This window comes from Pan troglodytes, chromosome 9 (genome assembly GCF_028858775.2).
Source record: "Pan troglodytes isolate AG18354 chromosome 9, NHGRI_mPanTro3-v2.0_pri, whole genome shotgun sequence".
NCBI lineage: Eukaryota > Metazoa > Chordata > Mammalia > Primates > Hominidae > Pan > Pan troglodytes.
In genome coordinates this window covers 66,715,496-66,786,860 of record NC_072407.2, presented here as the reverse complement: position 1 = coordinate 66,786,860, position 71,365 = coordinate 66,715,496, and the positions used below count along the sequence as shown (strand labels likewise).

The 71,365-nt window shown below is 49.3% G+C and overlaps 1 protein-coding gene and 1 long non-coding RNA gene across 2 annotated transcripts; one reads left to right on the top strand and one right to left on the bottom strand.

Annotated features, from left to right (window-relative positions):
- Nucleotides 1-18,416: 18,416 nt before the first annotated feature.
- LOC107967345 (uncharacterized) lies at nt 18,417-21,022 on the bottom strand. The gene is made up of 2 exons (XM_016922438.3): nt 20,403-21,022; nt 18,417-20,158 (listed from the first exon to the last, which is right to left on the bottom strand). The coding sequence occupies exons 1-2, from the start codon at nt 20,508-20,510 to the stop codon at nt 19,883-19,885; spliced, it is 384 nt and encodes a 127-aa protein (XP_016777927.1). The 5' UTR covers nt 20,511-21,022; the 3' UTR covers nt 18,417-19,882.
- Nucleotides 21,023-51,557: 30,535 nt separating this feature from the next.
- On the top strand, nt 51,558-61,755 carry LOC107967344 (uncharacterized). The gene is made up of 4 exons (XR_008537912.2): nt 51,558-51,657; nt 53,429-53,491; nt 59,617-59,672; nt 60,911-61,755. It is a non-coding gene; the product is annotated as an uncharacterized LOC107967344 (long non-coding RNA).
- Nucleotides 61,756-71,365: the final 9,610 nt, after the last annotated feature.

Below are 71,365 nucleotides of genomic sequence, written 5' to 3'. Positions count from 1 at the left end.
TCAGACACGGGATGGAGAGGATCGGGAGGAGACTTCAGGGTGAGGGACAGGCCTGAGGGAAAGACTTCCTGAGTGTTAGAGGAGTGATGGATGCTGCATTTGTTTCCTGGGGTTGCCATAACAACTGCCACAGATTGAATGATTAAAATAACAGACATTTATCATCTCACAGTTCTGGAGGCCAGGGTTGGTTCCTTCTGAAGGATGCAAGGGAGAATCTGTCCCATTCCTTTCTCCTAGCTTCCGGGGGTTTGCTGGCAGTCTTTGACATTTCTTATGCATTACCCCAATCTCTGCCTTCATCTTCACATGACATTTTCCCTTTGTATCTGTCTCTGGGTCCAAAAGTCCCTTTGTAAAGACACAGTAAGATTGTATGAAGTCCTACCCTAATGATCTCATCTTCAATTGACTACTGCAAAGACCCTAACCCCAAATAAGGTCACATTCTGAGGTACTGGGGATTAGGAATTCAATGTATCTTTCTGGGGGAACACAAATCACCGGTAACAGGTGCTGTTTCTACAGAGCAGTTGCAGACAGGAAGCACAAGAGACATCAAGGAAGGCGCAAGAGCAGCACAGGTGCCTCGGAGGGCAGCAGCAGGTCTCAGGCACCAGCTTCTGCCCGTTCCTAGGTCAGAGGACCCTATTAGCCCTGCAGAGACTGCCACGCCAGCAAGTTGCCCGACATCCACTGACCTGTGGGAAGACTCACTTCCACCTCCTGCCATGCCAGGGCCAGCTTGAAACTGATATTAAACTCCCTGCTCAGATGTAAACGTCATGATAAAGCCAAGTTGCAAGGATCCAGTAAACTGATGGCATCAATCAAGTCTTTAGGATGAGGATTTGTCCCACTCTGTGCAAAGGGAGCTTTGTACTGATACTGATATCAATGAATTATGTGAACACCTACTATACGCTCAGGATCATGTTGACAAAATGGACTGTGTGATTCTGCCAAGGAAAACCCCTATTAAGTGATTTTTACCCAGGGGTGATACACTGGGCTGGAGGTGTTTCAAAACACGTGGCAGAGGCCAGGCACAATGGCTTATGTCTGTAACCCCAGCACTTTGGGAAGCCGAGACAGGTGGGTCACTTGAGATCAGGAGTTCAAGACCAGCCTGGGCAACATGGCGAAACCCTACCTCTACAAAAATTACCCAGGCATGGTGGCATGCACCTGTTATCCCAGATGCTCAAGAGGCTGAGGTAGGAAGATTGCTTGAGTTCAGAAGGTCAAGACTGCAGTGAGATGTGATCACAACACTGAACTCTAGCCTGGGCAACAGAGCAAGACCCTGCCTCGAAAAAGAAAAAATATGGCAGCCCCTCACCCGCCAGATGACTGAAAAAGAAAATCCCTGAGCCTAGTATATGGATGATCACTGCCTTACTTGGAGAGGCCCTGAGGGACCATGGAGCAGGAAAATCCTCCCACTGGGCAGAACTTACAGAGAACACCTGGTTGTCCACTTTGTTCAGAAGGAGAGATGGCCAGAAGTATGGGTCTACACTGATTCGTGGGCAGAAGCTGATGAGTTGACCAGATGGTCGGTCAGTCTGAGAGGTTTTTGTTGTTGTTGTTGTTGTTTGACACTCTTGTTCTGTCGCTGGGTTGGAGAGCAGTGGTGCAATCTCGGCTCACTGCAACCTCTGCCTTCTGGGTTCAAGCGATTCTCCTGCTTCAGCCTCCTGAGTACCTAGGATTACAGAAGTACACCACCACGCCCAGCTAATTTTTGTATTTTTAGTAGAGACAGGGTTTCATCATGTTGGCCAGGATGGTCTCGATCTCTTGACCTCGTGATCCACCTGCCTCAGCCTCCCAAAGTGCTGGGATTACAGGCGTGAGCCACCAAGCCCAGCCAATCTGAGAGGCTTTTTTGTCCTCCTGTTACCAAATATGAAGGGTTGTGTTTTGTTTTTTTTTCCTCACACCAACAAATTCTCTGACACCACCTAGATGCCTGATCATTCCATCCAATTCTGACACTATCTACCTGGAGTTAGCATCAGAGTCCACAAGCTAAGGGCTCAGTCCCACAAGACTGGCCCCACTTCAGATGCCAATCCCAGTCCTGGGCCCCGCATACTAGCAATAAACCAAAGGTTTCTGCAACCCCTCCTCAGGTTCAGTAATTTACTAGGAGGACACACAGAACTCATGAAAATGTTTTACTTACTATTACTGGTTTATTATAAAGGACACAATTCAGGAAATTTAGGAACAGCCAGACAAAAGATACACACAGAGCAAGGTGCGGGGGTCGGGGCAAGGAGCCTCCATGCCCTCTCTGGCCATACCACCCTCCCAGCACCTCCATGTGTTCAACCCAGAACCTCCTCAAACCCCATCGTTTAGGGGTTTTTTTGTTTGTTTGTTTCCTGAGACAGAGTCTCGCCCAGGCTGCAGTGCAGTGGCGTGATCTCGGCTCACTGCAACCTCGGCCTCCAGGGTTCAAGTGACTATTTTGCCTCTCGAGTAGCTGAGGTTACAGGCACACACACTCACACCTGGTAACTTTTTGTATTTTTAGTATAGATGGGGTTTCACCATGTTGGCCAGGTTGGTCTCGAACTCCTGACCTCAACTGATTCACCTCCCTCAGCCTCCCAAAGTGCTGAGATTATAGGTGTGAGCCACTGTGCCCAGCCTTTTAGGGGTTTTTATGGAATTTTATCCTGTAGGCATGATCAATTATTAAATCAATCTTTAGCCCCTATCCTTGCCCCAGAAGTTGGGGGTGGGGCAAAATTCTAGGCTTTGAATCAAGGTTTGGTCTTTTTGGTAACCAGCCTGCATCCAAAGCTATCTAGGGACCTGCCAAGAGTCACCTCATTCGAAATAAAGATGCTTCTATCATTTCTGTCCCTCAGGAAATTCCAATTCAGGAGTTCTGTGCCAGGAACCGGGGACAAAGATCAAATATAATGTTCTCATTTATAATATAATATTTCTTATTATGCCACAGTCAAGGATTAGGAAGGAACAAAAATACAGTATTAAGCCTGCACAACATGGCGAAACCCTGTATCTAACAAAAAAAAAAAAACCAGAAAAACAGAATTAGCTGGGCATGGTGGTGTGCGCCTGTAGTCCCAGCTACTCAGGAGGCTGAGGCAGGAGAATCACTTGAGCCCGGAAAGCAGAGGCTGCAGTGAGCCGAGATCACGCCACTGCACTCCAGCCTGGGTGACAGAGCAAGATTGTCTCAAATAAAATAAAATAAAAGTCAAAAAGAGTCAAATAAAATAAGTCAAAAACACAGTAAAGCCACTCTCACATTAAAAAGTATGAATGAGGCCGGGGCACAGTGGCTCACGCCTGTAATCCCAGCACTTTGGGAGGCTGAGCTGGGGGGATCACCTGAGGTTGGGAGTTTGAAAACAGCCTGACCAACATGGAGAAACTCCGTCTCTGCTAAAAATACAAAATTAGCCGGGTGTGGTGGCGCATGACCGTGATCCCAGCTACTCAGGAGGCTGAGGTGGGAGATTTGCTTGAACTCAGGAGGCGAAGGTTGCTGTGAGCTGAGATTGCGCCATTGCACTCCAGCATGGGCAACAAGAGCAAAACTCTGTCTCAAAAAAAAAAAAAAAAAAGGTATGAATGAAAGCCACCCAGAAAAGGTAAAATAGCTCCTTTGTCAATAGGGATCCAGTGATTTCCTTCTTTCTGTTCCACACCTCCAGTACTTGGTACCATCCTCAAGGCAACCTCATATTCAAAGATGGCTGCTGGAATTCCAGCCATCCACTCAGCATTCCAGGCAGCAGAAAGGCAGAAATAAAAGGACACCCTCCCCACTCGGTTGACTCTTTCAAGCAGCCTTCTTGACCTGGGCTGGCATCTAGTCATAGGGCCTCATCCTGCAGAAAGGGAGGCTGTTTAATGAAGTCTTTCAGCCAGGTACATTTTCACCACTAACACAACTTGGGTGGGCTACTAAGGAAAAAGGGGGACATTCATACTGGGTGGCAGCTAGAAGCCAGACCAAAACCAACCCATGAAAGCTGGCCTGGCAATATTAAAACAATAATTTATGACAGAACGCATTATTAGGCATAAATAAATATACAACATAATGGTAAAGTGTACTAGCCCCCAAAGCGTGAATTTGCATGCACCTAACAATATAACTTCAATATATACAAAGCAAAAACTGACTCTTTTACAAGGAGAAATTGAACAGCCACAGGCATGGAGAAAGATTCTGATGCTCATCTATCAAAAACAAATAGGTTCAAGCAGATAAAAAATGATGCAATGGTTTCTAATGTCTGAACAGCAAAATTCACAAGCTTAATCTACTTTATATAGAGCCCTGGCTGCAACAAATAAACCATATTCATTAGTTTCAAGCATAAACTGAACATATGTAAAGACTGACCATTTACAAGGTCACAGAGGAGATAATAAAAAATGTGGGCCGGGCACAGTGGCTCACGCTTGTAACCCCAGCACTTTGGGAGGCAGAGGCGGGTGAATCACTTGAGGTCAAGAGTTCTAGACCAGCCTGGCCAACATGGTGAAACCCCGCCTCTACTAAAAATACAAAAACTAGTCGGGTGTGCTGGCACGTGCCTGTAATCCCAGCTGAGGTGGAAGGCTGAGGTGGGAGGATAGCTTGAACCCGTGAGGCAGAAGTTGCAGTGAGCCAAGATCATGCCACTGCACTCAAGCCTGGGTGACAGAGTGAGACCCTGTCTCAAAAAAAAAAAAGAAAAGAAAAGAAAAGAAAAGAAAAATATGTGGAAGAATCTGTATCTTATAGGCCCTAATCTCTAAGCACAATTCAGGTAAACTGAAGATTCACGATTTTAAAAAATAATTTTTAACCCACCTCATTTAGAAATAAGAAATTAGCCTTAGGTAACTATAGATGATAAAGGAACCTACAAATAAATGACAAAATATTTAGAACTGAATGTCTATGGAAGTACTACTTTTCAAAACTTGTGGGATGCAGTTAAAATGCACAGGTACTTGTTCTAAATTTATACCCTTAACTGTATTATATTTTTATTTAAAAAAATGAAGACTGAGAACAATGACTAAAGCATTCAACTCAAGACGTTAGAAAAAAAATTAGAGAAAGTCAAAGGAAGTAAAAGGAATGAAATTAAAATGGCAAAAGAGGCCGAGCACAGTGGCTCACGCCTATAATCCCAGCACTTTGGGAGGCCGAGGTGGGTGGATCACTGAGGTCAGGAGTTCAAGACCAGCATGGCCAACGTGGTGAAACCCCATCTCTACTAAAAATACAAAAATTAGCCGGGTGTGGTGATGCATGCCTGTAATCCCAGCTACTCGGGAGGCTGAGGCAGGAAAATCGCTTGAACCTGGGAGGTGGAGGTTGCAGTGAGCCAAGATTGCGCCACTGCACTCCAGCCTGGGTGACAGAGCAAGACTCCATCCAAGAAAAAAAAAAAAAAAATGCAGAAGAAAATCTTGTGAGATAGTAACTTTTCAATATTGGAGGTGGTGAGCGTCAGGGGAGACTGTTGATCCCCTACTCCTGAGGATCCCTCCAAGTGGGGGAAAGAATACTGTGGGCCCCTTTCCTCTCACTCCTCCACCTCATACCTCCTGAGGGACACAATGGGTTCCCCTGATTGGACGGAGAAACTAAGCATGTATGGACCTGCCAGCCTGCCTTTCCCCTCTCGTCTCCTGTCTTCCTTTCCCACCATCAGCCAAGAATGTGTTTTCTTATTGTTCTTGACCACAAAGTAAACTGGACACCAGAACCCTGTCCCCAAGAGACAAGAGTGTGGGTTGCAGTTCCCCAGCCCTGTGTAAGCGAGCACACGAGTCCATCGCACTGTGGCTTGCAGCCCTGGGGGTGTCTTTGCGACAAAGTATGCTTCATTCTCCCGCATCATCAACTTCTTTGGTAACCAAGATGATCATTTGGTCTCCCGGATTCCCTTTTTGTCTTATTCCTCAAATGATATACAAATCCCATAAAAAGAAAGACAATATTTATCGGGGTCTCTAAAACCCCTAACAGTCTGCAGGGCCGAAAGCTAATGCCTCCAAAAGAACAATAAAATGAACAAACTTCTAGCAAGTCCAATCACCTCAAAGGATGAAGGCATGAACAAAAACAATGTTCCTCGGAAGAGATCCTAACTAGTCATACCACAGGAATGTTAAAAATCATTAGAGAAGATGATGAACAACTTTATGCTAATAAATATTAAACCTTGAATGAAATTGTAAGCAAAGTTTTCAAATAATATAAAAGACAGACCCTACTTATTTTAGGAAGATGGCATCACTAATATGTCAGTTGGACATAGATGGCATGAAAAAGAAAATTATAAGCCAATCCCCCTTTTAAACAGAGATATAAAAATCCTAAATAAATACAAGCAAAACAAATTAAGCAGTGCATTTTAAACATATATACATCATAACCAAATTGGCATTATCCTAGGCACGCAATGGTCAATTTTAGAAAAATATGTTACATAGAATTTGCCACATTAACAGATTAAGAAGAGAAAACATCACCATCTCAATAGATGCAGAGAACCATGTAATAAAATTCAGGCTGGATGCAGTGGCTTATGCCTGTAATCACAGCACTTTGGAAGGTCAAGGTGGGAGGATCACTTGAGGTCAGGAGTTCGAGACTAGCCTGGGCAACATGGCGAAACCCCATCTCTACCAAAAATACAAAAAATAAGCTGGGCGTGGTGTGTGCGCCTATAGTCCCAGCTACTCAGGAGGCTGAGGTGGGAGGATCCCTTGAGCCTAGAAGGAGGCTTCAGTGAGCCAAGATTGTGCCACTGCTTTCCAGCCTAGGTGACAGACTGAGGCCCTGTCTCAAAATAAATAAATAAATAAAATAAAATTCAACTCCTATTCATGATACAAACTAAAAATAGAAAGGATTTCCCTTAGTTTGATCAAAGACATCTATCAGAAACTCATAGCAGATAAGATTATTCATGTTAAAACATTAGAAGCATTACCATGAAAATTCAGGAATAAAATAAGGGTGCCAGCAACCACTCCTGTATTCAACATTGTACTGGAGGTCCTAGCCAATTCAGTAAGACAAGAAAAAGGAACAGTGTAATAATAGTAAGGTAGGAGGCAGAACTCCACTCCAGAGGCAGGGATCGGACATCAGGCCAAACTGAGGACTGGTTAAAACAGAGACCTGGCAGAAGCAGCTTTCCAGCAGACACTCCCACCAGTGTCCGTGTCAGCTTACTGTTGCCATGGTGACACCTGGGCATCACCGCTCTTTTCCATGGCAATGACCTGACAACCCAAAAGTTACTATCCTTTCCCTAGAAATTTCTGCATAAACTGCCCCTTAATCTGCATGCAATTAAAAGTAGGTAAGGGCCTGGCATGGTGGCTCATGCCTGTAATCCCAGCACTTTGGGAGGCCAAGGCGGGTGGATCACCTGAGGTCAGGGGTTCGAGACCAGCCTGGCCAACATGGTGAAACCCTGTCTCTACTGAAACTACAAAAATTAGCCAGGTGTGTAGTCCCAGCTATTTGGGAGGCTGAGGTAGGAGAATCACTTGAACCAAGGAGGTGGAGGTTGCAGTGAGCCGAGATGGCACCGCTGCACTTCAGCCTGGGCAACAGAGTGAGACTCGGTCTCAAAAAAAAAAAAAAAAAAAAAAAAGCAGGCATGAATATGACTCCAGTCCTGCCCTGCCCTGAGCTGCTACTCTTAGCACACTGCCTATGGGGTAGCCCTGCTTAGCAGGAGCAGTCACAGAACTGAAACTCCACCAGAGCTCTAACGCTGCTGTTTCAATAAAGCTGTTTTCTTCCAACCTACCACCGGCTCACCTTTGAATTCTTTCCTGGGCAAAGCCAAGAACCCTTATGGGCTAAGCTCCAGTTTGGGGCTCACCTGTCCTGCATCAATAGGAAAGAAAAAAGCAACATATTGTGATTCTTTGCTGATAATAATATGATTGTTGACATAGAAAATCCAAGAGCTTCCACAAACTTTGAAAAGTGATAAAGGTTTGGCAGGGTTGCTGGATATAAGATTAATGTATATTATAAAAGATCAAGAATACTTCTATGCCTAGCAATAATTGACTAGAAAACATGTTATAAGAAGGCATCACTTACAATAGCAGCAAAAACAATGGGAACTGAGATTTCAAGAGAGGGAGTGATGTGTGGGATCTTTATGGAGGAAAGCATAAAATATTGCTGCAGAACACAGAAGTCATGAATAAATAAAGATCTATAGCATGTTCATGGATAGAAAGACTCAACACCATAAACAAAACGATGCCTCCTAGATTAATCTATAAAGTTAACACAAGGCCAATCAAATTCTGAATGGGGCTTTTCAGGGAACTCGATAATATAATCCTAAAATGCAAATGCAAAATAAAGGGCCAAGAATAGCCAAAACAATTTCAAACAAGAGCAACAAGTCAAGGTATGAGGAGGGATTTCCCCTACCAGGTATCAAGACTTATAAAGCTGTGATCATTTAAACAATGTGATAGCAACACAGGATAGACAGATACACCCAGAATACTGAACCCCAGAAATCTGATTTAATAAAATCAGTAAGAAAGTGGATGGATAAAAAAAATCCTGTTTGGTCCATTGGTTGTCCATTTGGAACGAAATTAATGTAGGTTCCAGCCTCACACTATAGCAGACACCGGGGTGTCTGGGCCACTCTCCCTTCAATCCCCTGACCCAGTGCATATAAAGGTGTCCCCTGTGAACACCCATGGCCCTCTGAGACCCCAGGGCTTCCACTGACCTTGCAAGAACAGTAGCTGGAAGAACCAGGGAGTCATCATCCCAGGAGTAGGGTCTGGTAGTGCTGGTGGTAGTGGGCAGAGGCTGAAGGATAATACCACAGCTTCCTGGCCCCTCCAGAGGGACAGTTGTGGGGTGTGTCTTACACCACCTCCCCACCATTCCCAGTGGCACCTGCTCATCAGTGCACCCTTCCTAGGACTTGCCTTCCCCTCTTCCACCCAAATTCTTGTCTCAGGATCAACCCCTGGAGAAACCCACCGTAGATAACACTGGGCCAAAACCAAGGTCCATAAAGTTTCCAAAGATGAAAAGCAAAATTGTAAAACATTTATAAGTAGAAAGTACAAGAGAAACCTAATTTTGATCTCTGCACAGGGGAAGGATTTCTTAAATGCGATGTGAAAAGCACATCATAAAAGAAAAGATTGATAAATGTGACTATGTTAGAATGGAGTGTTTCTGTTCAACACAAGACACCATAAACAAAGTGAAAACAACAAACCACCGATTCAGAATAGATATCTGCAGCAAAATATCGTGACCAGAAAATGTAGGAACATCCTAGGGAGAAGGAAAATAAGACAAAAATGGGAAAATGGACAAAGGACAGAAATAGAAAATCCCCAAAATAGAAATACATAAATGACCAAGAAACAAAAAATACAGGTTCTGTCTCCATGATGTTTAAGGAAAAGCAAATTAAAACAATGAGATAATCATGTTTTATCTGCCAGTTGGGCAGAATTTTGAAAGATGGAAACAGCGTTGGGGGAAGAACATACTCAAACTCTTTTGCTGCCAACAGGAATTGGTGTAACCTTTTGGAAGAACCATTTGACAATATTCAAAAACCTTTGAAGTGCTTATTTACAACCTATGACTCAGCCGTCTCACTTTAGAAATGTCCCCTACAGAAATAATAGCATGAGTGTATAAAAAAATTAAAGGGTATGCTTTTCTAATTTGTTACTAAATTAAAAAATAAACCTAAATGACTCTCTGTAAAGAATTTTAACTTAAATGAAGGTAGGCCGAGCACAGTGGCTCATGCCTGTAATCCCAGCACTTTGGGAGGCTGAGGTGAGCAGATCGCTTGAGCTCAGGAGTTCAAGATCAGCTTGGGCAACACAGTGAAACCCCATCTCTACAAAAAAATACAAAAATTATCTAGGTGTGGTGGCGCTTACCTGTAGTCCCAGCTACTCAAAAGGCTGAGGTGAGAGGATCACCTGACCCAGGGAGGCTGAGGCTGCAGTGAGGTGTAATTGTGCCACTGCACTCCGGCCTGGGCAACAGAATGAAACCCTGTCTCAATAAAATAAAATAAAATAAAATAACAAAAAATAAATAAATGAAGGTATACTACTCGGCCATTAAAAGGCAAGTGGTGAAATGTGGTCTACACAGACAGTGGAATATTATTTAGCCCTAAAAAGGGAGGGAATTCTGACATATGCTGCAACATGGTTGAACCTGAAAACATTAGGGCTAAGTGAAAGAAGCCAGTCACAAAAGGGCAAGTACTGTATGACTCCACTTACAGGAGGTACCTGGAGCAGTCAGATTCAGGGAGTCAGAGAATAGAAGAGAGTTTCCCAGGGCTGGGGTCGGGGACGGGCGGTCAGTATTTAACAGGCACAGAGCTTCAATCTGGGAAGATGAAAAAGGGCTGGAGATGGATGGATGCTGAGGATGGTTGCACAGCAATGTGAATGTACTTAATGCCACCGAACTATGCATTTATAAATGGTTAACATGGTCAATTTTATGTTATATACATTTTACCACAATTTTTTTTAAAGGCAAGGAATGGATAAACATGTATTAACCTAGAAAGCGCTGTGCATTTGCGCAGTGAACACTTCCTGTGCACCTCGGTGTGGCAGATGAGGTTCTGGGGTGAGGCAGATGCTCTGGCAAGCAAGAAAAATGAGGTCCCTGCGCTCATGGGGCCGACTTCCAGTGGAAGAAAAGTCAGCAAGTGAGGTCATCCCAGAACCATCGTGTCACAGAGAAAATACAGGAAATGGAACGGGGGTGGGGGCGCGGGGCAGGGCGAGACAGAGAGCCCAGGGGAGCCTCTTTGAGAGGGTGATGTGATCCCATGTCTGAGCACCAGTGGGATTTCCTGAGATTCCCTTCTTACTGCTCAGCTCCCAACACATTCGATCCCGTCTCCCCCTTCTCCATGGGGCCGAGAGAGATGCCTGGATTCTGAGGGGTAAATCCTTCTCAGTTAATAAAGAAAAGCTTTGTTTAAAAAAAAAAATAGGGGTTTAAAAAGAAGTGAATAATTTAGCCAGGATTAGTATTCACAAGAAAGAAAGTAAGCATTATGTTTACTTTCTTTTGGGGGGTTGGGGGTGCTGTCTCCAACGCTGCAGAGGATTTTAGGAAGAAAAGTGACACCTCAGCGTGGCCAGTCCTGAGGAAGAACAGGACTGGCCAGTCCTGAGGAAGAACAGGACAGGCGAGGTGCAGGACAGGGTGATATTGCTTTGTCCTCAGTCTGTGGGGCTCCTTTCTCCCACCCCCGCTTGAGATAAATCTCAGGCAGGCACATGGTCCCAGGCAATGTAAGTCATGTCCTCACTTCTAGATCCAAGAACAGCCTTGGCTCAGTAATTATGACACCCAAGACCAGGTGAGAATCCAACTCTCCATCTCACTAAAGGCTGAGGCTCAGCCCACCGCAAGAAAGAAGCTGGCAGTGGCTGCCGGGGACGAAGGGGGAGGTCCTTTTTTTCTTATATCTATTTCTTTAAATTGGGGTGAAATTCGTGTTACATAAAATTAACCATTTTAAAGTGTACTGTTTCTGTGCCATTTAGTACCCTCACGATGTTGTAAAGCCACCACCTCTATCAAGTTCCAAAACATTTTCCTTGCCTGAAAGAAAACCTCATACCTATTCAGCATCACTCCCTATTCCCCACCGGCTCCGCCTGGGCTCCATCAACGGGCTCTGTCTCTGGATCTTCCTGTTCTGGTCATTGACTAGGGACCGCTGTGCAGGAGAAGCTCTCAGGAAGTGAGGGAAGCAGATGAGGGAGGGGTGCAGGCCAAGCAGGCACGTGCCCTCAAGTTGAGTCTCAGGTTCTGATCCGAGGAGGCTCTAGAGAGTAAACCCCACTGCAGGGCTGTCCCAGTTTGAAGCAATGGAGCTGGTCTTTTGTCCCCTTGATTCCTCAGCCACTGGCTGTGGCCTGTCACTGCAGTGGGAAGGGGACTTTACACCGCAGGAAGAGCAGCTCCATTGGCTGAGGTCAAGTGTGGAGAAGACGGGAAACTGCCACTAGCAGCCCTTCTCGCAGGTGCCGATGGACAGGCATGTGCCCTGGCCAGGTGAAGGGGTCTGGGCCAGGCACCAGACTGTCCACTACAGCCCACCCTTTGCACCATTCAGACCTGTTTGCTTCTCGCATAGAGTCCACTCTGTGCAGGCCCAGCTTCTCCAGGACGGTCAGAAACCCTCCCTGGGGAAACCACCACAAGGCAGGCTCTTGCGAAGGACTAGGGACCCCATTGCTGCCGCTGACCCCAAGGCCTTAACTGATCCATGCCATCGGCCCCCTTGACTCCTCCCTTACTCTCTGCTGGGCTGGGGCCTTGCCTGGTGGGGCGACCCAGACTCTCATCCCTGAGGGGTCTGAGGCCCTGGTTGCCATGGCCTGATCACGCCATGGTTGCTGTATGTGCCCATTTACATATAGGCCCCATCCTATAGCTGCATTCCTCCTTCTGCTGATCGGGATCCCTGGCCCGTGCTGTGTAGAACGTTCATTCCATACCTGCTGGGCCACTAGCACAGAAGCCCAAAGGCACCAGGCAGCAACCAGAGCTTCAAGCTTGGTGGGACCCTCACCATATCCACTATGGAAGCCATGTTCCCTCAGGGACCAGGACTTCTTGATGGACAAAGCCTAATGGCGTGGGGATAGGAGGCACAGATTCCTCAATGTGGGTCACAGGGGAAATGGCGAATAGGGCCACTCCTAACCCTTATGCTGCCTGGAGTGAACACAGTGCCTTATAATTGCTTAGTTTAAGGAGCAATCACACCCTGAGGGATAGTGACCTGGTATCACCTCAAAGCTGTGATCCCAGAGGCCATTCTGCGGCTGCCCAGGCTGGCATTCCAGAAGACGTGATCTGCAGTAGGGCTGGCGGATCCCACAGTCACGTGCCCACTGCCGCACCTGCTTCCCCACAGAGTGAATCCCCTGGCCTTAGGTGATGTCATTCAGAATCCTGTGTCGGAGAATCAGCCACTTAGAGAGCGAGCCCTCAGAGAGTGATGTTGGCAGAGACCCCAAAAGTAGGAACTGCAAGCCCATTCCTGGAATCGGGCTGATGGAACTGAGTGAATCTCTGCCCTTTCCAGGGTGGAAGGGGTCCTGTGAAATCAGTTTGCTACTAAGTGGCTGGCCAGTCATTTCAAGGGAATGGGACAGTACTGGGAGCTCAGCGTTGGTCTCAGTTGCTGACGGATCAGACACGCAGAGGTGGCAGTAACCGTGTCAGCCTCGATAAGTAGAGGCACGTGCTCTTGGGCCCAGGAGTAGCCGCCGTCTCTGCCGCCATGACAGTTCCACTCGTGAGCTCATTGCCCAAGCCCTATGGCAGCCAAGGATGAAGGCCAACTGGGTCGTCCTGTCCATTTGGTTGTTCAGTGTCTCTTCTGCACGGGATACTCTCGGATGTTAATCTGAGATCAAGATTTTCACACTTCATGCCTGTCCTACCAGCCTACACACATGCCTTTCCCCCAGCCCTTCTTGTTCCTGAACTTCCAATCTTTTTGTTTTTGTTTTGAGATGGAGTCTCGCTCTGTGGCCCAGCCTGGAGTGCAGTAGCACAATCTCAGCTCACTGCAACCTCCACCTCTCAGGTTCAAGCAATTCTCCTGCCTCAGCCTCCTGAGTAGCTGAGATTACAGGCATGCGTCACCACGCCCGGCTAATTTTTGTATTTTTAGTAAAGACAGAGTTTCACCACGTTGGCCATGCTGGTCTTGAACTCCTGACCTCAGTGATCCGCCCACCTTGGCCTCCCAAAGTGCTGGGATGACAGGCGTCAGCCACCAAGCCCGGCCTAAACTTCCAGTCTTGCTCCTTCTAGATCCCTGACCCACCAGCTAAGCCACTGTCCACTGTCCACAAGCCCATGTACATTCTTTCCTCAAGCCACTTCTCTCTTCGCACAACTGCACACACCAGGTGCCTGCCGCTGTCTTTGAGGACCTCCCTGGGAGGGCTGTGGTGCAGCAGCCACACGCGTTCAGCTCGCAGGAACACATCCGCTGGGGTGAGACTGCAGCCTATCTCCGCTGGTCACAGGAAAACCCCCCAGGATGTGAGCTGAGGGGAGGCCTTGGTGCCGCATGGCCAGAGGCAGGGGGTCTGGACCACGTAGCTCCTGCCTTGGGGACCTTTGGGAGCCCAATCCCTGATGTGCCACTTGTGCCTCATGACGGATGCCTGGCCTTGTGATTTGGTGACTCGTCAGCTCATGGTGAAAAGCTGTGTCCATTTGATCACTTGATGTCCCCTGGTCAGATGCTCAGTTTCTCCCAGGGCTTGGGGACACATCCGGAGCCCTTCTCTGCTGCAGATGGCGTGGCGTTGTTCCAGCACCCTCGGGGTCTGCACTGTGGCTTTCCTATTGGGGCCTGCCAGGGACACCGTGTGGTGACCCTCTCCACTACAGACACCCCGTGTAGCACAGGGTCTGCAGAGTCACATGTCCCAAGCACAGTTGCTCATAGAACTGCATCTCCAAACTAGCAGCCTTCTGTGTCACTCAAGAAATGGGCCAAAACTGGATTCCCAAGTGCTGAGTATGCCACCCCCAAATTCAGAGAGTCCCGCCAGAAGTCGTGCCTCCTTCCACGTGGTAGGAAGGACAGGTGCAGTAACCACCCTTTACTTTGCAGGAGATAGCCCGACATGGCCAGACTACTGGCCCCGTCAAACACCTACAGCATGGCAGCCCCTGAGCCTTCCCATTAACCCCCCATCCTCCTCCCCCACATATTCTACGAAAGCTTCCAAGGGACCTGCTGCTTCTTGCTCTGTAGGTCTGGTTAACACGATGTTGCTCCTGGCACTGACCAATGTGGTGGCCTGGAGGCTGCCCCGATGGGCTGGATCCCTTCAGACTATGTTGTGATAGAGAACAGGAAAATTGACGTAGCCCTGGGGTAAGGCCATGAATGTACACAGCTGCATCCTATAGATCCATGATGACCTTACCCAGCTCCAGCAAAGATGCTCCATTTCTCAGAGAAGATGCACTCAGGGGCCAGGCACGGTGGCTTATGCCCATAATCCCAGCATTTTGGGAGGACAAGGCAGGAGAATCACTTGAGCCCAGGAGTTCAGTAGGGAGACGCCATCTCTACAAAAAATACAAAAATTAGCCAAGCATGGTAGTGTACACCTGTAGTCCCAGCTACTCGGGAGGCTGAGACAGGAGGATCTATTAAGCCCGGGAGGTCAGGGCTGCAGTGACCCAGGATTGTGCAGCTGCACTCCAGTAGCCTGGGTAACACAGCAATACCCTGTCTCTGGAAAAAAAAAAAAAAAAAAAGATACACTTGGGGAGACCACTCTGTTAAATTCGTGGTTCTCCAATAATGCCACAACGCATCAATGCACATGGTTTTTGCAGGGGCCACACTGGTGTGCTCAATAGAGTTATGACAAAGACCCTCCTTCTGCATTCTTTTTTTTTTTTTTTTTTTGAGACAGAGTCTCGCTCTGTCGCCCAGTCTAGAGTACAGTGGCGCGATCTTGGCTCACTGCAAGCTCCGCCTCCCAGGTTCACGCCATTCTCCTGCCCCAGCCTCCCGAGTAGCTGGGACTACAGGTGCCCGCCACCACGCCCAGCTAATTTTTTTGTATTTTTAGTAGAGACAGGGTTTCACCGTGTTAGCCAGGATGATCTTGATCTCTTGACCTCGTGATCCGCCCGCCTCAGCCTCCCAAAGAGCTGGGATTACAGGCGTGAGCCACGGTGCCCAGCCTCTTCTGCATTCTTAAGTCTCTGAAGATGGCACTAATCTCTGTCCTTCCTCCACAAATGCAATATTGACTGTGTCGTACTCTGGGGCAGTGGGGAGGGGGATGCAGGAGAAAGGCAGTTTCAGGGGCTTCCATCGGGCCTAACGCTACAGCTCACACACTATAGGTCAAGGAACCAACATGAAGGTTCTCCCACCTGCCAGGAATTTCTACTCCATTTACACATTCAGGAGCTGGGGGAATGACCACATGGTACGTCTCTGGACACACCGGAGGCCTATTGTGAGATGGACCTAGGCCAGGACTCCATTTATTACCTGGTTCCTATTACATCTTTACTCCATGGTTAACATGACAGTCTTTGGGTCCCTGGGTGTCAACGTCAATCTGAACCCTATATCCAAAAGTCCCTGAAAGATCTGGGAAACCCCCTTGTGGCAGCCCTGGAGATGCCACTCAGCACCCCCTTGCCACAGGGCAGTGAGCTGACAGCCTCCACAATGGGTGACAGTGTTTGAGCCAAGGTCATGCTGCCCCAGGCAGCTCCCAGCCAGTGCCTACCTGCAGCAGGGGTAGGAGGCCCTGGCGTTCCTTCCCAACATGGGACTTCTCTTTGAGCAATCTTGGTTCCAGAGCCCCTGGTGGGCTGGCCAGACTCCCTCCAAGCTGCACTGCAGTCCAAGGCTTTTCCTACCCAATCCTCCTTCCTTCCCCATCTCCTCTCACAGGTGTCAGACCCTCCTCAGAGCCTGAAAGTCCCAGCCCCCTCCTGCCCCCTCCTTTACCTGTCACAGGTACTGCCTCCATAAATCCCCTGCTTTTCTAACTCCATCCACCCAATTCCTACAGGACCAGAGCTGGCCATGCCCTCTTCCCAGTGTACAGCTGCTGGAGAAAATGGCTAAGTTCCCTGTTATGTGTTGGATCATGCCTCCACCGTTCCCCGGGTACTGGGGAAATCCTGATCCCCAGGACCATGAATGAGACCTTATTTGGAAATAGAGTCTTTGCAGATGATCAAGCTAAGATGAGGTTATTAGGATAGGCCCTAATTCATTACGACTGTGTCCTTATAAAAAGGGGAAATTGGAGGTGGGAGGATCCCTTGAGGCCAGGAGTTTGAGACCAGCCTGGGCAACACAGCAAGACCCTATCTCTAAAAATTTTTTAAATTAGGCTGTGGCGGTGGTGCACAACTATAGTCCAGCTATTCAGCAGGCTGAGATGGGAGGATCGCTTGAGCCCAGGAAGTCAAGGCTACAGTAAGCCATGATCATGCTACTGCACTCCATCCTGGAGTGTAGACAGAGTGAGACCCTGTCTCAAAAAACAAAAAATGGGTGGGGCAAGGAGAGAATTTGGACGCAGAGACAAGTAAGCACATGGGCAGAACATCACGGGAAGATGAAGGCAGAGGTCGGGGTGATGCATCTCTAAACCAGGGAGCGCCTAAGACTGCCAGGGAGCTAGAAGAGAGGCAGCGCAGACACCCCTCACGGCCCTCGGAGGGAGCCAGCCCTACTGATGCCTCGATTTTGGACTTCCAGTCTCCAGAACTGTGGGAGACAATGCATTTTTTTTTTTTTTTTTTGAGACAGAGCCTCGCTCTGTCGCCCAGGCTGGAGTGCAGTGGCACGATCTTGGCTCACCACAAGCTCTTCCTTCCAGGTTCACACCATTCTCCTGCCTCAGCCTCCCGAGTAGCTGGGACTGCAGGTGCCCACCACCACGCCTGGCTAATTTTTTTTTTTTTTTTTTGTATTTTTAGTAGAGACGGGGTTTCACCATGTTAGCCAGGATGGTCTCTATCTCCTGACCTTGTGATCCGCCCACCTCGGCCTCCCAAAGTGCTGGGATTACAGGCGTGAGCCACCGCGCCTGGCCAGGACAATGCATTTCTATTGTTTAAGCCACCCAATCTGGGGCAGGTTTTTACAGCAGCCCCAGGAAACCGATACAGTCCTGGGGGATGGTATGGCTGCGGGGTCCTTCCTCTTGGGACCTGCCCCTCTTCCACTGATGGATTCTGAGTTTGAGAACAAGTTCAGATTTGGAAACAGCAGGGGATCATTCCTTTCTGTTGGGGCATCCGGCCTTGGACTTCTGCTCATCGATTTTTGGTTGCTTTTCATTCTATTTGTTGAACAAAATCCTTGCTGGCTGCCTAGACACCTTCCCCCTGGAAATGCTATGTCCTATGAGCCATCTCCATAGGCTGGGCAGGGCAGGCTCCCCCGCGGCTGTCCCAACCCAGCTGTCCATTCTGATCCTCTCACCCCCTTGCTTGTGACAGACAGTTAAGTGCTGCCCTTTGACCTGTGCTACTCGGGAATCCAGTTGTCCCTGTGGCTATGGGAGAGCTCAGATCCATGGCAGCCCACCCCTGCCAGGCCCAGGCCACCGAGGGCAACCCTCGCAGGGCTGCTCAGCAACGCTGATGTCTCCTCGACAGCTCAGGCCTTATCATTTGGGTAAAGAGCTGGAACCTTCCAAAGAACATGGCCAGCTGGTGGGTTTTCCACCCTGTTTCGTGGTGAACAGGTCTGTGCAAATCTACCTGCAAAGGCCGAGGGAGCTGAGAGGCTGAAGAAAGAGGCTGACAAATCCAGTTTCTTGTAAAGAAATATGTAATAGGGACTTAGGAGCAGAAGCGATGTTCCGGGCTGCCACAAAATGGTAGATCCCCACATCTGCCCTGCAGAAAGTACTTTTAGGTAGCAAGCTTTTAGGGTAAAACATGTGCAGGTGGCCATATCTCCGATTTTATTGCAAAACTCATAGCCACTTGGGGAGGGGGTTAGCTAAGCATCTTTACAAAGGGTTAAAGAGCTTACTGCAGAGCAGCTTGGTATATGGGGGTGAAACATTCATCATCATATGGCAGTTTTAAGATGGCATCACTCTTGTCATACTGTTTTCCTGTACAACCTACAATAGAAGAGCCATTCTGGCTTGTCCACTTCTCTGAGACTTTGCATACCTTCCTCCAGGGCTGTTCTGACATCTCCACTTCATCGCCTATGCACTATCACTTCTTCCAAGCTTTCAAGAACTGCCTCAAGTGCTAGGCACTGTGGCTCACACCTGTAATCCCAGCACTTTGGGAGGCCGAGGCGGACAGATCACTTGAGGTCAGGAGTTCGAGACCAGCCTGGCCAACATGGCAAAATCCCACCTCCACTAAAAAAAAAAAAAAAAAAAATACATTATCTGGGCATGGTGGTGCATGCCTGTAATCCCAGGTACTTGGGAGGCTGAGACAGGAGGATCGCTTGAACCTGGGAAGTGGAGGTTGCAGAGCCAAGATCGCACCACTGTACTCCAGCCTGGGCGACAGAGAGAGACTCTGTCTCAAAAAAAAAGAACCCTCCCAAGCAACATATTAGAATCTTCCTAGGGCCTTTTTAGGGGTTAGGGAGTCTTTCTGTACTAATTAACTCTCCAGTCTCCAGCTTCTGTGCAGCCTCCCTTGATCCAGAACCTTCAGAGTCCACATCTAGGAACATTCTCTAGACCCGGCTGGTCCCTGCTGGCTTGCTCCCACCACTCCTCTGCTAGTTAATCCCTCTTGGTCCCTGGCATGCAAAGCACATCCTTGGTCAGGTCATGCTGAGATATGATCCAGCTTTGAGCCTGGTGGTCAGGAGGGGAGGTGGGGACAGATGCTGGAGAGAGGAACTCCTTGTCTTGTAAGGTCCCTTCCCTTAGTTTCTGCATGGTCTTTAAGCAAAAGAGGACCTCTGTCTTCCAACAGAGGCAATGGGTCACTTCTGCAGGCTAGGAGGTACAGGAGAATCTGGGGGTTCAATGTCTCAAGAGTGTCTCCTCAGATAGTCCATCTCAGATATCAGGGACCCCACCCTTCCCCTTGAGGCCCTGACTTTGGAGAAGGGACTTCCCTGGGCTGGAAATTTGGCCTTCTCTGGAGTCCTGCACCTTGTCTTCTGCCCTCTGACCCCTGGCTATAGAAGAGAAGCATTTCGTTAAATTCTGCCAAGGAATCCTGACTTTGCTTTAAATTGGTGATCCGTGGCCCTGAACTTGTCATTTTCCCTCTTCTAAGTGTCAGTAGTATTCAGTGACAGCCTTCCCACTCCACGTCCTTCTCATGGCTATTTTCCCATCTGTCTCTCAACATCAGTGATATTAAACGAGCCAGGCATCCCCGTCCACCTGAGTCCTGTCCCAGGTGACCACAGGCGGAGGCCTGAGCAGCTGCTCTGCCACCTCGTGCCAGGGGCCTCCGCAACGGGCTCCAGTCACCAGGGGCCAGCGGGGCATCCTCCCACAGCATCCCATCCTTGGGGCTAGCTTCCTGGGGCCCCTCCTGCTGTTCCCTGCCTTCAGCTGTCTGAAAACAGAGCCCAAGACAGGGATTTACTAGAGGAGGGCTCATCCTGGGACAAGCCGCCCAGGATGTGAGGGCAGAGGGGCGGGAAAGGAGAAAGGACTCGGTAAAGGCGTGGTCCCAGGGTAAATACAGTTCTGGCAGATATGCAGGGGGCCCTGGGGCAGAGGTATCGCCATCTAGAGGCAGGCGAGGGAACAGTCTTTTGTACAGTTAGCCGTGGGCTGTGGGCGTCGCCTGAACGTACCAGGTATTGTGGCTCCATTGGCTGAGGATGCTTCTCCAGCGAAGGAGGCAGGGAGCCGGGGAAGTGGGGTGGGGTCGCGACACCGACAGCAGCTGCCAGACCAGCCATGCTGCGCTCAGCTCCCTCAGGCTGTCACTCTTAATCATCATGTCACTATCTCTGGGGCGTGTCAGTCACCATCAACGACGTGTCCCCCAAGCTGCAGAGGACGCAAATCCAGCTCTCCAAGAGGCTCTGTTGGCCCTCTCCACATGGGCTTGAGGTCAGGGGTGGGGGCACGTTCGGACCGCCCTCCTGCCTCTCTGAAGAAGATCCTCCAAGTCCCGGCTCCAGCTCTCCGGCCTCTTTGGCAGCTGGGCGGGTGGCCATCCAGGAGGCCCGTTCTCCATGCCCAGCTTGGCAAGGCTCCTTGGGACGCCGGGCTCGCTGCCCCTGTTTTCTTAAAGCGTCGGCCCAAAGGGACCCAGAGTCTGAGGTTAACACTCCGTCATCCTAGCGTGAGCTGCGCCTGACTCCAGCTCTCGACTCCCCCCACCTCCTATCCCCTGCGCCGGGCTCACCCTGCACTCCAACCTGCAAATCAGCAGAGCAGAGGCCAGCGCTCCCGACGTCCAGCACCACCCAAAGCGAGGCAGGGGGAGCTGAGTGGCCGGGAGCGCCATCTAGTGGGTGCCAGGGGCGAGTCCCCGAAAGAGACTGGAGAGCCAGGACTGGGGCAGGGCAGGATGGTGTCCCAGGGAGGGCCGGGGCCCAGGCGCTGGACAGCAGAGGACATAAAGGGAGAGGCATGGGAGAGCGAGGAGCCAGGGTGCTTCCGGGGCGCATGAGCCCCACCTCAGCCTGCCCCTGCCCTCGTAAGCAGATGACTCGGCTCAGGCAGGACACACCACGTCCAGTCTCTGTCCCCTCTCCAGACTCTTGGGAAAGTGTCACTTAAAATCCATTTGGGTCTGGTGTTTGCTTTATTCCAAGGAAAGGGGTAAGGAAAAATTCAGAAAAGGGGCGAGGGTCTCCCCTCTCCACAGTGGCAGGCAGGGGAATAGTGACATTCACCCCCTCCCCCAACCTGGTCTTGAACGTGGCAGGGAAGAGAACTGAGCCACCTGTCACCCAGAGGGGGAGGGGGAAGGTCTGAACTCCAGCCTTCCCACAGCAGACACGCCTGCGGGGCAGGAAGCAGGCGGGCTCCACGCAGTGTAGACATGTGCACTCACACGGATGTTAACAGTCTGGAAGAAACTGACCTGGCTGTGAATAGAGGCTCTCTCATGGGGAAGGGGCAGAAGATGGAGCTTTCACTTCTCCATTTATACACTTCTCCAAAATGTGGTGGGACCATGAGGAAACTGCCCTTTCAGTTTTGATCTCTTTTTGTATTTTTTGAGTTAAAATGCAATTGGGAACAATGGGGTGTTAAGTGCCTCAGTGTGGAAGGCTGCGGCATCACCATTGAAATGCTGTATCAGACCTGGATCGGATCCACCCTCGACTCAGGGCTGTGCAAACTGGGACCCAGATCCCGCGCTGTGGGAACGGAGCCCTGCTCCGCTGTTTACATGTTGTCTCTGGCTGCGGCCTCGCTGTGACAGCAGAGTTGAGGAATTGCCACAGAGACTGTTATAGCCCACAAAGCCCAAAATATTTACTTGCTGGCTCTTTATGGAAAAAGTTTGCCAACTATCAAATTACAAGAAATACAGGGACTGGGGAGCCTGCTCAACAAAGCTAAGGGGACGTGACCAGCAAAATCCAGACTGCAGGCAACCATAGGACAAAGCGCCAGTTTCTTCAATACGTAATTTGCAACAGCAACCTGCTTACTAGAGGCCAGGAAGGGGAGGGGGAAAGGAGGGGATGAAGAAAGGTTGATGAGTGGGTACAAATACACACTTAGATAGACGAAATAACATCTGGTGTTCAATAGATCAGTAGGGTGACATTAATCGATTGTACACTTCAAAATTGCTAGAAAAGAATAATCCTAATGTTCCTGGCACAAGGAAAAGATAAATATTTAAGATGATGGACATCCCAATTACCCTGATTTGATTATAGGAATGTATCCAATTATCATGCACATCCCAAAACTAGATACAGCTAGTGTATTTCAACTTTTATAAAGAAAAGAAAAAAACGGGCGGGGTGCAGTGGCTCACGCCTGTAATCCCAGCATTTTGGGAGGCTGAGGTGGGCAGATCACTTGAGGTCAGGAGTTCCAGACCTGCCTGGCCAACATGGTGAAACCTCTTCTGTACTAAAAATACAAAAATTAGCCAGATGTGGTGGTGTGCACCTGTAATCCCAGCTGCTCCGGAGGCTGAGGCAGGAGAATCGCTTGAACCCGGGAGGCAGAGGTTGCAGTGAGCAAGACTCCATCTGAAAAGAAAAGAAAAGAAAAGAAATGAAAAGAAAAGACAGAGGGGGCCCATAGATTTAAAAGAGGCTGAGCAGTGACAGATAATAGAAGTGTGGATGGTAAGAAAATAAAGTCTCATTTTTCACGGTAGCAATGAGATCTCAAATCCGAGATGAGAAAGTGAAGAAAATCAGGAATTAAGAGTAGAAGCCATTTCACTTAGAAATGAAGGTTTAAGAAAAAGATGAGGCCGGGCGCAGTGGCTCACGCCTGTTATCCCAGCACTTTGGGAGGCCGGGGCAGGTGGATCACCTGAGGTTGGGAATTCAAGACCAGTCTGACCAACATGGTGAAATTCCATCTCTACTAAAAATACAAAAATTAGCCGGGCGTGGTGGTATATGCCTGTAGTCCCAGCTACTCAGGAGGCTGAGGCAGGAGAATCACCTGAACTCGGCAGGCGGAGGTTGCAGTGAGCCAAGATCGTACCATTGCACTCCATCCTGGGCAACAAGAGCAAAACTCCATCTCGAAAAAAAAAAAAAAAGAAGAAAGAAAGAAAAAGATGAAACATCTACTCAAAAACTGAAAGTGGGTGCCCCTAATGAGGGGGTTTTGGGAATCAGAGAAATGGAGCAGAGAACTCTTTTTTATTTATATAATTTTAAGTCTAGTGGTAGTGTTTGAATTTTTTAATTTTGTATACGTTTAAACAAAATATTTAAATATTAATATTTGAATCCAATAACAACTTAAGTTTTTTAACTTAATTGAATATATTTACAATCTTGGATTAAGGAAAGCCTTTTTAAACATGACCTGAGGCTGGGTACTTTGGAAGGCCAAGGTGGGCGGATCACTTGAGGTCATAAGTCGAGACCAGCCTGGCCAACCAACGTGGTGAAACACCATCTCTATTAAAAATACAAAAATTAGCCAGATGTAGTGGTGGGCGTCTGTAATCCCACCTACTCAGGAGGCTGAGGCAGGAGAATCACTTCAACCCAGGAGGCAGTGAGCTGTGATTGCACCACTGCACTCCAGCCTAGGTGAAAAAACAAGACTCTGTCTCAAAAATAAATAAATAAATAAAAATAAATAAATAAACATGACCTGAAAACCAGAAACTAAATGGTTGATCTATGCGGCTGCATGAGAATCTCAAACTTCTCTCTGAGAAAGCTATTATATATTATATATATAATATATATAACTATACAACTATATATACACACACACACACACACACACACATATATATATATATGTATGGTTGAAAGACTACTGACAACTGGAAAAAAGATTTGTAACAGATAATACAGACGGAGGGTTAATATGATAGTTTTTTCTCGCAAGCAACAGAAACTGACCTTAGCTGATTTAAGCAGAAAAGGGATGAGTATCAAGTACCACCACAGACTTTCTGGGTGGGCTGGAGAACCAGGCTTGCAGGCCTCCCAGACAGGAACAGAAACTGTGCTCCAGCTGGTCCAGTAAAGACACCATGGCTACCTTTTTACTGGGTCCTGCGCACTGCCACGGATCAGCTGCCTTTGCTTTCACTCTCTCTGGAATCAAGTCTGCACGGCTTCTGCTACCTCTGGCCATTAGCATTTAATCCCATTCCTGAGGCAAGAGCCTCTGAATGACAGATCCTCAATCATAAGCCTGCAGCCTGCAAGGGAGGCTGGGAAAGTGGGCCCCTGGCGTCTTCTGCTTCCATAGCAGAAGTCAGTGGATACCCCAAACATGGCAGACAAACAGGCAAAGGACATGAAGAGGCAATTGACAAAACAAGTGTGGAATTAGCCAATAAATATATAAAAAGCTGTTCAGCCTCACTAATGTGGCAGCTGCTTGTGGTTGCCTACCCTGAATCAGTTCCCACCTTCTTCCTGCTGGCAAACTTTGATATGGTTTGGATACCAATCCCACCCACCAGTGACACAGTGGGGAGCATGCACCCAGTTCCCATCAATGAGCTGGCTAGGCAGGTCTGCCAGGGGGCTTCCAGGAAAGACTTCTGTATTAGTCAGCATAGGTTAGCTGCCGTAACAAGCATGCTCCAAACCTGTAGTTTAACACAAGTTTATCTCTTGCTCATGCAAGTTGAATATGAATGTCCTTGGTTGGGTGCTTCTCCCATGCAGTTCTCTGGCATTGCAGTGACTTTGAAACCTGAGATCCCTCCATCGTGGAGCCCTGCCATCCTCAACATGTGGCCTTCCAGATCACAGCACATAGGAATGCCACGGAAGGAGCACATGTTCCTTCTGCCCACATTTGATTGGCTAGAACCGGTCACATGGCCACAGGGACCTAGCCAGCTGCAGGAGAAGCTGGGAACTGTAGTTTGTGTGTCAGGAAGAAAATGAACCAGATTTAGCCAGGCAAGGTGGCTCACACCTGTAATCCCAACATTATGGGTGACTGAGGCAGGAGGATCACTTGAACCCAGGGGTTCAAGACCAGCCTGGGAAACACAGCAAGACCCCATCTCTATTAAAAAAAAAAAAAATCAAAAGATTAGCCAGGCATGATGGAGTGCACCTGTAGTCCCAGCCACTCAGGTGGCAGAGGCAGCATCCAGCTTCATCTGCTGGGTTAAGCCATGCAGTCCTGGAGTCCATGGTTGTGGCAGCTGCATTCTGACCCCTGCATCCAGCAGGGATGGTGTGGCCCTGGGCCAGCCTCTGGGACGGTGGTGGGCTGAGTCCCCAGGTTCCCGGCTGTGCCAGAAATAGCGATTCCCTTTCAGGCCCAGCTGAGGTGGGAGGATGGCTTGAGCCCAGGAGGTCGAGGCCGTAGTGAACCAAGATCATGCCACTGTACTCCAGCCTAGGTGACAGAGTGAGACCCTATCTCAAAAAAAACAAAAACAAGAGAAGAAAGAGAAGAAAGAAAGGAAGGAGGGAAGGAAGAGAGGGAGTGAGGAAGGAAGGGAGGGAGGAAGGAAGGGAGGGAGGGAGGAAGGGAGGAAAGAAGGAAGGAAGGAAGGAAGGAAAGAAAGAAAGAGAGAAAGAAAGAAAGAAAAAGAAAGAAAGAAAGAAAGAAAGAAAGAAAGAAAGAAAATGGGTCAGGTTTAGTGGACACTGAGCGCTGTCCACAGTTCCCCTCTGGTAAGCACAAATCCATTTGGCTCTTCCTCCCACATAAAGGACCCACTCCTTGACTGGGGCCTGATCTTCCTCTCTAAGCAGAACTTTTCTTCGCTCTCTGCGCCCCACTGGCTCTTTCTGCATCAACCAACTAGGCCACATCTGATACGGGCATTGGGGTCATGGCTTCTTTGGGGTCCGTATAGCTTTTGCCACTGGACTTCTGCTCCTACAGCCAAGACCTGAGAGTACAAACGGTCCTCCCAAGGCACATCTCGGTGAAGGGTCCCAGTGTGGCCAAGTGGGTCGCCCCCTGCCCATGTCTTCTACTCCCTGTAGGTTTGAGCCAGCTGTCAGGCTTCTGTCACTCCACCTGCAGAGATGCCAAGGAAATCGTTGCTTTCGGCAGGTGGCAAAGGAACCACCTGGCCGGACCAGGGCCTCCTCTGCACACAACACACAGCAAGGCTCCTGAGAGCTCAGCACACACACGATTTCCAGAATTAAAAACTCAATCCAGGACATGAAGGGAGGAAAGATCCGCTAGAGAACAAAAGCTGCATTCTGGCAGATCAGATGGAAGAGCTCGCCCATGACGTCGGACACAAACACAGAGAAACGAAGGCAAGAATCAAAAGGTAAGAGGCTGAAGAATCAGATCTAGGACCCTAAATTGTAAGGAATAGCATTTCTAAAAGAAGAGAAAGGAACAAAAAGAGATATAGTAATTTAAGAAATAATAGAGTAGAAGAGAGACGTGAATCTTGTGATCTGAAAGGACTCTAGGCAGCCGTGATGAATAAAAAATACACACCTGGTGAGACGTCTGAGCTCCAGGATAAAGAGAAGTCTTTGGAGCTTCCAGCCAGAAAGGGCCCTGCGACAACAGACAGGCAGACTTCTCATTTGCATCCCTGGAAGTGAGAAGGGAGAGAACCAATTTGCCAACTAGTGAGAAAAGGCAGCAGACCAGGAAAAGAAACCAAGGGAAGCAGACCAGAAAACCCTCTAACAAGTTGAAAATCAAATTGGAACAAAAGTCTCAAAAGAGTGGAAGACGGAACACAGGAAATAGCAGCCAGCGCCAAAGTGTGTTTGATTACATTTCCATGGATGACAATATGCCCGAGAAATATCATGTAATTAAAGGAGGGATGATTGAAAGGCAGGAAACATACTATAAGACAAAATGTATGGCCAGGTGTGGTGGTTCACGCCTGTAATTCCAACACTCTGGGAGGCCGAGGTGGGAGGATCACCTGAGGTCAGGAGTTCAAGACTAGCCTGGCCAACATGGCGAAACCCCATCTCTACCAAAAATACAAAAATTAGCTGGGCATGGTGGCAGACACCTGTAATCCCAGCTACTCAGGAGGCTGAGGCAGGAGAATCTCTTGAACCCGGGAGGCGGAGGTTGCAGTGAGCTGAGATTGCACCACTGCACTCCAGCCTGGGCGACAGAGCAAGACTCCATCTGAAAAAACAAAAAGAAGAGAAAATATAATAATAAATGGGCTGAGACTGGAACTAAACATTCTCAGTGCATCTGCAAAACTCAGACGTCGAGTTGGGGGCAGCAGTAAGGGAGCGAGGGAAGGGAAGTAAAAGTTCTAGGCTTCTCTTTTGAGGTAGTGTAGGCAGAGCGGCCAAGTGAAACCTTAGGGGGTTGGGTAGTTTTCATAGTTAACTTGGATTAGTAAGAGATAATTTGAGGTTTAAACAAGGTTATTTAAAAGATGCAAATGTGGAGGATGGTGAGGATCCAAGGTCCCAGGGCAGAGGCAGCATCCAGCTTCATCTGCTGGGTTAAGCCACACAGTCCTGGAGCCCACGGTTGTGGCAGCTGCATTCTGACCCCTGCGTCCAGCAGGGATGGTGTGGCCCTTGGCCAGCCTCTGGGACGGTGGTGGGCTGAGTCCCCAGGTTCCCAGCTGTGCCAGAAATAGCAATTCCCTTTCAGGCCAGTTCTGAGGTGGCAGTCAGTCACTCCTGAAAGCTCATCGCCAAACCTCCTCCTCCAGTTGTTCTAAGCATCTTGTAAGCACCCAGTTCCTTGGATGACTCTCTCGCTGCTTCAACTGGGTGATTTCTGTTACAAATAGTAACCATAAAATAAGATGAAAAGGATAAAAACAAATATATCAATTGTCACAATAAATGTGAATGTACTAAATTCCTCTTTTAACTTGGAAGTTCAAATTGGGGAAGAAAGAAGGAAGGAAAGAAAGAGAGGGAAGGAGAGAAGAAGGAAGGGAGGGAGGGAAGGAGGGAAGAAGAGAGGGAGGGAGGGACGGATCGAAAAAATCTCATTATATACAACTACTTTGGAAAACCATTTTCTCTCTCTATCTACTAAAGCTAGACATACGTCCACCCTATGATCCAGTATTTCCACTCCTAGGCAAATATCCAAGAGAAATGAGTGCGTATTTCCCACCAAAAGACATGTGCAAGAATGTTCATAGCAGTGTTACTTAATATAGCCCCAAACTAGAAACCACCCAAACGTCCATCAATGGTAGAATGGATACATAATGATATATTCATGCAATGGACTACTACAGAACCAGGAAAAAAGAGCAAACTGGTGCTACACGCAGTAATACGGAGGAATCTCACTAACAGTAGAAGAAAACAGGCAGACACGAAAGAGCATATCCTGTGGGATTCGGTGGTGATGAAGTTCCAGAACAGACAGTAGAACACACAATGGCAACAGAAGTCAGAATGGAGCTTCCCTCTGGGAGGGGCATGAGGGGCCTCCCCGGGGATGAGGCACGTCCTAGGCCTTGATGCGGGTGTTGGCTGCATGGGCATGGGTGTGGTCACCCGCAATCAAGTTGTCCTTTTAAGAGCAATGCATTTTGCACACTGTGCTAGAGTTGTACCTCAATAAACGTTTCATTCCAGTCATGCTATTTATAGAAAGATAAATCTAAAACAAAATGAAAGGAAATACTGAAAAGGAACTGACTTGCTGGAGAAAAAAAGAAACCCCTGAAGGAATACATTTCAAGACCGAATATAATCTCCTTTTGTTAACCTCCTCTTTTTCTGCTCTCTGTGGGAGTCAGCAGTGCTTTCTGGGGGCAAGAAAGGGACATCAAAGCCCCCCAGGCCTCCACCCCCGGCCTCCTCCCTGCCTCAACCCAGAGAAAATCTGCTTCCCTCACTCCTGGATAGAAGACAGTCTACATTCCTCCATCGAACACTGAGTAAGCACCTACTGCATGCACCACACTGCCCTGCTAGGCCCTTCTCCCCACTCCCTACCCCTATGCACAGAAATGCTGGCTCGAATTCTTGCTAATATATCACTTGGGCTGCTGGAACCTCTCCCCCAGAGATGGCTCTCAACAGGGTCCCAGGGCCATTCAGGAAGGGTCCTGTCCCCATGAGTCAGCCACTGCAAAAAGGCACTCACCTAAAACTGTTTCCGTCCCTGTGGGCTTGGCGGGGCGGGGCTGAAGTCCTAACTCACCACCTCCTATGGCGTCCACACCCTTGCTGTGGCCTTGTCATGGGCAATGGGTACTTCCCTGCTCCTTGACTTTGAGGTTGTCCATGGGATTTGCTTTGGCCAATGGCACATAAGCAAAAGTGACCACCTGCCAGGTGCCAAGAAACCTCGTATGTTCTGCTCTGAAAGAAGCATGTCCCAGCTGAGCCACTTGTGCAAGGAGGATGAGAGACTCGTGGAGCTGCACTGCCCCCCTGAGCCGCAGACCAGCAGGGAAAAGTGGAGCTGCTTGAGCTGCCCCAGCCAGAAGCCCGCACCAGCCAAGCTCCAACCAATCCACAAAATCATGAGAACAAATCACCATTGTTCTAAGCCACTGAGTTTGGGGACCATTTGTTACATGACAGTATTGTCCAGTAGCTAACTGATACATCCCATCACCTGAGAAATGTGTGATCAGGACCACATGAGGGGCACAACACCATGACAACCATTCAGAGGAGGAGGAGATCAATGTGGAAGAATCAAGAAGCTTCCTGAGCCACACACAGTGGCTCACGCCTGTAATCCCAACACTTTGGGAAGCCAAGGCAGGCAGATCACTTGAGCCCAGGAGTTCAAGACCAGCCTGGGCAACATAGTGAGACCCCAACTCTACAAAAAAAAAAAATACAAAAAATTAGCCAGGCATGGTGGTGCATGCCTATAGTCCCAGCTACTCAGGAGGCTGAGATGGGAGGATCGCTTGAGCCCAGGAGCTCGAGGCTACAGTGAGCCGAGATTGCGCCATTGCAGTCCAGCCTGGGCAACAGAGCAAGACCCCATCTCGAAAAAATTTTTTAAAATTTAAAACAGGAGGCCTCCTGTTGCACGTCAGGTGCCGTGCAAGAGGCTCGTGCTTATTTGCATCAGCATCCCTGTGGTTAAGTGCCATTGCACTGGCCCCGCTGAGGTTCCTCATCCCCACACGGCAGCTGGAGCTCAGCCGTCCTTGCCCAGTACCCGGGCACTCTCCGTCCAGCCAACTGCACCCTGCCCCTCCCTCCTGGCCCAGGCCTCTCCTCTGCACACCTGCCTGGCCCTTTCCAGCACTGCAGTTTGAGACCCCTGCTCTTCAGGGTCCCTGAGTCTCCCCAGCCCTGCAGGGAGTGGCTGTCTGTCCCTTTCAGGGAGGACGGTTTTGGTGCTGGAGAATTCACAGCTTCCCAAGGCTGTCCACCCACATTCCAGAGAGACAGGATCACTGAAACCGTGGAACAGGTGAAATTGCCGAGGAAGCCCCTGGAGGCAAAAGAGCCAAGGACAGAACCTACGGGGAGACATCAAGGGGAGGAAGTGAGCCCCAGCCCCCAGGAGAGAGAGAAAATGTCTCAGAGGCCATGAGGAGGCCGTTTCCAGATGCTGCTGAGGGAGCAGGAGAGGAGCCTCCCCCCAGCGCTGGGCAGCGAGAGGGCGACGTGACCTTTGAGAATTCTGCTTCCCCAGCACAACCGGGCGAGAAGCTGGCTCCAAAGGGCTTTCTTCAAAGACTAGCACAAGCCCCTGAGGGCTCCGCTGATTGGACACGTTTCCCAGCCTGGTCCAAGGCCGCTGATGGTGTGCGCCCTCCCAGACAATACCAAAAGCATGGTCTCCATTCTCTCCAGAAAAATTGGGCTAAAATTGCACTGTTTCCTCTTTTTTCCCGTAGGTCACTGTATTCTGCTTCACTCCACATTCTTCTGTACAAAAGAGACCAAAGCTTATGAATAGGGTTGGGAGATGTCCCAAGGAAAAAAAAATTCAAAGCGCTTTGGTTTCTCTAGCTGTGGAATGGTCGCCCCTGGCTACCTGGGTCCATCAGTTCTTTTCTGGGAAAGTCCCAGGGGAATTGGCCAAAATCCTGCTCAGACCCGTCCTGTCCCACCTCTGCCCCAGATACCAGAGTCCCTGGGGCAGCGGGGACATCAGTGGACTCATATTGCCCAATCCAGCTACTGTGCAGAGCCAGATTTGTGTTCCAGAAGTTGTTAAAATATCCTCAGAAAACAACAAAGGTGGCCGGGGGCATGGTGGCTCACGCCTGTAATCCCAGCACTTCGGGAGGCCGAGAGGGTGGATCACTTGAGGCCAGGAGTTCCAGACCAGCCTGGCCAACATGGTGAAACCCCGTCTCTACTAAAAATACAAAAATTAGCCGGGCATGGTGGCGTGTGCCTATAGTCCCAGCTACTTGGGACACTGAGGCAAGAGAATTGCTTGAACCCAGGAGGCAGAGGTTGCAGTGAGCCTAGATCACACCACTGCACTCCAGCCTGGGTGACACAGTGAGACTCCCTCTCAAAAAAAAAAAAAAAAAAAAAAAAAAAAAGAGGCTGGGTGCGGTGGCTCATGACTGTAATCTCAGCACTTTGGGAGGCCCAGGCAGGCAGATCACTTGAGGCCAGGAGTTCTAGACCAGCCTGGCCAACATGGTGAATCCCATCTCTACTAAAAATACAAAAATTAGCCGGGTGTGGTGGCAGGCACCTGTAATCCCAGCTACTCGGGAGAGTGAGGCAGGAGAATTGCTTGAACCCAGGAGGCAGAGGTTGCAGTGAGCCAAGATCGCACCACTGCACTCCAGCCTGGGCAAGAGAGCGAGGCTCCGTCTCAAAGAAAAAAAAAAAAAAAAGAAAGAAAAGAAAAGAAAAAAAGAAAACAACAAAGGAACTCCCATGTTGTGAAATTGCCCCTCCATAGCCTGTGGGTGTCCCTGGCCTCCCGCCTCTCGCTTTCTCCTCTCTCCTCTCTTTTCTCTCTTCTCTTTCCCATCCTTCTAACTTTATATCACAAAAGGGCAAAAACAGGGCTCATCTCTAAGGGCAGGGGAGACTGAGAAATGGACCCTTTTGGGGCAGCATCCCCTCGGGAGGCAGGAGGAAGGGGAAGGTCCACCCGGCAACACTCACAGGCTAGAGAATTTTGCTCTTTGACAAAAACAGCTCTGCTTGCTCCACAGTGGCCTGGGGCTGAAGGTCCTCACCTGGCATTTGTGTTGCCTTCTGTCAATCACCCCAGGGCCAGGGTGCAGCATTTAGGATGCTCTCAAGAATGCGGAAAAAATGTAACCAAAAAGTCCAGAGGTGAGGCATGATCAGGCATGTCATCCGCAGCCATGTTCTTTCTGTCTCTCTGCACTGTCCTCCTGCCATCAGCCCTCTGTGGTTGTGCAGTGGCCACCAGCAGCAGCTGGCTGCCTGGCTCCTTTATCACAATTACTGGGAGAGGGTCAGTGGTGTGTAAGCCAGCTCTCTGGGGTGGGGACGGGTGTGAGGAAAAGCTCTAATTTATAGCATGTGCCATTTTCTGTGGTGTAAACACTCCCCATGGCTGATTTTTTTTTTTTTTTTTGACTGGGTATTGCTCTGTTGCCCAGGCTAGAATGCAGTGGCGCAATCTCGGCTCGCTGCAACCTCTGCCTCCCCATTTCCAGTGATTCTCCTGTCTCAGCCTCCCGAGTAGCTGGGATTACAGGCACCTGCCACCACATCCGGCTAATTTTTGTATTTTCAGTAGAGACAGGGTTTCACCATGTTGGCCAGACTGGTCTCAAACTCCTGACCTCAGGTGATCCGCCAGCCTCAGCCTCCCAGCGTGCTGGGATTATGGGTGTGAGCCACCGCGCACGGCCACCCCATGGCTGATTTCAAGCCACTAACCTGACTACACAGTTGGGAGGAGAGGCACACACTAGATGCCCACACAGCTCTGGCACAGAAACCCCATGGGACAGAGGACAGGATCACATGGATTGTTTAGACCCATCAGGGCCCATCGCTGGAGGCTGAGTCAATTCCCCCAAAACTATTTTAGCAAGGGCAGGAGGAGGGAGGAGAGGGTGTCAGGAGAGGCAGCGGTGAGGGTCGAAACCCGGCCCTCTCATCTTCCTTGCATTCCCTTCGCAACATTCCTGCCCAGCCAGCCTCTTGCAGTTTCCAGCAACTACCCTAACACTGAGCCCAAAGAGCAACCCCACTCAGGGCAGTGGGCAGTGGCCGATTCCTGGCTTGGAGACAATGAACCATGAGGCTGACAGCCAAGGAGACCTCAGGGATAACCGGAATAGCAAAAGCCAGCATCCCATAGAAGGCCCCAGGAACCCCCTCCAGGGCCTTTGTCATGCCTTGTGGTGGGCAGCCTGCCTGCCTGACAATAGCCACAGCCATTGCCTGATGCAGTCCCAGCCTGGCCACCCCCAGGCAAACAGGGGACAGCCGGGGACACTCTCTCTGCACCAGCTTGGGGTCTCTTGGTCCACTTCTAGAATCCACTGAGGGGGGAAGATGGTGCAAGGCTGGAGAGAACAGCCCTGCATCCCTGAGCACCTCTGTCCTAGTTCACAACCATGTTGTCAGATGACTCATTTTTCTTATAAGCTAAGTCCAGAGCTTTTGGAAGCCAGACAGAGAGCTTTGTAAGAGGTGGACACACCTGCCCAAAGTTGGAGGTTCCTGCACCTGCACCGAGGAGAGGATGGTGGATCTGAAAGGTGCCCCCTCCGCTGCCCGCTTCCTGGCCCAGAGCCACGTGGTAGGCTCTCAGTGATGCTTCCCGCATCGTCTGTGCAGAAAACCTGTTTCTCTTTGCTGCCAGCAAAGCTAATTGCTGAGTTAATTGGCAATGCGTTGTTAGCTGAAAAAGAGCAAGTTATAAAACTGTATTTATAGTTTGACATTATTCTCAAAAATATGTATGTATGTTCGTGTGTGTTCTGCATGTGTGTGCATGCATGTGTTCATGTGTATATGTGCATGTGTGTGATGGAGGAGTGTCTCTCTGTGCGAAGATAAATGGACATAGAAAACAAGAATAGAGGCCAGGCACGGTGGCTCATGCCTGTAATCCCAGCACTTTGAGAGACCAAGGTGGGTGGATCACCTGAGGTCAGGAGTTTGAGATCAGCCTGGCCAACATGGCGAAACCCTGTCTCTACTAAAAATACAAAAATTAGCCGGATGTGGTGGCGGGTGCCTGTAATCCCAGCTACTCAGGAGGCTGAGCCAGGAGAAGCGCTTGAACTCAGGAGGAAGAGGTTGCAGTGAGCCAAGATCACAGCACTGCACTCCACCCTGGGCGACAGAGCGAGACTCCATCTCAAAAAGAAACAACAAAAAAAGAAAACAAGAATAGAACAGGACTGCTCACTGGGAACAGTTTTGCTCCCCACCCCAGGGGACATTTGGTAATGTCTGGAGACATTTCTGGCTGTCACAACTCAGGGGGAAGGTGCTTGTGGCATCTAGAGGGTAGAGGCTATGGACGTTGCTAACCACCCAGCAGTGTACAAGACAGCCCTGCAGCAGAGAACCCGCCGGCCCCAAGTGCCAATGGTGCCGAGGTTGACAGACCCTAATCTAAGCAGTTGTCCCAAAGAAAGGAATCACCCAGGAATCATTAAAAACATAAATTCTTAGCCCTTACCCAGGTCTACCGACTCAGACACTCAGGATGGGGCCAGGGAATCTGTGTCTTTAACAAGCCCTCCAGGTGATTCTCATGCGTGCTCCCGTCGGAGAGTCACTAGTCTAAGAATAGACATCTTTTATCTCTGAATAGGGGCACAGTGACTTTTATGTTTTTCTTTTTCTCTATATTTTCTAATGTCTCTATTTTAGAAATCACGACATACTACCCTTGTGATCAGAGAAAATATAATCTAAGGTCTTAATGAATCCGTGATAGTGAAGTTTCCTTGTCAGTTGGGAAGAGAACAGAAGGTTCCCAAACCAGCATGTTAATCCTGGCTCCATTTAGGAAAACAGCTATGTGACCTTGAATGGGCAAGGTGAGCGGAGCCTCAACTGCCTCACCTGTGAAATGGGGATTACAATGCTCCCTGCCTCGCAAGGTTCTTGGAGGGATGTGTTGAAATCCCAGACAAAAGCACCCAGTGCTGTTCTGAGTTCCTGAGAGGTGGCCAGTAGGTCCACTCAAGCCCACCTTGGGCGGAGGTGATCTTGCCCTGATGTGAGCCAGGCTCGGCATGGACAAGAACCTCCCGGGCCCACCCTGGACCCCTTTCCTTGTAACCAGAGCTCACACGGCACAATCATTATAGGGAATGGTGTTCCCTCCCCACATTCGTAAGAGCTTGGTTTGCTTAAGCAACACCTCCTAAATGTTCACACGTGTCCAGCCATTGTTTCTGATGAGGGGGACACTATGTTTAGGGGTATTTCCTCCATGCATGCATTAAACCGGATGCTGTCAGATACTATTGCAGAACAAATAAAGTCTGTTCCACACTGGGGAGAATGCCAAAGACAGCACCAGCTCCACTGCCCAGGCAGTGACTGCACTGAGCACTTCTGTGAATGTGCAAGACCGACCACGTCTAGACCAGCCCCACCCAAAGCCAGTCCAGCCAATCAGAACTCAGATCTGCCTTGAGTGCCCCAGGGTGGGGTGGGGGGCAGGGGGCCCCACACACAATCAGGACTCAGGCACCAACCTGGAGTAGGACTCCTCCATCCTTTATGTCTTATGGGTCACCCAACAAATCCAGGTGCACAGCTGGAGGTAAATAATAAAACAACAAGGAGTACTCATTGCCAGAGCAACTCCCAGCAAGACGGGGCTTGGCAAGGACGAATGTCTGAATCGGTTCTGCAGTTAGATGGCAGGCGGCACTTTGCATGACCTTGGACAAGTGGCTCGACCTTGCTGGGCCTCCATCCCTACATCTGTGAAGCAGGTTGAAGGGCACGCCCATTCAGGGAGCTCTTACAAGGATCTGTGAGGTCACTGGCCTGCAGCGCTGAGTGGCCCTCGGTCTGTCCCACACATAGTAAGTGCTCATTAAATGGTGGCTCTCGGACGGGCGCAGTGGCTCATGCCTGTAATCCCAGCACTTTGGGAGGCTGAGGTGGGTGGATCACCTGAGGTCAGGAGTTCAAGACCAGCCTGGCCAACATGGTGAAACCCCATCTCTAGTAAAAATACAAAAATTAGCTGGGTGTGGTGGTGCATGCCTGTGGTCCCAGCTACTCAGGAGGCTGAGGTGGGAGAATCGCTTGAACTCAGGAGGCGGAGGTGCGGTGAGCCAAGATCATGCCACTGCACTCAAGCCTGGGCTTCAGAGCAAGACTTCATCTCAATCAATCAATCAATAAAAATAAATAAATAGTGGCTCTTAACTGCCCCTGGCAGCTCTCGCACCATGGCCAGGCTCACTCTGGAGTCACCTCTGATCGCTGGACACAGGGTCATTGTTCATTTTTCTTCTGAAGGATTTGGAATTCAGGGCACCATCACCCCTGGGACAAGGCAGCGTCCTCAGATTCAATGTTCTCACAGATGAAGGCCCAGGACACGACTCTGAGCAAAGTCATCCTGTCCCTTGGAGCTCCTGGGAAGACAGCTTTGCATGCAGCCCTCAGCCCAGAACTAGGCACTCCTCATGGCCTGAGGAAGTTTGGGGTAAGTGGTCTGTCTTTGAGAGGAAGGGGTGAGGACCTACAGGCCCTGGAGAGGGAGCCAGCCTGAGGGTGGAAGCAGCCACCCCACAGGGTCTCACGCCCATTGCCTCCCCTAAGGACCCATTTTAGTGCCTGCCCAAGCATCTGAGCTGGCTTAGAAGGTGACAGCATCTGGCTTTTAGCAAGAGAAAGAAATAATGATCCTCAGAGGGCCTGATGATTACCTGGTGGTTTCCTTGGAAACCAAGTCTCCTATTCACCTTCCACCTCTTATCTGTCTTCCTCTTTCTCTCCTACCTTGATCTGGGCCAAGGATCCAAGAAGGGTCAGATCACCACTTTCAAAGGAGAGTGGGCCATCCATGAAAAGGAGAGAATCCCATAATTTCCCCATCTTTCATCTAGGGACCATATCTCAGGGTAACCAAGCAAATAAATGTGAGAGGAATGATGGAATTAGAAATTCATTTTTGTAACTTCTAATAAAGTGACTGATTCAGGCAATGGTTAAAACATGTAGGGGAAAAGTTGATTGGTGTTCCCAGTTAATAACAAGCCATCCCTAAATGTGGTAACTAATGACAACAATTTCACATTACCTCTCACATTCAGAGTTCACTGAATATGAGCTGACAGGGCTCAGCTGGGCAGATCTCACCTGGGGCCTCTCATACAGTTGGAGTCAAATGGCAGCTGGGACTGCGGTGATTTGAAAACTCAACTAGGCAGGATACCCAGGATGTCTTCAGCAGTCTGGTGTCTGGTGCCTCGGCTGAAACTGCAGGAGGCAGCAAGGGCTGGTGGGTCTCTCTCTCTCTGTCTGTCTCTCTTTAGGTGCCTCTCCCCATGGTTAGCTTGGGCTTCCTCACATCATGGCGGTCACAGAATAGTCTCACTCCTTCCATGGCAGCTAGCTTCCCCCAGAGTACATGTTCTGAAAGACCGGAGACTTTCAGAGGACAAGGCTTCTATGACCCAGCCTCAGATATCACACGAGTTCACTCCACCACACCCTAGTGGGCAAAAGCAAGTCAGCCAGCCAGCCAGGATTCAGCCCTGGGGAGGAGACTACCTAAGGGTGAGAACACTGGGAGGCACATTCGTTGGGGGCCATCTTTGAAGATGAGCTACCAGACAAGGAACTTTACCATGCACAGGTGGGGCTGTCACCCTCTGGACCCACAAGTCCTTTTGACCATCACGAAAAGAGAGACAAGCCGACCAGGCATGCCCCCGATAAGACAGTGAGAAGCACCCAGAACCACCTGTGGCCTGTTCTTGGGGAAAGAAAAGGTGAATCTCATTCTCATTGAGCCTCTAATGCTGACATCCATTTACAGGAAGCACAGGGGAGGTAGGTAGGTAAGTCCAACGCCATGAGGAAGCAGACAGAGGAGTCCAGGATGTGGAGCAAACCTAAGCAGAAATAGCCAGGTTTCTACAATAAGTCAATGTCATTAAATTTATAAGAGGAAGGGTGGGGATCAGCCCAAGACTGGAAGGTCCTTAAGAAACTTAAGGACCTGGGCAGGTGCAGTGGCTCACGCCTGTAATCCCAGCACTTTGGAGGCCAAAGCTAGAGGATCACTTGAGCCCAGCAGTTTGAGAACAGCCTGGGCAACATAGCAAGGGCCCATCCCTACAGAAAATTTTAAAATTCGCCAGGCGTGGCAGCACATGCCTGACTGCAAGTCCCAGCTACTTGTGAGGCTGAGCGAGGAGGATCCCTTGAGCCTGGGAGTTGGAGGTGGCAGTGACCCATGATCGCGCCACTGCACTCCAGCCTAGGCGGACAGAGTGAGACCCTGTTTCCAATAAAATAAAATAAATAACAGACCTAAATGACCAAACACTGCACATGAGCCTTTTCTGAATCCAGATTCCAACAGTATAAAAAGCCTGTTTTAGGGCAAACAGGGACATTTGATTATGGACTGGGTATCAGATGGCCCCGAGGGGTTAATATTGACTTTGTCAGGTGTGGTCCTGGCTTCGTGGTTATGTAAGAAAATATCTTTTTTTCAGAGGAAGATACAAAGGTGAAGCCACGTGATGGTTGAGATTTTATTTTAAATACTCCAGCAGAAAGAAAGAGAAGAAAGAAAGAGGAGATAGTGAAGCAATGTGGCCAAATCGTGCTGATTATCTAATCTGGGTGAGTGATGGGTATATGGGGCTTCATTGTACTGTTCTCTCCACTCGTGTATGTGTTTGAAATAGCTCGTAATAAAAAGAAATGTTTTAAAGGGGAGCCTTAGAGAAGGAGCCTTTTATCCCCTACTGCTCCCGACAGCGTGGCCTCGCGCTGAAATCATTTGTCACCATAAAGCTCAGCTGCCCAGACCTCGTCAAGCACAAATGCAGCTTTTCAAAGTCACCTTTCATGAAGCCAGAGGCCGCATTTCTAAGCTGTCGGCGGCCACCTCTTCTATTGTGAACTGGGGTCTCTGCTAAGCGAAATGGCAGATTTTAGCTCCCAAAGAACAGCGGGGCCCCGGCCGACTCAGGATCACACATCCCCAGGGTCTGTCCCCATCGTGGGGTCGATGTCGGCATCAAGCAGACCCTGCAGGCCACACGCTATATCAGGGAAGGCTTAAAGCAGACAGAGGGAAGGTTATCTACATGGCACGTACGAGTCCACATGTTCTCACCCCCTGAAACACACACCAGCGGGAGAGGGAGAGAGAGAGAAGGTGAAGGTGGCGTTGGGGGATTCATTGGCTATGGTCAGTCTCCTCCTTCAGGCTGGATGTTGCTTCTTCCTCTGTGAAAAGAGGGGGCCAGAACAGTGGTCCCTCACCTCCTGGCTGACCCAGGAGAGATGTCTCAATGTAGATTTGGAACCCTGCCTGTTTTTGAAATTCCCTGGTGATTCCAAGGTCACGGCTGTAGATCAGCTGTTGGGGGCCCCAGGGCCTAAGCATATGGAGTCTGGGCCCCGGTGGAGCTCAGATGGGCTGACTCAGACCTCTCCTGGGAGAGAAAGGAGTGGAGAGGGCAGATTGCCCACCTGGAGATCAGAAGCCCAGGCTCAGCCCCGGCCAAGCAGAGCAACCATTTCTCAGGGCCTCACCTGCAAACTGGAAGCCGGTCGCAAGGCTGGGCCAAGGCGCCTACCTCTGATATTCCGCAAATGGTAGAGGGTGAGAAGTAACATACTGAACACCTGTTCACCCCGCCGTGGCTGAGCCTCAGCGCCTTTGGGTGGCTGGCTCAGCCTCTGACACCGACATGCGGCAATGCACAGCAATTTTGAGCAAGTTTGATTTCTCACGGAGAGGCCTGAAGCTTATATCTGCTACCTTTCCAAGGACAGCCCAGGCTAAGCCAGTGTCTCCTCCGGGAGATGTCATCTGAGCCCCGGGTCTCGCCTGAGCACACAAGAGACAGAGCTTTACAAGGGAGACGTGTGAGATCAAGGTGTGACAAATGCTGAGGGGACAAATGATGTCTGTGTTTGGCTGCAGCAAGGGCACGTGCCCTGCCTGGGCTGCCCTTGGCCCCAGAAAAACATTTGGGACCTACTACATAATCAAACAATGCAACCCAAGTGGGCCTGCCAAAATGAACCCAAGTTGTATTCTTTCCCGTAACTAACCAGGCTACAGAATCGAACGTACTGGTCTACGTTCCAGCTGGGTGGTGACTCGGGGACATCCTTGGGCACACACATCTAGATGCACACGGAGTTCAATGGAAAGACGCCAAGCTACACTACAGACAAACCAGGGGCCCTGCTCACCCTCACCTGACTAAGCCCACCTTCTAGGGACTGCCTCTGCTCTTCATCAAGAAGGAGGGAGAGACCATCTACAGACTGGCCGAGACCTGAACCAGCACCGCACATATTGTGTCACACCACGAGCAGGTGACATCGCTGGGAGGAAACTCAAAGGAGCCAGAATATTCTTAAAACACTCCTATTTCTAAAATAAAAAATACTCCTTCCTAACAGACGTTCTTTCAATGTGGCAAGATTATAAGAGATTTTTCTTCTTTTTCTTTTTTCTTTCTTTCTTTTTTTTGGCTTAACTATATTTTCTACTCTTTCTACAACAATCATGGAGAGCTGTTTCCATAGAGACTTCAGCACTACCATTTGGCGCCAGATAAATCTTTGCTGTGGGGGGATGCTGTGTGCATTGCGGGGAGTTTAGCAGTGTCTGGGGCTCTTCCTGCTGGTAGTCAATCGCATGCCCTTGGTGGTGACACCAAAGATGTCTCCAAATATGGCCAGAAGTCCCCAGGGAGGTAAAATCATCCCCAGCTGAAAGTCACTGGCCTGAAGAATGGCTGCTGAGGCCGAGGGTGAGTAGCCAGAGCTGGAGGCAGCCGGGAGGGTGAGGACGAGAGCGAGCAGGCGCTTAGTGCTTCCCCAGAGCCAGGCGCCACACTCCACACGTCCCAGGCACCGCTCATCTGACCCTGACGAGCACTCAACGGGGGAGCCCTCTCATCGTCCCCATTCTAATGAGGCCAAAGTCACAAGACTATTAAGAAAGCACATCATGAAAATCAAAAGGAGAGAGATTCAAGGAGGAGCCATCAGCAGCTAGAGTGTAAGGGGCTCTTTCAAATAAATATAAATGGTACACCGGCAAATTAGTAACTTAGGTGAAATGAACAAATCCTAGAACAAGCTTGTCCAATCTGCGGCCCAACACAAATTTGTAAGCTTTCTTAAAACATTATGAGATTTCTTTGCCATTTTTTTTTAGCTCATTAGCTATCGTCAATGTTAGTGTGTTTTATGTGTGCCCCAAGACGATTCTTCTTCTTCCTGTGTGGATCAGGAAAGCCAAAAGATTGGACACCCCTGTCCTAGAAAGACAGAAACTATAGAAACTGACTCTAGAAGAAACAGAAAACCTGAATACATTTATGACAAGTAAAAAGATTGGATTGATAATAAGAAAACTATCCACAAAGGAAAGCCCAGGCCAAGAAGGCTGCGTTGGTGAATTCCACCAAACATTTAAAGAATTACTACCAACTCTTCACAAACTCTGCCAAAATGTAAAAGAAGAAAGAACACTTACCAACTCAGTCTGAGGCCAGTATTACCCTGATACCAAAACTAGACAAAGACACCGTAAGAAATGAGAGCTACAGACCGATATTTCTTGTAAATACAGATGTGAAAATTCTCCACAAAATACTAGCAAAACAAATCCAGCAACATATAGAAGGGGCCAGGTGTGGTGGCTCATGCCTGTAATTCCAGCACTTTGGGAGGCTGAGGCAGGAGAATCTCTTGAACCCAGGAGTTCAAGACCAGCCTGGGTAATATAGTGAGACCCTGTCTCTACAAAATTTAAAAAATTAACCAGGCATTGTGGCGCACGCCTGTAGCCCCAGCTACTTGGGAGGCTGAGGTGTGAGAATTGCTTGAGCCGGTAGGTCGAGGTTGCAGTGAGCTGTGATCATGCCAAGGCACTCCAGCCTGGGCAACAGAGCAAGACCCTGTCTAAAAAAAAAAAAGAAAGAAACATATAAAAAGGATTATATATCATGACCACGTGATGAAAGGTTGTTTTAACATCTGAACATTAATTAATGCAAGTCACCCTTTCAATAAAATAAAGGACAAAAACCCACGATCATCCCAATAGACACAGAAAAACTCATTGACCAAATTACCACCCCTTCATGAAAAAGGCATTGAACAAACTAAAAATAAAAGGGAGTGTCTTCAACCTAATAAAGGAGATCTATGAAAAATCCACAGCTAACATCACTTTGGGTTTTTTTTTGTTTTGTTTTGTTTTGTTTTTGAGACGGAGTTTTGCTCTTGTTGCCCAAGCTGGAGTGCAATGGCATGATCTTGGCTCACCGAAACCTCTGCCTCCCAGGTTCAAGCGATTCTCCTGCCTCAGCCTCCCGAGTAGCTGGGATTACAGGCATGTGCCACCACGCCTGGCTAATTTTGTATTTTCAGTAGAGACGGGGTTTCTCTGTGTTGGTCAGGCTGGTCTTGAACTCCTGACCTCAGGTGATCTGCCCGCCTCGGCCTGCCAAAGTGCTAGGATTACAGGCATGAGCCACCGCACCCAGCTTGTTTTTGTTTTTTCGAGACAGGGTCTCACTCTGTCACCCAGGCTGGAGTGCAGTGACGCGATCACAGCTCACTGCAGCCTCCACCTGCCACACTCAGGTTATTCTCCCATCTCAGCCTCCCGAGTACCTGGGACTGCAGGTGAGCACCACCATGCCAGCTTATCGTTTGCATTTTTTGTAGGGATGAGGTTTCGCCATGTTGCTAAACTAACATTTAATGGTGAAAGACGGAAAGCTTTCTCCCTAAGATCAGGAACAAGGCAAGAATGCCTGCCTCGACCACTCCAATTCAGTATTGTACTGGAGTTCTAACCAGGGCAATTAGACAAGAAAATGAAATTAAAATCCTTGGTGGTATAGTGGTTTGAGAAAAAATGAAATAAAAGGCATATATATACAGAAAAAAAGAAATAAAACTATCTCTATTTGCAGATGACATGATCTTGTATATTTTTTAAGCCTAAGAAATCCATTAGGCCGGGCGCGGTGGCTCACCCTTGTAATCCCAGCACTTTGAGAAGCCAAGGCGGGTGGATCACCTGAAGTCAGGAGTTCGAGACCAGGCTGGCCAACATGGTGAAATGTGTCTCTACTGAAAATATAAAAATTAGCCAGGCATGGTGGCAGGCATCTATAATCCCAGCTACTCGGGAGGCTGAGGCAGGAGAATCACTTGAACCTGGGGGCTGAGGTTGCAGTGAGCCAAGATCACACCATTTCACTCCAGCCTAGGTGAAAGAGTGAAAATCTGTCTCAAAAAAAAAAAAAAAAAAGGAATCCACTAAAAAACGTTACTAGAATTAATAAACAAGTTCAGCACAGTTGCAGGATACATGATCAATATATAAGAACCAAGCCAGGCACAGTGGGCCGCGTCTGTAATCCCAGCTGAGGGAGGCTGAGGCAGGATTGCTTAAGGCCAGGAGTTCCAGATCAGCCTGGGTAACAACACAGTGAGACCCCCATTTCTAAAAATAAAAAATATGTATATAAGCCAATTGTATTTCTATATACTTGCAGTGGACATTACAAAATGAAATTTAAAGGCCAGGCATGGTGGCTCACGCCTGTAATCCTAACGCTTTTGAAGGCCTAAGCAGGTGGATTGCCTGAGCTCAGGAGTTCAAGACCAGCCTGGGCAACCACCTCTACTAAAATTAAAAAAAAAAAAAAAAAATTAGCTGGATGTGGTTGCGGGCGCCTGTAGTCCCAGCTACTCAGGAGGCTAAGACAGGAGAATTGGTTAAACCCGGGAGGCGGAGGTTGCAGTGAGCTGACATCACACCATTGCACTCCAGCCTGGGTGACAAAGTGAGACTCGAAAAAAAAAAAAAAAAAAGAAATTTAAAAAGAAACTTCATTTACAATAGTATCAAAAAGAATTTAAAATTTCAGAATAAATTTAGCAAAAGAAGTACAAAACTTATACATTTCCATACATGTGTATCTCCTAGAAATCAAGGTGTGAATAAACAGTAACAGGTTGCAATTATTGAGCACCTACTGTGTGCGAAGCCTGTGCTTGGCACCAGATACATATTTTCTAGTGTAATTCTGTAGCACCCCTGGGGTTAGTGTTTTTATAGATCCACTGACTTTCTCAAAAAGCCCTGGGGCCAGATGTGTTTCAGAAATCTGATTTCTTCACATTTTAGAAAGAGAATGTGATGCATACACACTGTGCATTATATAACAGCCCCCGGTGGGCCTGGGGCACTACCCTGCGATCAAACATATTAGTATTTTCACAGTGAGATGTATGAATATTCACACTGAGTGGAATAAATAAAGGCTGAAGTAGCCTCTCAGCAGCTCAGGTCATGTTTTGCAGAGCTGAGTCTAACCAGGTCTGTCTGCTGAGGGGGATCTGCCCTCACCTCCTCCATGGACCCTTCTCTACACATACTCTTGAAGCTTCCGCCACCTCAATTTCCCACTTCCATCTTTCCATATAAAACCTGTCTTTGGCCGGGCGTGGTGGCTCACGCCTGTAATCCCAGCACTTCGAGAGGCCAAGGCGGGTGGATCACGAGGTCAGGAGTTTGAGACCAGCCTGGCCAACATAGTGAAACCCCGTCTCTACTAAAAATACAAAAAATTAGCCAGGCATGGTGGCACACACCTGTAGTCCCAGCTACCCGGGAGGCTGAGGCAGGAGAATTGCTTGAACCCAGGAGGCGGAGGTTGCAGTGAGCCGAGATCGCACCACTCCAGCCTGGGCGACAGAGCAAGACTGTCTCAAAAAACAAACAAACAAACAAAACTGTCTTTGCCATATTCTGTGGCCCTAACCCATATACCCAGTTCCATGGGACTGAAGACGTTTGTGCATGGACTCCATCCCTAATCTGTGACCAACCCCTGCCTCCTAAAGCTCCCTGTGTCCACAAATCCTGCTTAGGCTGAATCACAGGCCAAGTGGGCACCAGTGTGCTATTTTGAAAAAGGAAGGCTGGACGGGTGGCTCACGCCTGCAATCCCAGCACTTTGGGAGGCCGAGGTGGGTGGATCACCTGAGGTCGGGAGTTCGAGACCAGCCTGACCAACATGGAGAAACCCTGTCTCTACTAAAAATACAAAATTAGCCAGGCGTGGTGGCTCATGCCTGTAATCCCAGCTACTCGGGAGGCTTAGGCAGGAGAATCGCATGAACCCGGGAGGTAGAAGTTGCAGTGAGCCAAGATCGCACCATTGCACTCCAGCCTGGGCAACAAGAGTGAAAACTTCATCTCAAAAAAAAAGAAAAAGGAAATACCCGCTTATCAGCTACCTCAGGAAAAAGGCTCAGATCTCCTAACCTGCTCAAGGTTTCACCTCTTCAGGAAAAACAAAAGGCCAGACGTGGCAGGGCAGATCCTGTTTTGACTCCGAGATCTGCCATCGATATCCTGCTCCTGAACCTGTGTGTATCCTGTTGCCTGTTATTTCCAAAAACTTCTTCCTTGGATGCCTTCGGAGAATCCCCTCTGAATCCCAGCGTGAGCCTCATCTACCTATGCTGGCTGCCTCTTCAGAGGCTGCTTAATGCCTTCATTCAACAAACATTTATTGGACAACTGTGACATGCCAGGAATTCTTCCAGGCACTAGGACTGCAGCTACGAATAAAACAGACAGGACCTCTGCCCATGTGAGCTTGAATTCTAATGTAGTGAGAGATAGTAAACAAATAGATATATAATATAATGTCAGGTGGTGAAAAGTACTATGAAGAAAAATAAAGCAGAGTCAGTGTATAGAGACTCTGCCTCTGCCCAGCCTCTGCCCAGCCGCCCCTACCGGGAAGTGAGGTGCCCCTCTGCCCGGCCAGCCGCCTCGTCCGGGAGGGAGGTGGGGGGGTCAGCCCCCCGCCTGGCCAGCCGCCCCGTCCGGGAGGCGAGGGGTGCCTCTGCCCGGCCGCCCCTACTGGGAAGTGAGGAGCCCCTCTGCCCGGCCAGCCGCCCCGTCCGGGAGGGAGGTGGGGGGGTCAGCCCCCCTCCCGGCCAGCCGCCCCATCCGGGAGGGAGGTGGGGGGGTCAGCCCCCCGCCCGGCCAGCCGCCCCGTCCGGGAGGGAGGTGGGCGGATCAGCCCCCTGCCCGGCCAGCCGCCCTGTCCAGGAGGTGGGGGGGGCGCCTCTGCCCGGCCGCCCCTACTGGGAAGTGAGGAGCCCCTCTGCCCGGCCAGCCACTCTGTCTGGGAGGGAGGTGGGGGGGTCAGCCCCCGGCCCGGCCAGCCACCCCGTCCGGGAGGGAGGTGGGGGGGTTAGCCCCCCGCCTGGCCAGCCGCCCCATCCGGGAGGTGAGGGGCGCCTCTGCCCGGCCGCCCCTTCTGGGAAGTGAGGAGCCCCTCTGCCCGGCCAGCCCCCCCGTCCGGGAGGGAGGTGGGGGGGTCAGCCCCCCGCCCGGCCAGCCGCCCCGTCCGGGAGGGAGGTGGGGGGATCAGCCCCCCGCCCGGCCAGCCGCCCCGTCTGGGAGGGAGGTGGGGGGGTCAGCCCCCCGCCTGGCCAGCCGCCCCATCCGGGAGGGAGGTGGGGGGTCAGCCCCCCGCCCGGCCAGCCGCCCCATCCGGGAGGGAGGTGGGGGGGTCAGCCCCCCGCCCGGCCAGCCGCCCTGTCCGGGAGGTGAGGGGCGCCTCTGCCCGGCCGCCCCTACCGGGAAGTGAGGAGCCCCTCTGCCCGGCCAGCCGCCCCCTCCGGGAGGGAGGTGGGGGGGTCAGCCCCCCGCCGGGCCAGCTGCCCCGTCGGGGAGGTGAGGGGCGCCTCTGCCCGGCCGCCCCTACTGGGAAGTGAGGAGCCCCTCTGCCCGGCCAGCCGCCCTGTCCGGGAGGGAGGTGGGGGGTCAGCCCCCCGCCCGGCCAGCTGCCCCGCCCAGGAGGGAGGTGGGGGGGGTCAGCCCCCCACCCGGCCAGCTGCCCCGTCTGGGAGGTGAGGGGCGCTTCTGCCCGGCCGCCCCTACTGGGAAGTGAGGAGCTCCTCTGCCCGGCCACCACCCCATCTGGGAGGTGTACTCAACAGCTCATTGAGAACGGGCCATGAAGACAATGGCGGTTTTGTGGAATAGAAATGGGGGAAAGGTGGGGAAAAGATTGAGAAATCGGATGGTTGCTGTGTCTGTGTAGAAAGAGGTAGACATGGGAGACTTTTCATTTTGTTCTGTACTAAGAAAAATTCTTCTGCCTTGGGATCCTGTTGATCTGTGACCTTACCCCCAACCCTGTGCTCTCTGAAACATGTGCTGTATCCACTCAGGGTTGAATGGATTAAGGGCGGTGCAAGATGTGCTTTGTTAAACAGATGCTTGAAGGCAGCATGTTCGTTAAGAGTCATCACCACTCCTTAATCTCAAGTACCCAGGGACACAAACACTGCGGAAGGCCGCAGGGTCCTCTGCCTAGGAAAACCAGAGAACTTTGTTCACTTGTTTATCTGCTGACCTTCCCTCCACTATTGTCCTGTGACCCTGCCAAATCCCCCTCTGCGAGAAACACCCAAGAATGATCAATAAAAAAGAAAAAAAAAAAAAAAGAAAAAGAAAAATAAAGCAGAGTCAGTGTATAGAGAATGGGGACCCTTTTTTTTAAAAATTTTTTTGAGACAGAGTCTCGCTCTGTCGCCCCGGCTGGAGTGCAATGGCACAATCTCGGCTCACTGCAACCTCCGCCTCCCGGGCTCAAGTGATTCTCCTGCCTCAGCCTCCCGAGTAGCTGGGATTATAGGCATGCGCCACCACACCCGGCTAATTGTTTGTATTTTAGTAGAGATGGGGTTTCACCATGTTGCCCAAGGTGGTCTCCAACTCCTGAGCTCAGGCAATCCGCACGCCTCGGCCTCCCAAAGTGTTGGATTACAGGCATGGGCCATGGCGCCCAGCCTGGGACCCTATATTAGATTGTCACAGATGGCTTCTCTGAAGAGGTGACATTTAAGTGGTACCTGAATTAAGGAGAGCAGTAGGCCATGAAGATATCTGGAAGATATTACAGACAAAAAGAAAAGAACACTTCAATGCCCTAAGTAGGAAATGGGCTTGAGGAAGGGGGAGAAATTGGTGCACAAAAGAGTCAAGCAATTCTGGTATCTAGCCAGAACTTCACCTGTTTCTTGTTGTTTGTTTCTTTGAAACAAGGTTTCCACTCCTGTCACCCAGAGAGGAGTGCAGTGGCATGATCACGGCTCATTGCAGCCTTGACCTTCCAGGTTCAAGCAACCCTTCTGCCTCATTTTTTTCTTTGTGGAGTTGAGGTCTCACTATGTTGCCCAAGCTGGTCTCAAACTCCTGGGCTCAGATGATCCTCCTGCCTCGGCCTCCAAATGTGCTGGGATTACAAGCATGGACCACTGTGCTCGGCCAGGAACTTCAACTGTTAATTGAAGCCAAGTGGCCTTAGAGGGTGTTGCAGGTGAAGACTTCAAGGAAAATGGAGAAAGTATTATTGGAAACTGGAGGAGAGAAAATTATTGTTATAGTGTCTGAAAGTTTAGCAGCACTGTTATCTGTAGTAATGTGGAAAGTAGAAAATGTACTTAATGGGCTGGGTGATCTTGTTAGGCAGATTTCCAGGCAGAGTATTGGAAGTGCCACTTCACTTCTTCTTGCCTGTTTTAGTAAAATGAGATAGGAGAGAAATAAGCTAAAGGAAGAACTGTTCAACATAAAGGTGCCAGGACTTTCTGGTTCTGAAAATTCCCATTTTCTACAGATGGCAAACAATGCTAAATTTAAGAAATAGTTTCTGGGAAAAGACCAAATCCAGGACAATATCAGGAAAACATAGTCTAACGATGAAGCTAGAAGAGTGATTATAAACTCTTGTATTATATCTTCAGAAAATGTAAAGGGTGCTTCAGAGAATCATTCATAATAAGGTTCCTAAGAAGTTTAAAGATATTCCTCAGCAGTGTCAGCAGAATGCCAAGGTAGAGACAGGCTTATCTCAAAGAGACTTGTTAAATAGAGCAAACCTCAAAAAGATTCATAGGGGACCCAAAAGGGCTTTACAAGAATTGTATTGGCAGAAGCACTGCTAGTTTGGACTGAAAGAAACAGACACAATACAAAATAAAAAGAAGACTTTGGACTTCTTTTCTATAGGTAAGAAGAAAGCTAAGAAAACCAATAATCTGCTAAGATAAGCCACCTTTCATGAAAAAGAAAAGATGACTCAGCTTCTAGACAAAGCCAACAGTCCCTAGGGCAGAGCCAAGAGCCAAGGAGAATTATTTCCAGCCCTTGAGTCCTAATGAAGTGACTTCCAATGTGCAGTCTGCTAGATTTAAGAATTGCTATGTGCTAGTGACTCCTGTGTGCCTCCTTTTATTTTTTTCTAAACAGGGCCTCACTATATTGCCCAGGCTGGCCTTGAACTCCTGGACTTAAGTGGTCCTCCTGCCTCTGCCTCCCGAGTTGCTGGGTCTACAGGCACACACCACCACAACCAGCTCTATGTGCCTCTCTTCTTGAATTGGGAATGTCTATAATGGTTATCTTATGCTTCTCACACTGTTGTATGTTGCAGGGTACAGAGATACAGAGATACAGATAACTGCCTCTTTTAGTTCACATGTCTTCAGATCAAGCAAAACTATTCTCAAGAGCTATACTTGAGGAGCCTTACCCTAGAAGCCTCATCTGAACCTGATTTAGATGATGAGATTCTGGACTTTGAGCTTTAATAAGATGAGACTTTTGGAGGCTGTGGGAGGAGGTAAGAGTATTTACATGTGGAAAGGATATAATTTATTGGGGGCCAGAGGGTGAGCTATGATAGATTGCCTCCTACATGGCCCCATATCATATCCCCTCCTGCTATTTACACCTTTATTTAGTCCCTTCCCACATCGAATAGGGAAGACCTGTGTAGCCAGTAAGATATTGTAGAAACGATAGTGTGTGGCTTCTGAAGCTTTAAAGACATTGTGGTTTCTGTCTTGTTCTTTCCAAGATTACTTGCTCTGGAGGAATTCAGCTGCCATATTGTGAGGACACTCAAGCAGCCCTGTGGATAAGCCACATGGTGAGGAACTGAGGCCTCCTGCTAACAGCCAGTCCCAATTCCCCGTCTATGTCAGTGACTCATCCCAGAATCAGAGCCTTTTGGCAGTGGAGCCTATAAATGGCTGCAGCTCTGATCAATAACTTGGCTACAATCTCATGAGAAACCTCAAATCTGAGCCATCCTGCTAAGCAAACCATTCCAGAATTACTGCCCCACAGAAACTATGTGAGATAATAAATGTTTATTGTTGCTTTAAGCCACTAAGTTTTTTAACAAATTTTTTTAATAGAGATGAGGTCTTGCTCCATTGCCCAGGCTCGTCTCGAACTCCTGAGCTCAAGCCATCCTCCCACCTCAGTCTCCCAAAGTGCTGGGATTACAGGTGTGAGCCACCACACCCAGACTGTTTTTTAATAATTTGTTATGTAGCAATAGATAAGTAATACAAATGGTCATCCGTTCTTTATTTAAATCCTTCCAGGATCAGAGAATTCATCTATTCATTCATTCAACAAACAGTTTAATAACTGTTGGTATCTACTCTGTGCTGGCCAAATAGTTACCACCCCTCCCTGTGGGAGCATGGTATCTCCCTAAGCCCATCAAGTCTGAAGACATATTTGATCATGTGATTCTCTGTGGCCAATAAAATGTGAACAGAGGGATATAAGCCACTTCTGAGCAGAGGCTTTAAAGTCATTTCTCAGTTCTGCCATCACTCTTTTTCCTGTGCCTCAAAACCAGCAATTTCATAGCTGATCTTTCAGCCTGAATCCTAGAATGAAAAAAACATAGAACAGGCTCACACCTACTGCAGGCAATGTGCAACATTAATAAGAACAACCCTTTTTATTATAATTATTATAAGCCACTGAGTTTGGTACCTGTTTGTTACTTGGCATAACCCAGCAAAAGCTGACTGATACAGTCACACTGCATCCAGACCTGGTGGGATGACTTTTTTATCTGAGTCTTCTTCATCCTGGCTTTCCTCCTCAGAATGCTTCCTGGTTCCTAATTGTTTCTCAAAAATGTGCCTCCCAGGAGTCAACATGATGGAGTCTGATCGGCCCAGGGCATGTTGGCCTTCCTTTCCAAGACCTGGCTGTCAAACACTCACAACATGGCTCCTTGAGACTTGGGAAACTTTGTTGCCTGGCAGCCTCACAATCTGGAACACAGAGCTTCCCACATACAGCTAGAGAAGAATGCCTCCAGGGACCAAAATGACGTCATGAGTCCACATTCTAAAGCTTGAGAACTTGTCCCCGAGGACAGATTTCTAACCTCCTTAGAACCTAATTAGGCTTCCCAACCTGCAATCTAACGAGCTGGGTGATGTGGCTGCCAAGTTTACAGCAGATTCAAAGGTATGAATTAAAGATAAATCAAAATGCCAGGCAACCCAGCAGAATCGACGAAGCAAACAAGAGTTGGCTGAGCGCCAAATGGTGTCAGGCACGACCCATCTCACGACCATCTGTAAAATAGGTATTAATGTGCCCATTTTACAGGAAAGGAAACTGAGGCTCAGATAGGTCACTAATTTGACAAAGGTCACAAGCTTGTCAATAAGGATTCAAATGGGCATATGGTAGAGACGATATGAATGGCAGCTCCTGGTGCTGATTTTGGCATTGGTGCTGGTTGAAGGGAAGGCAGAGCCAGCGGGGAGGAAGAAAACCATGAGATGGGAGAGTAGGGGGAGATTTTCAGTGGAACAAGGACCCAAGTGGAGAAGGGATGAGCCCCGGGGTATGGAAGAGTGGGGTACAGGGGAGGAGGGAGCACCTGAGAGCCCAGGGAACCCTGGAAAACCATCCCCACCTCAGAGAGGGCCTTCCTTAGGGCAGGCCATCCCTCGCTGTGCTCCCCAGAAGGCCAAGCCCTAGCCTGGGTGACATGACCTGGCCACTGCACTGCACTGCCTTCCCGGGCTCACACAGCGCCGGGCTCTCACAGGACCATTTGTTGAGCTCTAGGAGTCTGGACCGATTGGCACATATGTATGGACCAGGACAACATCCAGTGCCAGGTTTATTGCTGCCAAGCCAGAATGGAGACTGCTTATGCCCATGGAAATGAACTTGCCAGTGCCGGCCCAGGCACAAGAGCTGGACAACTGCCCCTGGTGGGGGCTGCCCCTTGGAAGAGAGCAGAGGTGCAGCTGGCAGACAGGAGGGCCGAAGAGAGATGGACGGAAGCAGCTAGTGATCCCCCGCTCGGGACCCTGCTTCTGTCCAAGATCGCCTGGGTCCCGTTTCCTCCCAAGGAGGGCACAGAGAGAGCCCCAGGCATTCCTTCACCTGTTCTCTCCAGGGAGGCCCAGAGGCTGCACATTCCCCTCAGGACAGACAAGTGTCCGGCCCAGCACTGCGTGTGGGCACAGACAAGAGGAGGAGCTGGGGCACCAGCATTCTCCATCCAGACACCTGACTAAGACCAGGACCACCTGGCATTTTGGAAACCTTGATGAACACCTTCCCAGGGTTTATCTAAATTATTCTTTTTAACTTTTATTGTGGTGAAATATGTATATCATAAAATTTATCATTTTAGCCATTCTTAAGTATACAGTCCAGCGACATTAAGTGCATTGTTGTGTGACCATCCCCACCATTCAGCTCCAGAACTTTTTCATCTTCCCAACCAGAACTCCACACTAACCCCCCATTTGCCCCTCCCCCAGCCCCTGGCACCCACCATTCCACTCTCTGACTCTATGCATCTCACTCCAGGTACCTCCTATAAGTGGAATCCTACAGTATCTGTCCTTTCATAACTGGCTCGTTGCACTTAGCACGAGATCCTGAATGTCTATCCACGCGTAGCATGTGTCAGAATTTCCTTCCTTTTTAAGGCTGAGCAATATTCCACTGTATGGATAGGCCACATTTTGCTTAGCCATTCATCTGTTGATATGGTTTGGCTGTGTCCCCACCCAAATCTCATTGTGAATTGTAGCTCCCATAATTCCCACTTGCGGGAGGGACTCAATGAGGAAATAGTTGAATCATGGGGGCAGTTTCCTCTGTGCTGTTCTCGTGGTATTGAATAAGTCTCATGAGATCTGATGGTTTTATAAGGGGAAACCCCTTTGGCTTTGTTCTCATTTCTCTCTCTTCCTTGCCGCCACGTAAGACATGACTTTGCTCCTCCTTGCCTTCCACCATGATTGTGAGGCCTCCCCAGCCATGTGGAACTGTGAGTCAATTAAACTTCTTTCCTTTATAAGTTAACCAGTCTTAATTAGCTGGGCGTGGTGGCGGGCACCTGTAATCCCAGCTACTCAGGAGGTTGAGGCAGGAGAATTGCTTGAACCCGGGAGGCAGAGGTTGCAGTGAGCCGAGATTGAGCTGTTGTACTCCAGCCTGGGCAACAAGAGCAAAATTCCATCTCAAAAAAAAAAAAAAAAAAAAAAAGTTAACCAATCTAAGGCATGTGTTTATCAGCAGCATGAAAACTGACTAATACATCTGTCAATGGACAACTGCACAGTTTCCACCTCTCGCCTATTGTGAAGAATGCTGCTAGGAACATGGGTGTACAAATCTCTTCAACGTCTTGCTTTCCATTGTTTTAGGTATATACTCAGAAATGGAATTACTGGATTATATGGTAGTTCTATGTTTAATTATTTGAGGAACCACTATACCATTTTCCAAAGCAAATTCATCATTTTACACTTTCCCCTGCAGGGCACACAGTTACCAAAGTCTCCACATCCATGCCAACATGTGCTGTGTTTTTTTTTTATTATAGGCATCTGACTGGGTGTGAAGTGGTATCTGGCTGTGGTTTTGATTTGTGTCCTAAAGATTAGCGATGCTGGGCATCTTTTCATGTGCTTTCATGTTTTTCTTTGGAGAAATGTCTATTCGAGTCCTTTGCCCATTCTTTAATTCATTTGTTTTTCATTGTTGAGTTGTAGGAGTTCCTTATACATTTTGGATATTAACTCCCTATCAGGCTGGGTGCAGTGGCTCACACCTGTAATCCTAGCACTTTGGGAGGCTGAGGCGGGTGGATCACCTGAGGTCAGGAGTTCAAGACCAGCCTGGCCAACATGGCAAAATCCCGTCTCTATTAAAAATACAAAAGTTACTCGGGTGTGGTGGTGCTACTCAGGAGGCTGAGGCAAGAGAATCACTTTAACCTGGGAGCTGGAGGTTGCAGTGAGCCAAGATCACGCCACTGCACTCCAGCCTGGGTAACAGAGCAGGACCCTGTCTCAGAAAAAAAAAAAAAGTGTCTGTTGATGCACAAAATATTTAATATTAACAAAGTTCCATTTATCTATTTTTTTTCTTTTGTTGCCTGTGCTTTTGGTATCAAAACCAAGAAGTCATTGCAAAATCCAATGTCATGCAGCTTTTCCCCTATGTTTTCTTCTAAGAGTTTTATAGTTTTAGCTCTATGTTTAGGTCTTTGGTCCATTTTAAGTTAATTTTTGTCTATGGTGTAAGGTAAGGGTTCAACTTCATTATTTTGCATGTAGATATCCAATTTCTCAGAACCAATTGTTGAGTAAATCATTCTTTTTTTTCTTTTTGTGAGATGGAGTCTTGCTCTGTCACGCAGGCTGGAGTGCAGTGGCACTCATTGCAATCTCCACCTCCCGGGTTCAAGCAATCATCCTACCTCGGCCTCCCGAGTAGCTAGGATTACGGATGTGCACTACCATGCCCAGCTAATTTTTTTGTATTTTTAGTAGAGATAGGGTTTCACCATGTTGGCCAGGCTGGTCTAGAACTCCTGGCCTTAAGTGATCCACCCACCTTGGCCTCCCAAAGTGCTGGGATTATAGGCGTGAGCCACCGCGCCCAGCCTCATTCTTTATAATTTACTTAAATACAGATAAACACAAAAGCTATGATTGTTGTTCTTACAGAACTGTAAGCCAATACAAATTAAACACAAAACAAACGACCAGTAAAATTCAAACAGCACTAAATTAACATAAGTGATGATGTCATTTTGCTGAAACTAAGTCCCCCATTACTCAGCAGTGGCACAGTGGGTTTGGTGGGTTGTTCCACCGGGGTTCTCCATTGGAACCATGGCCAGAATGCATCTGCCCGTAGTAGCCTGCCTCTGTTCTGCTGAGACAAACACAAACACCTGTGACCACGAACCCACGTGGCAGTGTGCACTCACACATGTGTGACCAGGAACCCACATGGCAGTGTGCACTCACACCTGTGATCATGAACCCACATGGCAGTGTGCACTCACACCTGTGACCACGAACCCACATGGCAGTGTGCACTCACACCTGTGGCCACAAACCCACATGGCAGTGTGCACTCACACCTGTGGCCACGAACCCTCATGGCAGTGTGCACTCACACCTGTGTGACCACAAACCCACATGGCAGTGTGCACTCACACCTGCGTGACCACAAATCCACATGGCAGTGTGCACTCACACCTGTGATCATGAAACCACATGGCAGTGTGCACTCACACCTGTGATCATGAAACCACATGGCAGTGTGCACTCACAACTGTGACCATGAACCCACATGGCAGTGTGCACTCACACCTCTGACCACCAACCCACATGGCAGTGTGCACTGACATGTGTGATCACGAACCCACGGGGCAATGTGCACTCATATGTAGTCATCCGGGTGGACCAGCATCAAGCATTTAAGTTATCAGTGACATGAAACTCCCAAAACTATTCTTGTAAGGGAATTGAAGGTGTTGAAAATATGCCTGAGGCCCTCGGGGAGCCCAGGTTAGAAACCCTGAGTTAGGCAGATGTAGCACACAGGCCTTCTAGAATGAATTAGGCGCACAGTGGCTTTTCCACGGCGTTAAAGGGTTCCGTTTACAAATGTAAACAATTGTCCTTACGGTTACATAGCTGCGCCCTGCAGATTATGTGTGCGTAAGACACAGCTGTCTTTTCAACATCTCGATTCCTGAGCTAACCTCAAATGGGCCACTGTAACACTTCCCGGCAAGCATGCTGCACCCCTGGGCCCACGCTCCCCTCCCACCTCCTCCCCTCTCCTCAGACCCCTATCTTCCTCCCCCACTCCCCTCGGAGCTGGTGCATCCTTTTAAGCTAAGAACTTCCTCCACCCCCACAGCACATCTGCCCCTCCCCCAGGCTCCAGGGCATCGGTCAGGCATCCCGTCAGCTCTCCGTCCTCCCTGCTTACATCTTAAACTCTCTTCATCTCACTCCTTTTTCAAATGCCATCTTATTTCCCTCCTTCCCTTGACAGCAAAGGCCCCGAAGCCTCTGAAGAGCAGTCTCTCCCCTTTCCACTCACACACTTCCTGTCCTCTCGCAAAGCCCACTCAAGGCAGGCTTGCAGCCCAAACTGCCCTTGTCAAGGTCACCTTGCTCTGCCAAGTCAGCTGTCAGCTCTGTGGTACTCAATCACCAGAGCATGGGACCCAGGTGCTCACCCTCCCTTCCTTGAAACACTCCCTCCAGGGCCTCCAGGGGCCTCGTGCACCTGGTCTTCTCCCCACTCCTGCCCCATCTTCCTCCTCATGGGCCGGCCTCTACTGTGGGTGTGCCCGACTCACGCTTGCACCTCGTGGATCACATCCAAGTTCATACCTCTAGCCCAGGCCTCCCCCGAACCCCCTGAGTCACAGCCAACCACAGTTGTGTTACAGGAAGGGGGTCCTGATGCAAACCCCAAGAGAGGGTTCTTGGATCTCATGCAAGAAAGAATTCAGGGCGAGTCCATAAAGTGAAAGCAAGTTTATTAAGAAAGTAGAGGAATAGGCCAGGCGCGGTGGCTCATGCCTGTCATCCCAGCACTCTGGGAGGCCGAGGCAGGCGAATCACGAGGTCAGGAGTTCAAGACCAGCCTGGCCAACATGGTGAAACCCCGTCTCTACTAAAAATACAAAAAATTGGCCAGGCGCAGTGGTTCACGCCTGTAATCCCAGCACTTTGGGAGGCCGAGGTGGGTGGATCACCTGAGGTCAGGGGTTCGAGACCAGCCTGGCCAACATGGTGAAACCCCCATCTCTACTAAAAATACAAAAATTAGGTCGGGGGCAGTGGCTCATGCCTGTAATCCCAGCACTTTGGGAGACCGAGGCGGGCAGTTCACCTGAGGTCAGGAGTGTGAAACCAGCCTGGCCAACATGTTGAAATCCGTTTCTACTAAAAATACAAAAAATTAGCCGGGCATGGTGGCATGCACCTGTAGTCCCAGCTACTCGGGACGCTGAGGCAGGAGAATCGCTTGAACCTGGGAGGTGGAAGTTGCCATGAACCGAGATCGCGCCACTGCACTCCAGCTTGGCCAACAGAGTGAGACTCCGTCTCAAAAAAACAAGAAAAAAAGAAAAATTAGCCAGGTATGGTGGCGGGCACCTGTAATCCCAGCTACTTGGGGGGCTGAGGCAGGAGAATCACTTAAACCTGGGAGGTGGATGTTGCAGTGAGCCAAGTTCACGCCACTGCACTCCAGCCTGGGCGACACAGCGAGACTCCGTCTCAAAAAAAAAAAAAATGTCGCGGAATAAAATAATGGCTACTCTATAGACAGAGCAGCCCCAAGGGCTGCTGGTTGCCTATTTTTATGGTTATTTCTTGATGATCTACTAAACAAGGGATGGATTATTCATGCCTCCCCTTTTTAGACCATACAGGGTAACTTCCTGACATTGCCATGGCGTCTGTAAACTGTCGTGGTGCTGATAGGATTGGAGCAGTGAGGACAACCAGAGGTCACTGTTGTGGTCATCTTGGTTTTGGTGGGTTTTAGCCAGCTTCTTTAGTGCAACCTGTTTTATCAGCAAGGTCTTCAGGACCTGTATCTTGTGCTGACCCCTATCTCATCCTGTGACTTAGAGTGCCTTAACTGTCTGGGAATGCAGCTCAGGAGGTTTCAGCCTCATTTTACACAGCTCCTATTCAACATGGAGTCGCTCTGGTTCACAGGCCTCCAACAGTTGGACCTCTCCATTTGGGGACATCAAACTCAGCCTGTCAAACCGACCTCCTCTCTCTCCACGTTCCCCATCTTGCTTCTTTGCGCTCCATCCTTCCTCTGGTTGCTCAGGTTAAGCCCCTTGGCTCCACAAATGGCCAAGAAGCACATGAAAAGATGCTCACCATCATTAGTCATTAGGGACTGCAAATCTAACCCGCAATGAGATACCACCGCCCACCCTCCAGGATGGCTATAATTTAAAAAAACACACACAGACAATAGCAAGTGTTGGCGGGGATATGGAAAAAGAGGAACCCTTGTACCTTACTGATGGGAATATCAAATGGTACTGCTGCTGTGGAGAACAGCTTGGCCGTTCCTCGCAAAGTTAAGCATGGAATTACTATACCATCCTGCAGTTTTACTCCTGTGTATACATACCCCAAAGAATTGAAAACAGGCGTTCAGGCCAGGCACAGTGGCTCAAGCCTGTAACCCCAGCACTTTGGGAGGCTGAGGTAGGGCAATCACTTGAGCCTAGGGGTTCGAGACCAGCCTGGGCAACATGGCAAAACTCTGTCTGTACAAAAAATTAAAAAACTAGCCAGGTGTGATGGCACATGTCCATGGTTCCAGCTCTCAAGAGGCTGAGGTAAAAGAATCAGCTGGGGGCTGGGCTCGATGGCTCACGCCTGTAATCCCAGCACTTTGGGAGGCTGAAGTGGCCGGTCACCTGAGGTCAGGAGTTCAAGACCAGCCTGACCAACCTAGAGAAACCCCCGTCTCTACTAAAAATACAAAATTAGCTGGGAGTGGTGGCACATGCCTGTAATCCCAGCTACTCGGGAGGCTGAAGCAGAAGAATCGCTTGAATCTGGGAGGCGGAGGTTGTGATGAGCCAAGATCGTGCCATTGCACTCCAGCCTGGGCAACAGGAGCGAAACTCAAAAAAAAAAAAAAAAAAAAGAATCACTTGGGTCGGGAGGTGGAGGCTGCAGTGAGCTGAGATCATGCTACTGCACCCCAGCCTGTGCAACAGAAAGAGACCCTGTCTCAAAATAAATAAATAAGTAAATAAAAGGGAAAAAAACAGGTGTTCAAAGAGAAACTTGTACATGAATGTTCATAGCAGCACTATTCACAGTAGCTAAAACATGGAAACAACACCCATCTCCATGGATAGATGAATGACTAAACAAATGTGGTCTAGCCATACAGTGGAATATTATTCAGCCTTAAAAAGGAAGGAAATTGACACATGCTACCACATAGCTGAAATTTGAAGACGTTATGCTAAGTGATTTACCAGAATAGGTAAATCCATAGAAACAGAAAGCAGATTCATCCTTGTCAGGGGCTCCGGGAGGGGGAAGAAGGAGTGACTGTTTAATGCATACAAAGTTTTTCTTTCAGGCTGATGGAAATGTTTGGGGATGAGACAGAGGCGATGATGGAACAACACTGTGAAGGTACTAAATACCTCTGAATACACTCTAAAATGGTTAAATTAACATTATGTGAATTTTACCCGAATAAATAAACCAACTAATCAGCCTTGGCTCTTCCTTGGCTTCTCTCCCACTCCCATACATCCCACCTGTCAGTCAATCCCATCAGCTTTGCACTCAAAATATATACAAATATACCCAGAATCTAGGTTGGGTGCGGTGGCTCACACCTGTAATCCCAACATTTTAGGAGGCTGAGGTGGGCGGATCACCTGAGGTCAGGAGTTGGAGACCAGCCTGGCCAAGGTGGTGAAACCCTGTCTCTACTAAAAATACAAAAATTAGCAGAGCATGGTGGCAGGCGCCTATAATCCCAGATACTTGGGAGCCTGAGGCAAGAGAACTGCTTGAACTCAGGAGGCGAAGGTTGCAGTGAGCCGAGATCTTGCACTCCAGCCTGGGTGACAGAGCGAGACTCCGTCTCAAAAATAAATAAATAAAAATTAAAAAATTTAAAAAAATACACACACACACACACACACAGAATCTGTCACTTACCACCACCTCGCTGCCTCCACGCCAGTCTTAGCCACTGTCACCTCCCAACAGAGGACAGCAGGAGCCTGCTGACCAGCCTCCCAGTCCAGTTCTGACCCTCAGAGGCCTGCGCTCCTCGAGGCAGCCAGGGGGATCCTGTTAAATCGAAAGTCAGGTCCCATCTCCCGCCCTGCCCCTGCTTTAAACCTCCCCAAGCAGCATCGCATCATGGTCAAAGCCAAAGTCCTTCCTACAACCCACCAGGCCACTGTGTTCCCCCACCTTGTCCCCACTGTGATCCTGGGTTCTCTCTCTCTCTGGCCACCCACTGGCCTCCTGCTGCCCCCACATACCTGCTACCCCCAGCTCTTTGTGGGATCTCCTGTCCTGACATCTGTGGGCTTACTGCTCACTTCCTCATGCCTTTAGGCCTCCTTGGCTGGTCCTTCTTGAAGTTTCAGCTCCATCCCAACACTCCCACCCCTTCCTTGATGTAGTCTTGCCTAGCATATGGCATATTTTATTCCTTAGGCTTGTATCTATGGACTGACTCCTACCCCAAAATATAAGCTCCATGAGGGCGGGACTTTTCCCTTTTTTGTTCCTTGCTATGTCCTCATTGTGTGGGACAGTGCCCAGCATAGAGAACATGCCTAAGAAATATCTGACAAATGAATGGATTCCAATTCACCTAAGCCCATGTATTTGTATTTGCTTTGCAGAGGTGGGTGTGCATGTGTGCGTGTGTGCACACATGCATGTGTCAGACAGGCATCCATCCTATCCAGGAGATAGGAAACCAAGAATGCAAAGACAACTCAGCAGATCTGCTGGCATGGAGGCGAGGCTGCATGGAAGGATCTGGATTGGATAGGAGTGTCCCATTCAGGACATGTGTCACTCAAAACCACACAACTCAGACTTGGGGAATATTCTATGCCAGTCACATCTGTTTACAACACGTGTGGCATCTCCTGTGGACGGAGTTGACAGTCTCATCCTGAGATAGGCAGAGCCTGGCGTGGAAGTGAGAGCCTTCATCTGGGATGAGACAGCAGGAGGCAGGGAGGGGACACACTGGGGGACATCACGTGGGGCCAGGCAGTGTCCACCCAGCTCTGGCACAGCCTGAGAGTCATCACTTCCTCAGTTTTCACACCCTGGGCACCTCCACCTCGCCTGCCTCCCCCGACCCTGACCCCGGCCCCATGGCCAGACCTTTCTTCCACATAATTCCCAGGAGTGCTATATGCATGAACCAAGCTAAGGTGTCAATCTCGTTTCAGAACCACAGCACGGCTCCCCATAAAAGTCATCTTTATGGACAGATATTTCATGGCGGCAGCTTGAGAAGGCTCACGTTTCTTAGGCAGCTGGTGCAGAGCCAGGAGAGCTAATCATGAGATCTTCCAGTCCCAGGACGCGGGCTGCGGCTGGCGGCTGTGGCCGTCTTATATCAAACTCTCAAGAGTCACAGGGCAGCAGCATTGGCCCCCTCCCAAGTCATTCCAGATGGGATTTAAGGTGGCTTAATGAGCATTCATAAAATACAGCAAGAGAACATAAATTGAAAAGGGTGTGCAAGAAGAAATCAAATAAATGGGAACTACATGAAATGAGCCAGAGACAGGAGGGAGGGGGAAGAAGAGGGAGGGGGAAGAACAGGCGGGAGGGGGATGAACAGGGAGGGGCCCCCTAAGCCACTGGAAAGTGTGGCAAGACTTCCCGGAGCCGGACAGAGCAGATTCTTGAGGGGTGCGCAGGAGTTTCGTAGGCCAGGATGGAGAGGAAGGGCCTGTAGGCAGAAGACTGGTGTGTGCAAAGGAACCAGAGAGAGAAGGAGGCGGGGAGGGGAGAGGGGGTGCCGGGAGGAGGGAGAGGAAGCTCAGTAGTTGTGGGGGATAGCGAGGGGGATTGGGGAGTGAACTGTTTCCCGCAAATGCCTCAGCCATAGTTGAAAGGATTCCCACTCCCTTCCCCACTCACAAAGTCCTGGTGCCCTTGGCCCGGCTGCCCAGGCCCTCATTCCCTGAGCTCCCAAGAGGTGCAGTGATTTATCCGATGCGAAGCTCGGGAGTCCGACTGCACCCGGAGGTGGTGGGGGCGGGGGGACGGAGGGGCGGAGGGGCAAGAGTACTACAAGAAAAGGCCGGGGCCTGCTCTCTGCTCTCTCCTCTCTCTGGACCTGCCTGAGCCCCAGGGGCACGGTTTGCACCATCTGCCTGTGAACAGGAGCGCTTAATTCAGAGTGGCCGGCAGAGACCCTGGGTCCGATGATCCAGAAGTCTGACATCGAGCTTCTGCTCATTAGCCGCAACCCTCCCCTGGGTCCTGGAATCTGTTCTCAGGTGACCGTGGAGGAGGCGATGCTGAGTGATCAACACCTCGGATCTCCAGCTGTCGGTGCAATGACCAAGAAGGCCTTGGTGAATGTTAAAGAAACAATTATTCCATGACATTGGTAAAGCATGGCCGAGCCAACTTTATCCAGGACCGTGGAGATTGATACAGGGACCCCCACAATAAGATCTTGCAGTCGGGGAGAGAGATTAGGCTCCACTCTGAATATAGCACAGGCAAGTAGGAATTTATGGCCAAGGAGTGTGGGGGTCAGTGGATGGAAAATTACCAAGGGGTAGGGGAGATTCTGCTTAACCCGACCTAACAGGATTCTTGCTGACACAGGCCAGGGTTCTTTCGCTAAAACTGGATTTTTTTTTTTTTTTTTTTGAGACGGAATCTCACTCTGTGGCCCAGGCTGAAGTGCAGGGGCATGATCTCAGCTCACTGCAACCTCCATCTCCCGGATTCAAGTGATTCTCCTGCCTCAGCCTCCCAAGTAGCTGGGATTACAGGCATGCATCACCACGCCCAGCCAACTTTTGTATTTTTTTGGTGGAGACAGGGTTTCACCATGTTGCAAGCTGGTCTCGAACTTCTGACCTCAAGTGATCCGCCCACCTCAGCCTCTTAGAGTGCTGGGATTACAGGCGTGAGCCACTGCGCCTGGCATAGAACTGCATTTTACAAGGAAGTGCACAGATGGGCCTAGCAGAAGATTCAGAAGCCTGACTAAAGTTTGGCCGAGCAAAGAATCTTTATCTGTAACTCTCATTCAGTGACCAAGACGCACTTTAGGAGCTCTTGGAAGAGCCCTCATCATGGGGTGAGTGTCCTTATATGGAGAGATCGGGGCCAGGCGAGGTGGCTCACACCTGTAATCCCAACACTTTGGGAGGCCATGGTGGGAGAATCACTTCAGCCCAGGAGTTCGAGACCAGCCTGGGCAACATGGCAAGACCCTAACTCTACAAAAAAATTTTTAAATTAGCCGGTGTGGTGGTGTGCACCTAGCTATTTGGAGGCTGAGGAGGGAGGCTCACTTGAGGCTGGGAGGTTGAGGCAGCAGTGAGCCATGATCTTGCCACCACTGCACTCCAGCCTGGGCTGTTCTGTTGAATGAGATCCTATCTCAAAAAACAAAAACAAACCTTGGAAGGACTGGCTTTTGGGGCTCTGAGGACTATGAGGAAGGATCAGTGTTTCTGGCCACCTACAGGTCTTGAGCCTGTGCAGGATGCGACTGGCTTTTATCGCAATTCCAGCTGATATTGAAGGGTGTGCCACAGCAGATGGAGTGACAGAAAAACAAAGAAGAATTTAGGAAAACACACACAGACATACAGACACACACACACAGAGACACATACACAGACACACACAGACACACACAGAAACACAGACACACGCAGGCACACAGGCACACACATACACACATAGACACAGAGACACACACACAGACATATACACAGACACACACAGACATACACACAGACACACACACACAGACACAGAGACACACACATTCACACACACACAGAGACAGACACACACAGACACACACACTCCCACACATAGACACATACACAGACACACACAGGGGAAGGGTTTCATCTTAGGATGAGTCAAGGCTTGTCCAGGAGCTCACACTCCACAAGCACAGAAGGCCCCTGAGCTGAGACCCAGTCCAAGCTCGGTGCGTGGGTCTTTTGTGGGGCGCGAGGCTCTGGGAGTCCACTGCGGAGTTTTGCTCATTAATTTGCTTTCCCTCCTCACTCAATTTCTAAGCCAGCTTAGCAAACCTGGAGTTTAAATTGCAAAAGCCCCAAGGGTTCAACTCTGACCTTTGGCAGGGACGGGATTTACCCTGAAGCCCATGGGCCCTTCTCCTGAGCCGGCCCTTCCAGAGGCCAGGAATTCCGGGTGGAGCTAGGTTTTGTGACCCCTGAGCCTAATAGAATGGAGGTGGGGAGCTCTTTAGAAAAAGGATGCCAGGCCAGATGCAGTGGCCCACGCCTGTAATCCCAACACTTTGGGAGGCCGAGGCAGCCAGATCACCTGAGGTCGGGAGTTCGGGACCAGCATGGCCAACATGGAGAAACCCTGTCTTTACTAAAAATACAAAATTAGCCAGGTGTGGTGGCGCATGCCTGTTAATCCCAGCTACTCGGGAAGCTGAGGCAGGAGAAACGCTTGAACCCAAGAGATGGAGGTTGTGGTGAGCTGAGATCGCACCATTGCACTCCAGCCTGGGCAACAAGAGCAAAACTCCATCTCAAAAAAAAAAAAAAAAAAAAAAAAAAGAATTTTAGGGGGACACAGAGATTCAGTCCATAGAGGTGTGACAACACATACGAAATATTGCAACCAGAGATGCTCAGCCAAGCCCTAATGTCCCAAGTCTTATTAGGGGTCAGTCATAGAGGCATGTGGCACCCACGTGACTGACCTTAACTATTTCATCTCCAGCCCTAGCTTAAGGCAGACTGATACAGCCTGGCCCAGGGCCCCAGGCGAAAAAAAAACAGGCATTCGCCATAAATCACATTGCTGGCATAAACTGTCTCAGGTGGCCCAAGGCCCCAGGTGAAAAAAACACTCCTGTTAGGCAGGATATTCCAAGGGCTCAGAGCTTATCTCCCAGGGGCCAGGCAAGGGCCAGTCCTCTCTTTGGAATGTGCAGGGTTTGGGCAGCCCAGGCCTGTTGAGTTAACCCCTTACTCCACAGGGCCCCTGCTGTATACATGGCATTACACAGAGTTAGATTCCAAAGCAGGAGGCAAAAATCACGTGGAATCAGTGACCCTTGAAAAATCCCTCTGGAAGATGCTATTTTGGAGTCCTCATCTCTCAGGAAGTCCGGCACAGCTGGGCTTCCCTCCAGGGCTGCAGCTGGCTCGCACTGAGGCTGCACTGTGTGGAAAACGTGGTCTGCAAATCCTCCACTGGCAGTCAGCTGTGACACGCTGGCCCTGGGGTCATGCTAGGGAGCCGCATCCCAGAGGGGCCTCTCCTGCCCACTCCAGGAGGCCCATTGAGGGACCTGCCTCCAACAGGAGCTCAGCAATATGTAAATGATTCTTTCTCCTTTTTCCACCAGCTACATTTAATACAATCTGCAAAAGCTAAATGTGTATTTGATTCAACTCCCTTCTGGGGAATGAGTCTTCTTCTTGGGGTGAAGTCAAGAATAATGATCACAGTGAATACTCAGTGGGTGCTTGCTTTGTGACAGGGACATTTCTCAGCGTTCTGTGGGTTAGCCCATCAAATCCTCACACCCTGCCTCTGAGATAGGGTAATCTATTATATGCATTTTGCGATGAGGAGACTGAGACATGAAGACCTTAAATAATGTGCCCAGGCCAGATGTGGTGGCTCACACCTGTAATCCCAGCACTATGGGAGGCCAAGGCAGGAGGGTCACTTGAGCCTAGGAGTTCAAGATCAGCCTGGGCAACATGCTGAGACTCCTTGTCTACAAAAAAAAAAAAAAAAAAAAAAAAATTAGCTGACCGCAGTGGGAGTCTACAAAAAAAAAAAATTAGCTGACCGTGGTGGTGTGCCCCTATAGTTCCAGCTACTTGGGAAGCTGAGGTGGGAGAATCACTTGAGCCCAGGAGGTCAAGGCTGCAGTGAGCTATGATGATGCCGCTGCACTCTAGCCTGGGCGACAGAGCAAAACCCTGTCTCAAAAAAAAAGTAAATAAATAAATAACGTGCCCAAGGTCCCACAGCTAGTTGGTGGAAGGGGCCACAGTTTTAACCTAGGCAGTCCGGCTCTGGGCTCTGCCTCTTAACCGCTATCTTCTTTTGTCTCTGAAAGGCAAATTAGTGTAATTATTGTAAACCTGAAAGCTAAGAAGGAGATGTGAATGCATTCCTGCAGGACGCTGTCACCAGCTACTAGCTGTGCATACAGACTCAAGCAGAAATGGAATTGGCTCAAAAACAGATCTTACAGCCAGAACAGGAGCTGGGAGAAAGTGACTGAAAAATGGCCCGGCGCGGTGGCTCACACCTGTAATCCCAGCACTTTGGGAGGCTGAGGTGGGAGGATCACCTGAGGTCAGGAGTTTGATACCAACCTGGCCAACATGGTGAAACCCTGTCTCTACTAAAAATACAAAAATTAGCTGGGCGTGGTGGCAGGCGCCTGTAATCCCAGCTACTCGGGAGGCTGAGGCACGAGAGTCACTTGAACCCAGGAGGTGGAGGTTGCAGTGAGCCCAGATCGCGCCACTGCACTCCAGCCTGGGCGACAGAGTGAGACTTTGTCTCAAAAAGAAAAAAAAAAAAAAAAAAGAAGAAGAAAGTGACTGAAAAATTAAGGAATTCATCCTGGCTGAACTGGAGGAAGAGGGGAATTGCCTTAGGAGAAGAGTTGGGCCCTTAGAGGTCAGGGGAGGCAGGTAGGAATGGGGGCAAGGGAAATTTTGCCATCCCACCCTCCTAAGTGCCCTGGCAGAAGGAACTAGGAGAAGGAAGCCTTCTTTTATTGTCACTGGATTGGGGAGGTGACTTGGAGATGAGAAATCTAACAGGGGTAACTAGAACACCTCCAGAGTCAGCTGGAATGGCCCACCCGGGAGATTCCAGGACAGGTGCTCCTCAAAAGCCTCCCTCCTCCTGAAGCTCTCATTGTGGGGGGGCCTCCTTTAAGGAGCTGGAGACCCCAGGAGTGGTTACAGAAAACTTGGCAGTTGTGAGAAGAGTCCAGAAAGATAATCACAGAACAGGCTGGACCCTGAATTTCACGGTGACCCTGTGATGTTAGGTGGGGAGGCAGGAGTGGTCTGAGCCCTGAGGCGATGTGCCTGGTCCATCCTAGGAGCTGGGGGTTCAGAGCCAAGCAGCACTCTGGGTGCAGTCACAACTGGCTTAGATGTTGGGCAGAGAGAAGGTGTTGGGCTGAGGATGGGGAGGGCTTTTTGGAACAACAGGTACTTTCGGCAAAATCAGACTCTAATTATTTTATCTCTCTCATTATGGGGAATCCACAAGGCAGAATCTGCAATGATCCAGGTCTATATCAGTCATGGTCCCATCAGGAGACAGAAACCATGTGTTGTGTTAACAGAGGAAATTTAATATAAAAAATTATTAACTAGGCATTGAAAAACTAAAAATGCAAAAAAGAGAACTCTAAGGGGAGAACCTTCCAGGAAGCAACACACACCCCCAGGGCTGGAGGAATGAAGAAGGGACTGGAATTATGAAAACATGGAAGGCTAGAATGCAGACCTCTAAGGAGCAGACAGGGTCAGCAGGTGCTGTGATGTCTCCAGAGGAGTTTGAAGGGGCTGGTCTGCCTGCTGGAAAAACTGCAAACTGGATCCAGCAGCTACTGCAGGAAGGAACTGCCGCTGCCACAGTGAAGAAGTTGTGTGAGGGTGATGCCCACAGGAAGCAGACCGAAAGGAGCAAGAACCTTCGTCTTGTTCTAGCCTCAAAGCTGCTCTTTCTTTCTTTCTTTTCTTTCTTTCTTTCCTCTTTCTTTCTTTCTTTCTTTCTTCTTTCTTTTTTTTGAGACAGAGTTTCGCTCTTGTTGCTCAGGCTGGACTGCAATGGCACAATCTCGGCTCACCACAATCTCCACCTCCCGGGTTCAAGCAATTCTCCTGCCTCAGCCTCCCGAGTAGCTGGGATTGCAGGCATGTGCCACTATGCCCGGCTAATTTTTGTATTTTTAGTAGAGATGGGGTTTCACCATGTTGACCAGCCTGGTCTCAAACTCCTGACCTCAGGTGATTTGCCCACCTTGGCATCCTAAAGTGCTGGGATTACAGGCGTGAGCCACCATGGCCGGCCAAAGTTGCTCTTTCTAACATCCCCTATTGTCAGAGCCCAGCAGGGAAACAGCAGACAAAGCAGAAACATGGTTTGCAGAATTCCAACTCCATCATCACAACACAGAGCGTATAGAAGGCTGGGCTGGAAGCTGGAAGACAGTAACTTGATAACTGGCAAAGTCTACCCCTTTGGCTACTCTGCATTCGTGAACACCCCTCTGCATATATTTTTGGAGTTCTGTACAACAACAAAAATAACTCTGTGTCTCTACATAACAAGATGAAACTATCCTTCATACAAAGAAAGACATTCTCACTCTGTGTTAGTCTGCTCAGGCTGCCATAACAAAATGCCACAGCCTGGGTGGCTTAAACAAGAGAAATTTATTTTCTCAGAGTTCTGTAGGCCAGAAGTCCAAGATCAAGGTACTACTATCAGGTTGATTTTTGGTGGGATGAAGCCTCTTCCTGGCTCATAAACAGCCGCCTTCTCACTGTGTCCTCATGTGGCCTTTCCTCTGTGTGCACAAGGAGAGTGAGGTTGGGGGGAGATCTGAGTCTCTTCTTTTTCTTATAAGGACACCAGTCCTATAGGATTCAGGCTCACCTTATGACCTCATTTAATCTTGATCACCTCCCTAAAGACACTATCTTCAAATGTCTTCATTAAGAATTAGGGCTTCGGCATATGAATTTTGGGGAGACACAATTCAATCCATAACGCACCGTCTCCCCAAAATGAGAAGATGCGAAGTCCCAGCAGTCACTGGGTTCATCCTGGGAGATAAACACACCATCCGTCTTCAGGACGCGTTAGTTATTCCTGAGTCAGTCACCATCCCATCTGAAAATTCTGCTACCTAAAGACTAAATCAAAAAGTTAAAATTTGTAAAGCTTACATAAAATAATATAATCACATGATGTAATGATAAAATAAAATGAGGAAGAGGAGGGGAGGAAATATGCCTCACACAGCAGGAACCCCCTTTCCCCTTGGTATTGGGGCCAGTAATCCCAGTCAGTACAGTAACCCTGTCTTTTGCCTGTTGATCCAGTGGCTGAGAACCCCATCTCAACTTGTTTTTTTTTTTGTTTGGTTTTTTTTTTTTTTTTTTGAGACGGAGTTTCGCTCTTGTTGCCCAGGCTGGAGTGCAATGGCACAATCTTGGCTCACTGCAACATCTGCCTCCTGGGTTCAAGTGATTCTCCTGCCTCAGCCTCCCGAGTAGCTGAGATTACAGGCATGTGCCACCACACCTGGCTAATTTTGTGTTTTTAGTAGAGACGGGGTTTCTCCATGGTGGTCAGGCTGGTCTCGAACTCCTGACCTCAGGTGATCCGCCCACCTCAGCCTCCCAAAGTGCTGGGAGTACAGGCGTGACCCACCGTGCCCAACTCATCTCAACTTTTGATTCAATAAAACAATGGTGTCCCCTGGGGGAAGCATTCTGTCCTTGGGAACTAAGATTTTCAAACCAGTGGGGTTCAAAGTTGCTGGCACGGGAGAAAATAAAATCTATGAATGGGATATTAGTTTTAATGAGAGAAGCCACTCTCATTCCATCCCTTGATTCCTGGACCATGTTTTCTGGCCATGGAGAAGCAACAACAACATAAATTGGTCACTGATTCAAAGCATATCTGTTTCACGTAAGACAGAACTCCCTCCTGTCGGGGTGTCGTCTCCCAGCTGATGATGACTTACTGAATAAGTCTTCCCTGAGCTATTCCACCATTCCATGAGGCCAGCTGCTTCTGGGTGATGGAGTATTTGGTAGGACTGGAGAACCTCATGACCATAAAGCTATTGTCACATTTCTTTTGTCATGAAATGGATTCCTTGATCAGAAGCAATGTTGTACCATGATGGTGAATAAGACTCACAAAGTCCACAGATGATGATGCTGGTAGAAGCATTACGAGCAGGGATGGCAAACACATCTCCAGAGTATGAGTCTTTTCCAGTGAAAACAAATCTCCATCCCCTCCATAATAGAAAGGGTTCGAGTAATCAACCTGCTAGCAGGCTGCCTGGTGCACTGGATGCACCGTATCAGGGGCTCAGTGTCAGTCTCTGCTCTTGGCAGGCTGGGCACTCAGCAGTAGCGTTATCCGGAAGCCCTGGTGCCGAGAAGTACACATTCGCCGCTGAACCCCTGCATAACCTCCATCTCTGCCACCATGGCCACGTTGAACATGGACACAATGGGCAAGCACTGGGCTGGCTGGGGAAAGAGGATAACTGACATCCACAGAGAAATTCTCCCTCACGCTCTCATCATTGTGTCCACCTGGCTCTGAAGAGCTCCTCTGCCGGGGGTGCCCTCTGCGGGGCATCCGCATTGGAAACAAACATCTTTGCATTCTGTGCCCATTCTCAGCGCTCCACGTATTTCCTACCCACACTGCATGTCACCATCTTCCAATTCTGTTTTTCCCAAATCCCTGACCATTCAGCTAAGCCAGGGGTTAGCAAACTTTTTCTATCAAATTTATAAATGTTTTAGGCTTTGTGGACCATTTGTTCTCTGTTGCAACTATGCAACTCTGCTGTTGTCGCATGAAAGCAGCACAAAAAGCAAACACATGGGCGTGGCTGAGTGCCAAAAACACCTTTTATTTACAAAATCAGAGGGTGGCCAGACTTGACCTGTGGGCTGTGGTTTGCCAACTTCTGAGCTAAACCATTAGCAATTGCCCATGAATGACTGTAGATCCAGATCCTCTGTCAGTCCAAAGTGGGACCCCTAGAGTTCTGCTTGACTATGTCTTTCAATATCCTTCAGAGCAACCCCTGAATGAGGCTGTCACATGGCAGGCACCCACTTCCAGTCAATGCCAGGATATTATGCAAAATCACCTAGAAACTAAACCCAACAAGTGTTCTCAATCACACATCCCTAAGGCCATAGGTGGGGATCAGCGGTGTCAAAGGAGTCTGAGCCACCTGCTCCTGCAACTTACCTGTGCCTCTGCACATTCCCACTTGAGGATAGATTCAGCCTCACCGGCTGACCTCAGGGCTTGGTGGGTCTGATAACACC

Coding starts and splice junctions, on each gene's coding strand:
- LOC107967345 (XM_016922438.3), bottom strand. CDS start 20,510: ATGGCTGGTCTGGCAGCTGCTGTCGGTGTCGCGACCCCACCCCACTTC. Junction 20,159..20,402: donor CAATGGAGCCACAATACCTG/GTACGTTCAGGC, acceptor CTCTGTTTTCAG/ACAGCTGAAGGCAGGGAACA.